General features: G+C 39.1%; 1 protein-coding gene across 2 annotated transcripts; it reads right to left on the bottom strand.

Annotated features, from left to right (window-relative positions):
- Positions 1 to 8,310: 8,310 nt before the first annotated feature.
- Positions 8,311 to 62,634, bottom strand: stat5a (signal transducer and activator of transcription 5a). Of its 2 annotated transcripts, XM_086289764.1 has the most exons (20): positions 62,484 to 62,632; positions 29,369 to 29,425; positions 26,501 to 26,644; positions 26,184 to 26,340; positions 24,956 to 25,045; positions 23,665 to 23,839; positions 22,900 to 23,030; positions 21,764 to 21,915; positions 21,183 to 21,338; positions 16,577 to 16,756; positions 14,429 to 14,516; positions 13,804 to 13,926; positions 13,405 to 13,497; positions 12,787 to 12,993; positions 11,793 to 11,887; positions 11,519 to 11,661; positions 11,215 to 11,370; positions 11,035 to 11,086; positions 10,424 to 10,534; positions 8,311 to 10,297 (listed from the first exon to the last, which is right to left on the bottom strand). In XM_086289764.1, exons 3-20 carry the CDS (start codon positions 26,626 to 26,628, stop codon positions 10,174 to 10,176), a joined length of 2,361 nt encoding a protein of 786 aa, XP_086145890.1. In that variant the 5' UTR covers positions 26,629 to 26,644; positions 29,369 to 29,425; positions 62,484 to 62,632; the 3' UTR covers positions 8,311 to 10,173. The 2 variants fall into 2 exon arrangements, with proteins under 2 accessions (XP_086145890.1, XP_086145891.1); XM_086289765.1 differs by lacking the exon at positions 29,369 to 29,425 and having other exon boundaries at positions 62,484 to 62,634.
- Positions 62,635 to 66,120: the final 3,486 nt, after the last annotated feature.

Here is a 66,120-nt window from a genome sequence, read left to right as displayed (position 1 = left end):
AGCGATTTACTCTAGCTCATTTTAGTGAAGATACACTTTATGAATTTCTTTATCAGTACCCATATGGTTTATTGCAAAATCCAATAGAAAAAAGAAAATACACCAACTTTTGAGGTCAAAAATAAATAAAAATTCATTTAAACAACATCAAACGTGGTCAAAACTTTAAAACAAACGAATCTAGTGAGAAAGGAGTGGGTGTTTTATAAAAAATTAATACCTGGGCCCTTGAGCCCACACCGTACTGGGGGATTTCACTTACATGATTTGGTCCACTGGTTCCCACAGAGGGTAGGGTCACCGCTGATGAATACCAGTTCTTCTGGGTGATCTTTTTAACCCTATGATGAAACATTTCTGTCCTGATGTGAATGCACTCATTCAGATGACACACAGAGATACTGAATGGTTGGGTTGAATATAGAGATTGTATAAATCGCAAGTTCCACCATAATAATCAAAACACCAAATAAGGGGAATATCTTTTAGAAGAATAATGTTCAATCAGCAGCATGCAGCAGGGATCCGGAGACTTATAAAATCAATACCCCAGGCACACACTGAAGCTGTGCAGGCAGGATGCTGTGGCTCAACATCTTAAATACTGTGTAACTTATCCCTTGGCATTATATGGTGCCAAAATTTCATCATCTGTTAATTTCCTGAGGTGGTGCAGACTGGAGCATACAGGTCAGTCCTGCAGCAGAAACTATGATAATGACCAGATCTAGCCTCAGAAACACAGCGTCCTATAATTTCCTGGGTGGTTTTTGGATATTCAGGGCAATAAAGTACATTTCCACATTTATGTACTTATTGTAGTTTAAATTAGTATGCTTATGATGTGCATATGTACACTGTTTAATTATTTCATGGTTTGCAGTTAAAGCTAATGCCAGAACTCTTGCTCTTTTTTAATGTCATATTATCACTCTTCATCTAGCATGCAAGGATGACCTTCCCAACTCTCCCTTTCCTACTTATGCACTAATTTAGGGATAATCAGCAGGAACAACAGAGGACACTGAGTATTCAGTGCTCATTTACAATATACTTAATATTCACAAAGTAAACTGAAAATACTCTTGTCACACAGCCACATACATACCACAAACTGAGCATCTGCTGACATTTCTGAGGTCAGATGAGAAAACCTACAACAATGAGGGGTGTGACATTCAGTGTCAGACCAACTCACATCATCACTTGAGCTATAGCCCTTGAGCTGGGAAAAGCAGCCTCCTTTATAACCCACTAAGAAGGCAAATCAAATCATGTCCAATCTGTATATGAAGAGACGTGTGCAGCAGAGAGCATGACTTATGCTCAGATTTGTGAAATGTGGCCAGACTTATCAGTGCAAAAGCATCTCTATATCGCGAGCAGATTTGGTTCTATATTTGGGTGGTTATCTTTTACATGAATGCTGCATACTGTGGAGAAATTATTTCTGCTAAATCACAACACCCACGGGAGACACACACAAGATTATTGTGAACAGTATACAATCATCAGATGTGTTCAAAGGGTATGAAGGTCTGTAGAAATTAAAGTTTTCATTCAGGATGCCTGTGTTTCTACTCGGCCTGAGACCACAACGCACCACCCTACAGCTTCTTCTCAAGGACAGGTAGGATGTGGCAAGGGGATGAGAGAATGAAACGACTGCTGATATAAATAGGCAGTGACTTTTTTAAAGAGGAGGCTAGAGGCTTCTACCCCTTTCTTCCCCTTATTCGCTTGTTGCTCTCTCTCCTTTCCCTTCGCGATCTCTGAGGGTCATGTATTATGCATTCTCAGAAATTATTTAGCAAAAATCCTGCTTTTAAAAGCTTCCCCACCCACCCCGGCTGTCTCACTTTAATGTGAAAAGGCCTCAGACGACCGGTCTCCAAACTCAAGCGATAGTTCAAAAGAATTTCCAAGATGTGACCGCAGTCAGTCTTTTTAAAGGGGCATTATACACCCACATTAACTGTATGTTAGATTGAGCTGTGATATACTTCTTTACTCACTATGGGAATCAAGGCCCAATGAATTACCACATCAGAATCACGGGAACTAAATAAACATTATTTTGTTTGACTGAGAGTAAAATGAGCTAAAATAACTGTGAGCAAGAAAGAGAAATACAGAGCAGGCTGCATCAGCAGTTTTAAACATTGAAATGGCAGTGATGCTCTAAAATAACACCTTGTTGTTTTCTATTGAGGTTTGTTATAGTTTCCTGTGGCAGGATGTCAGCCATAGCTGTATACAGTAAGGCGCTGCTCCCTGCTGTTGCAGTAGCTGCCAGGTTCAGGCCAATGAAATCGCCGTTGCCGTACCTGCAAGCATCTAACGGCTCTCTCCTCCCTGAGTGCCGGGAGGAGTCGCCTTCTCAGAGATTTAAATGAAACCACAAGAGCAAGGCATATATTAGTATATGGTGAGAAATGAGAACTCTAAATATCAGCGATGACTGTCTATAGAGGAAGTTCACGATGTTCACAGATGGGGAGTGGAGGGTGTGTCTTCCTGATCTTTGTCACCACTTCCTGTGCTAGCACATGTGATAATTGGTTAATCAGGAATCGAAACCACAAATAAAAGAATGAACATTAGAAACGCTTTTTAGAACTGTGCTTTTTTTTTTGCTTTTTTTTTTCTACACACTAATTGTGCACTTCCAATTGATTTTTTTAAGGACAAAGTCAAAAGAGAGATAAGTCAGATAACTAGCCAGCTGAAATGCCAATGACCAAGCTTCATGTCAACTACACACTACACAATCTTAAAGTGACGCTGTTGTGTTGACAAACTCATCAAACTGACAGATGGAAAAATAAACAGCTGGCAGCATATTTAAAACATGTTTGTGGTAGTTCCCACGACAGGGCGAGGAGAGACTGGGGCAAGTTAGGCAGAGGACCATTTGTGTTATTTTTGCCATGTATGTAGATGTTTCTTGCATATTTTCACACACTGTTCTGCAAAGTGAAGATTCTTTCTCCAGAGGTAAACAGCCAGCTTACATCTTACTGTATAGATAACTTGCACAGACTACAATGATTGCTAATTCATGACTACAACAATTATAGAAAGAGTACCATGTGTGCAGAAGTTTACATAAAATGCTAAAAATGGAAACTGTGGACTGTCAACTAGTTCAACTTTTTGACTAATGTTGCACTTGCTCACCCGAGGCAGCATGGATGTACAGCTTGCTGCTTCTTGTATCTCAGCTCTAAACATTTCTTGGTTAAGATTACTTCTCTACAACAACATCTTTTGATCTGCTACGAAGGCAGCGCTGTTGATGCCTGATCAGCTATCAGTTGCATCAGTGTGCGAGCTGAAGTGAATGATACACATCTTTTGGCTAGAATAAAGTCAACCTTAAAGTCGTCTTTGACGCCTGAGCTTCCGATGCATCATCAACTTCACTTTCACAATCTGAAGAACTGACTTCATTGCTCATGAAGAAGAGTTTCTTGCTCTGCGGTGATCTATTATCAGATGTGTTTCTCATCTTTAGTTCACTAGCCTTTACTATATGTCTATTTGTAGTGCTTGTCAAAACGTTGCAGATACCCATATCATTATGTGCATTGTAGTGATGTAGCAATTTGATGACCAGCTTTGTTCACAAAGTATTAAATCAGAAGATCATTAGATAATGACTCCTCTGAATAATGGGGGAAACTGAGCTCAATGTAACCCACTGACAGTGGCCTAATCTTGGCCCCATTTTGAGGACAATTTTTTATGATTTAATCTTAGACAGTAAATAATTGAAATACTCTTTGTACACAGCATAATGATTACGCTGCCTGATAATGTGAATAGAAGCAACAATGGACAAGAAAGTCTTTTACCTTATCAGGTGAAATCAACCCATGCAGTATTTTTTTTCTTTTGGCAATTCTGCTATGTGCTTCAAAAGAAAAAGCTGTACTTTTTATCCATCATAGGCACAAGACAAGAACCTCTTAAGACAGATTATTGAAAATGTGGATATGGATACAGGTTCTGAAGAGAACATCCTATATACATCAACAGCATGCATGCCAGGAGTGAATCAGACATCAGTGTACCAGGATCTTCAGAAATGGTATTCAGACAGGAAAAGGGCATGCTAACAGTAGCAAAGAAGTGAAGGTGACAGGGATGGAAGGGGCGGGATTACCAGAAGATAGGTTACCAAATATACAGGACACCTAAAAATACCTGAATATCCCACAGGCCAATGGGAGCCATTATTTAGATGCAAAAAGATCTTTTGCACTATGACCATATTTGTATGTGAAAATAAGCCAGCTCAGTGCTATGAATAAGACCCCAGCCATCAACACGTACACCTTTCCAGTGAAAAGATATCAGTCTGCATGAATAAGCTTTGTTAATAATCTACACTTTTTCAATTGAAATTTAGCAACAAGCACTGGCCGTTTTCTGATCCTGTGGACTCTGCTGACATCTAGTGGTGGCTCTTTATTTTGGTTCATAAAAGTTAGAATAAAGATAGAGATATTAAAGTACAGAATATGGCTAACAGCTGCTTCTTTGAAAAGTTTCTAGTTTTGTTTAATTTTAGCTGACTGTCCTCAAATGATTTGCTGTTAAAATCATGAATTCATGCTTTTTAATATATGTGTCATGAAATTTGTCATCCTCATGTTAGGCTCACTTAGGACATCACAGAAAGGAGACACAGTGACAATTTACAAGGTCAAGATTTATATATATATATATATATTATGTCCTTAACTCAGAAAGTGTGCTAACTTATACCTATGTGTATAGTTACACAACTATAGATGGAAAATAAACTATCATCCTTTCATGAGCAGAGCAGAATCAACTTTTTGGGATTTCCTCACCTGGATGACTGAGCACACATCGAAGCATCAGGAGATAACCACACCTTAAAAGTATATTATTTTTCGGTTGACCTACAAAACAGTCTGCGCCCTCAAAACTGACATATCATATATATTTTATTACTTTCATTGCAAATGGACACAGCATAATTACTGTAGCCTAATTATAAAAGCATAATTTCATATATCGCACTTTCTCTATCTTCAGTATTTATTAATTTATTTAATTGTATCATTTGGGGGGGAATTCTTCTTCTGTACACCACTACAGTGAATTTGAAATCAAACAATATTGCATTATGCAGCCATTATAATGCCTAATTCCCTTAACTACGAGGTTCAGTACTAATTGGGTAAAATATAGTTTTTAAATAAGGATTGTTTTTTTCAATATTTGATAAAAAATCCTTTACAATTAATGACTGCCTGAAGACCACGATCAATGGTTATCATCAAATGCCGTGTCTTCTTTAACATGTTCTGCCGGGCCTTTGCTGCAGACGCCTCCAGTCAACGTTCAGTTTTGTCTACAGTAACTAAGCATGCTTCACTGGGTTGTGACTTCAAATAATATCCAATTTCTATCAATATCTGTCGGTTTTGCAGGATTTGGAAAACTAATCAGAAAGTAAAGCCCTGTACATTAAACTTATGGACCTACCTGCAGTTGTTCTATAGTCCCTTCTGTACTGTAAATTATTTTAGGCCCAATTTCTACAGGAAAACTTCTACTTGAGTCTGTTGAGTCTTCATATGCAAAATCAAGCCTTTGCGCTATAATAATAGTTTGTTTGTTTATTTGTTTAAATAAAAAGCAATAGAAAAAAATGGGCAGAATGTGGTTAAGTTTTACTGAATTCCATGGAAAATAATGTATCTCTTATCTAGGCATGACACAAACCAGATAAGTGACAATTTAGCAAAAAACCACACAAAGCCACGTTTCCTGCCTCCACCAGATGGCAGAAACGAGCTGATATATAGATTCCCAGCATGTGAAATAATTTCCTTTCAAATAGAGGAAGACACCAGGGTGGATCTAGAGATATTTTCTTAGGGTGGCATGGAAATGAGATGGGGTGGCCAACTCAAAGCCATTTCTTTACACATTGGTGTTACATTCTGTAATATGTATCAAATACGGTTTAAATACAAATGCAGCAAGTATGCACATCATTCATATAGACATAGTCTATAACTTTCTTACTGGCTTTGGCCCAAATAATATTTCAGTTACATAAAAATGCCAAATTTGATTTTATGTACTGTATAGCCTATATAATAAATAAGCATGTAGCCAAATAAGTGTGAAATCCAGAAAGCTACACGTGAGATGGATCAGTAAAAAGTCTTTAGTAATAATCAAATTGTTACACCAAATGTCAGAAATCTGCACTTTCATGAAGAAACGGGTGTATTTTTCCAACAGAAATTTAAACCTCACTTTTCATGATTTACTGGGTTACGTAAGACTCACCTTCATAGCATTTCCAGTGTAACAATCAACCACCTGTGTTGAAATCTCAAATGTTATTGATTCAAATTGTGCTCAGGGACAATTAGAGGTGTCAGTTGCTGCTAAAAGCAAGAAAATAAAGCAATTTTGGTTGCTATGCAAATTATATTATGCAACATATTCAGTTTTAGTATCTATAAGCAGTGTTGGTCAAGTTACTTGAAAAAAGTAATCAGTAACTAATTACTGATTACTTCCCCAAAAAAGTAATCCAGTTACTTTACTGATTACTTATTTTCAAAAGTAATTAATTACTTAGTTACTTAGTTACTTTTTAAAAACACGATTTACAACCTGAAGAGGTGATAAAGCGATATATCTTTCAGCCCAATTCTACTTTTTCTACATAATCCATCATACAAAATGTAATCAAATGGAAAAGTCTCTTTTTTTAACTTGTTTTATCAGTTTTAATCTTTTAACTTTATGCATCAAGCAAAAATTTAATTATATGCAACATTCTCTGAGTTGAATAAATGAGTTTAACATTTAAACCTATTTTCTGCACATTCCAGCACATAAAATAAAATATTTTTTTTGTTTACACTCACTCTTTCAAATAGATGCAAGTAAAACACAGCAGAACATAAATAAAGTCAAAGACTCAGCGGTCCTGTTGCTCTATTTTCACCTGTAAAGCAGGACTGCGGTAGGCGGAGGTTTACCCTGGTGCAGGTGTGCAGCGGTCAGTGGAAGGATACGGCAGTGTCTCTGTGAGTTTCCCATTACGTCGGTGCGCTCTCGGTGCTTGCTTGGAAGTTTAGGGGTTTTTTTCGCTGTAAAAAGAAGTTTTCTTCCCACGCACGATGGACGCTAATGTTTTTGTCACTTTTTATGGAATCAAACTCAAAGTAAGGTCAGTACTTCCACGCTGCACGCTCATACTCTCTCCCACAATCGATATGTGATCCATTGTTGATCTGCACACAGCTGTTGTCACTAATGGCGCACTCGCTTTACGTCACTGTCGTGAGACATTCTCGCAAAAAATCACGGTTTTAGTAACGCAGTAACGCAGCGTTCCTACGGGAAAGTAACAGTAATCTAATTACAGTTTTTGCAATAGTAATCCCTTACTTTACGCGTTACTCGAAAAAAGTAATCAGATTACAGTAACGCGTTACATGTAACGCGTTACTGCCCATCTCTGTCTATAAGTCAACGTTAATTGCAGCTAGGTTCAAAGTATTAATTCTAGCTTATTTTAATAACCAGTATTGTCATATGCAAAACTATGGTGGCACTGGGGATGGGACATTCTAGGCCTGCCCCAGATCAGGGGTGATCTGACTTTTGACAAATGGTCTATTATTTTTCCAATAAGCTTTCCGTTTCTATACTATTTAGAGTTGATCATTCAAAATAACTGAATGTGAATCTCATGTTTTAATTGTATTTATCGTTGGCCCAATGCCACGTATTTTTTCATTGTGCAATATGAAAAGCATTTTGAATTCTCCATGCTCCAGTTTGCAAGCCTGTTAACACCGTTGGAAAACAGCTTAACATCATTCAAAAGCTTCACAGGCAGTGTGGGTGAATTATAATTTATGGTAGGAAACAACTGCCTGGCGGAGAAACGTGTAAAACTTTAAATCACAGTGGTATGCTTCGTGCAATAGTCAATATATTCATGCAAATAGCTAGGCATGTACTTTTAAAGTACAGTTTTTTAGTCGTTTAATTCAATGTCAAGAATCAAGATTCTTTGGCGATGACTTCAGCTCACATTCTTAATCTGGCATAAATTACTTTGATTTGTTTTCTCCATATGGAAGGCCTCATCGAATATCGATTAGTCCATCACTTTGATATCATGTTGTACTGCATATTATTACATATTACTTGTTTTACTCTGTATATTTGCACATACAAAACATATTTAGCACAAGACATTTAAAATTCAAAGTATTCCTACAGATTGAATTCAAATTATTTATAAAACTTTATTTCCTTCTTTTCAACCCAACAGCTTTTTCGCTTGGAAAACTTCCAAGTCATAAACCCAAACCACAAACAGGGTACGTACATAAAACAGCACACAGCGCCATCTATATCGTTAAAAAATACACAGACTACAGTGAAACAAAGCTCAGAAGTGATGATAATGAGAGACATAGCACAAGACTGTCCATGTAGCTTGAGATTTCTAAAACAGGAAAGAAAGTGAGGCAAAAGAAAAAGTTTTGTTTTTTTTAAAAAAAGGAAAAGAAATATTTCAAATACTGTTGTGTTTACTGGACAAACACAGAACTACACCTTTAATTTCCAGTTGCCGTGCATCCTTTTTCAGTTGCTACTTATGGTCAACGGGGGACTTCTTATCTGACGGAGAGAGTATTGTACGGTCATGCAAAAGGTTACATTCAATTTGGGAGTGCCAGTGAAACAATAATAATAATAATAAAATACAATTAAGATAGAGAAAATAAATTCATATATTTCGTATACATAGATCTCTTCTTTTTGGCTTATACATCAGTTAAGCAAAGTGATTCATTCCTGAGATGCAAGACAATTATTTTTTATGTGTGTGTGTGGACGGGTGGGGGAAATCAAAAGTCAGGTAAAGAAACAGACTGACACAGTTCAACATCCTAGAATCCTAAACATGACCCAGCAGCTTGTGAGTATGTGCAAGCATTCGAAGTCTGCACTCGTTCATAGATGCAAAGAAAAAAAATTATATATATATATATATGCACTGAAAGGCAGAAAAGTCACAAGGGAGCAGAACAGCCTCAAATATTCAGGCATTAACAATCAGACGTGACACTTCATGATTCCGGTGTTTTCCAGGTGAGCAGTTTCAAGCATAAAAACAGCCAACAGAGTTAGCCTGTGCAGCAAGGGATCGTCTTCACAAAAAATAATGCAGATTAAAAGAAGAAAAACTTCTGACCGTACCTACTGGTGAGAATGTGGTGCAGAAAACAACAAGAGAATCATTAACAGAGACTGTCAGTGGAATAATGCGAGGTAGCACTGATGAGGGGCACAGAGGGACCTGAGAGGACAAGCAGGCAGCACTGGGTAGATGCTCAGATTTGCATTTCAGGTACAAACAGAAGAAAAAGTAGCCCTGTGAGAGCAAGGGAGGTACATAATTCTCCCCTCCTTTCAGCTGGTGAACAAATCAGAAACAAATACACCTTAAATTTGTGCATGTGTATCTTTGAAGCGTGTGTGCTGTCAGTGAGCAAAGAGTCACTCTGCCTTTAGGTTAGTGTATATGGGTTTGAAAAAAAAAACTCTCCAGAGCAGTGACTCGGATTATGTTGTTGGGAGCAAAATCAAAACTTTTCATCAAAGTTTCTCTTTTTTCTTTCTTTTTTTTGTCAAAGGGCAAGTTCAATGTCACTAATAAAATACTAATAACCCATTTACAAAGAAGAAAATATAAAATAAAAACATTCAACTTCTAAAATAACTTCATACAGTAGCATATTTTAAAAAAAAAATCAGTTTAAAATCAATTGAAAATGCATGCACTATGTGAGTGACCATTACTTCTTTTTCATAACATTGTAACATTAGAGGTTTTGCATTATACTTTCTTTTACAAACACTGATTACACAAATAAAAACAATATGAAGTCACTGGCATGCATGTTTTCATGCTGGAAAGCAAAAAAAAAAAAAAAAAAAAAAAATCACAACCATTATGAACATTTCACATTATAGCAATCTGAAAAAAAATGAGAGAGACCAATGGAATTAAACCATGTCGATGTGAGTAGGGCAAGTTGCTGGGCAGGGCTCATTTGGTTTTGTTGCGAGTTAAACGGTCAAAGGTCACGACTGCTGGCCACTCCACTGGCTCTCTACAGGCCGCCGGAGAAGCTCTTCTACATGCCTCGCTACGTCCATGGTGTCATCTAGGTCAAAGTCTCCATCTGCATCCAACATAGAGTCAGCCCTGCCACAGGAAATAGATAGAGGCCACTCACACAAGCTTTCGGCATAACGGCAATCAAACAGCAGGAGATACAAGAAACTCCTTGCACGCACAAAATTGGGACACGGAAAAATGTTGTAAACTCACATAGCTGGATATATGCCATAGGCGTGAGGGTGACTGACAGGTGCTGGAGAGGCACCTTGATCCATGTAAGTTGGATTCCCACTTGCTGGGTCTGGATTGGCTGTGGCAAACCTGAAAACAACCAAAACACCACATTTTGGTAATGAACAAAGTACATATACATCTCTGAATGTATCTACACATAGACACAAGGAAAAAAAAAAGAAAAGAAAACAACAACCCCCCATGAGCCTGTGTTCAGTAGTTGCCTAAGCAACGATCCTCAGCATGATTTTCAGGCCTTCTTGTATCATTATGGCCGTTTTCCATATCTGCAGGTGAACCAACTGTGGAGAAAGGCAGGGAGCGTGCCTTGCTAACTAACAAGCCTAACTCTTATGATCAGCGGAAGACGAGCTCGCGCAGGAACCCAGGCCGCGCTTAATTGGCCTCCTCCAACTGTAACAGCTAGCTAATAGCTGATCTGAATTCATGGCCCAGTATTTTGTGATTAACTCTAAATTGTGCTTTACAGAATAAAATGCTGGGTGGATGACAACGAGAAAAGAATGGAGAGGAAACGGTGATGGAAGGACACGAGAAAAAGAGAGAACAGGAAGCCGGACACTTACTCAGGCACAACTTGTTTGATCTGTGGTTTCACGTAACCGTCAACTGCTTTAGCTTTGAAACAGACAAGCACAGGCAGACAGAATAAGTAATGGCTCGATGTGATCATCATTCAGTAATGAAGGCTTCGCAGCTGTGAGATTCAAATTTGAAAGTAACAGTGTGCTCAGAAGGACGCTTACAGAGAGGCGGAGTGTAGTATTTGGAGAAAACCTCATCCTTGGGTCTGTCAGGGTAGAGGAATAGAAGGTGGTTGAGATCACTAATGCGGTCAGCCAGAGAGCGAATGGTAAAGTCTTTGGTTGTGTAGGGCATAAGGTTCCAAACCATTCTTTCACCTGCGAAAAAAAACAGCAACAAAAGAAAAACTGAATGGGATTCCTTTATTTCTCTGTGGCTTCTGTGCTTGTTAGAAAGAGGCCCGTCTGATGAACGGTGTGGTTTAAAAAACAAAAATGGAGAAATTTTGTGTTTTGCATGCTTTACCTGCTTTGTTAGGATTTTCTGCCACCCAGGCAATTGTAATTCCTCCAATTTCAGAATCACTAAAGCGCAGGAGGAAGGTACCGTTGGGTTTAGACATGAGCATATCCTGAGCTTGCTGCTTGTTCACAAAGCCCAGGATGGCTCTAAAAATAGAGGAAGAGAGACATTAATAAAAAAAAAATTAAAAAAATAAAATAAAAATTGTGCCTCGTTCTTGTCCCTCCTCATTTTGAATCTTTTGAAACTGAACAAAAACCCTCAGCAGTTTCCTTACCCATCATTCCAGTGTGGTTTCAGATGCTTTTTTGTGAGTTCCATCACACCATCAAACCACTGCCAAAATGTGAAGTTCCTCCCTGGCAAGCTTTCCTGTAAAGGGGCATAGTTTGGGGAAATTTTTTTTTAAAAACACATGAAAAACAAACAAACAAAAAAAAAAACCCCAGACTGAACTGACAACTGTTAAAATGTTTTTAGATGACCCAATTCAGTCTATAATAATGAAAATCTCCTCAACCGCTGACAGTAATCACAGTTCTCTTTATGATTTTAAAATTTGTGCAGCTGTACACGTCTCTGGGTAAAGTTCTGCATATTTCTATAACCTATACTTACATCTCTGGAGTGATTAAAACTTAATGTTCCTGTAATCTAATAAGACCCGTGGCCTGTGGTGAATCTGAGTGCATTTTCTGAATCACAAGCTACTTAGAAGCAGAAAATGAGGCTTTCAGCATTTTTTTTTCCTGTGCGGATAAACAAGCCCATTAAACCGACCTACACTTAGGTGGGTAAGTATTTGGACAATGACACAATTTTTGTCATATTACCACTGTGCACCAGCACAGTAGGTTTTAGATAAAACAATCAAGATTTGACTGAAGTCTTTCATGTTGAATTAAAGGAGTTTAACAAAACATATTGCATTAACTAATTAGGAAGTACAGCAATTTTGATATATAGTCGCTCATTTTCAGAGGTTCAGTTATATCAGAGATAAATTTATTAAACCCCTTGAACTGCTGCAAATGGAGCAAGAAATATTTCTATGTATGAATAACAGCGCAATAGTAAATCCTTTCATGAAGAACAAGTATGTGGTTCAAATGACTAACTGAACTTTGCCTGCAGGCGTTTTAAAAATGCATGAAGTGCAGCACGACAGAAATCTATACTTTCAAGCTAAAACAGATATATGGAATACTCTTCAGCTGTGTGCATGTATAGAGACGAACAGGATCATGAGTAAGAAAGAGGCCGTTTCTAACCCTGTTAAACTGTGACCAGGTCATAGTCATGCTCCGGTAGTCATCAGGGTTGTTGCTGGAGCTGCTGAAGGCTTTTTGAGCCAGAAATACCAAGTTCTCCTCCGACAGACCTCGATTACTTTGCACCTCTGCCTTGTACTTCATGTTGATGACCTCACACAGCTGAGGCCAAAGCACCTTATCTGGCACGAGGAAAGGCACCCGGCCCTGCAACACACGAAGAAAACGGCAAAGAATTTTCACTCACATCACACAGACACAAAACATAAGTGACACACACGTTATGCCTTTGCATAAACATTTTTTTTTTAAAGAAAAAAAAATTTAATATTTAATAATTGCATTAAAAACCTAAATTTAAAACAGATTTAAACATGCATTTGTGTTTCAGTTCCGGGCTGCACGTGTTACATTACATCTAAAGAACTATCAATTATTTTGTAAGAGCTAAACTATTTAAACATGTGCACACTTCAGAAATATTTGATTCAAGGCCTTCCTCAGTTAACGCAGTACTTCTGCATTAGGATACAAAAATATCACTAAGCTGAATAATTATTTAATGCTTGTTCCAGGAAGGTTTGCATTGCATGCAATATCTCTGAAACATTTACGTACCGGCTCTGCAAAAGCGTTGTCCCACAATACAGTTGCAGTGGCATTATTGTCTTGGCTACCATGAACAATCACCACTACAGGAAGTGATAATGTCTGTTCAGAGAAAGAAAGGAGGAAATTGCAAAAGTAAATAATGCACTTACAGCACAATAAAACATTTCTTGCATTTCATACATTTTTTTTAAAACATGATAAAAACAACAGGGAAAAAGACAGAAGGAACAAGTGGGAGTACTCGAGCCAGATTCTTACTTGCAGCATGTGCATGCACGCACACACATGCATATATATATATATATATATATATATATATATATATATATATATATAGTTCTTTTTTTTTAAGTGTGATTTAAAGTATAGTGTTTTTTATTCATTAATTTGCCTACATCCTCTTACCTTCACTTGAAAGACAAGCTCATTGCTTCCAACACTAAACTGGGACTCAAACAGAATGGTGAATTTCTCTTCTGTGACAGATTCTGCTCCTCGTCTGTCCGATCGCTTGATCCTCTTTAAAGACTGCATGATAAATGATGTGCAAGAACAAATGGTATGTATTAACTACGCAGTTAGGCTTATAAGCGTCACACACAGTCAGTACATGCATGCAGATTATCGGGATCATATGTGAATAATCCTTGGAGGGCTCTGGAGATTGTTGCTAACAACATTAGTGACGAAGAGAACTTCACTGAAGCTGCAGGCCGATCCTCCAAAGGACTACTGTTCACAATTTTAATCCAAGGGAAAAAATGCTATATGGGACATAATGATTGGCAATTACTTCCCTTATATAAGCGGCTGAGCAACTCTCCTGTATAGACCCAAGACAATCACATATTTACCTGTTTCGGGTATAGTGCAGCAAAAGAAGGCAAATAGCAAGGCGCTATTATTTTAGATTAAATGTTAAGAGACTTTTTGTATAGAAGGAACAATGGCAATACTACTTCAGCTTTATGGGGTTTTTTTATTTTTATTTTTTACATGGAAATAATCTTCACTAATAGCTCATACTTACCATGTTCCTGAAGTGGGCGCTCAGAGTGCCCGTAGTCTGGTGGTACTCCATCACACAGTTATTGTTAAGAATTTCACCACTGCTATCACTGAAACACAGAGACAATAAAGTTAGATGTTATCTACAAATGCATGTTTACACAGCAGGAGCTTTTTGTTTTGTATGGAGGGAGTGGTTGGTAGGTGTGTGTGTGTAGGGGGGGTATTGCGTGCATAATTGGCAGGTTTAACTACCACCATTAGTCTTCTCTAAACACTAAACACAAGTATGGCAGGTTCAGGGCTGTTTTCTTGTTGTCTTTCCTTGTAGCCTGCATGTTTTTATTTCTTCCTGGAAATTAGTGGGTGGAGACAACCTGGATAGAAACCACACCTGAGCAAGTTGGGCTCAGGAGACTATTAAGCTGCCTAGCAAGACCATCTTGCTCACTTTCTATCTCTTCGATTTCCTCACTAACCGGCGGAGCTATGTCGTGCTTTTTGGTTTTACATTCATTCACTACTCACTTCCTCAGACACTGCCTACATACTAAATTACTGACATGCGCACACTGCTGGTTTGTTGAATTGGTTTGTTAAATGCAGTTACGGTACAAAACGCTTAGCATTACTAGACTACACTTCATGTGGCGTCCCTCTTTAGTCACATGCTTTTGAGCGAGACGTTGTGGCAGAAGTCTCTCGACAAGTGGTTTAGATGAGACGCAGCAGATGTACCGTATTTCCCGGACTACAAAGCGCACCTGAATATTAGCCGCACAAGCTAAAATCAGGGGAAAATCCTGTTTTGTACATACATTAGCCGCACCTGACTAAAAGCCGCAGGTGTTTCAATGTTGACTTATCATATGTAAGAGAATATGCACAAAGGGAATTGTCAGGAAAGAGATGGCTGTTTGGAGACACACCCCTTTTATTAATATTTTGAAAAACAAGTTATGGGTACATATTTGCACATGTAGTACATAACAGTAACCTACAGCACACCAGAAAAATAGATTCGGACTACCTTTTAGGCTCAGGTGAAGTGACACGGAGAAGAAAAGTCAGTCATTCACCATCTTTCTCTTCTTCCTGCACTCTAAAACCACCAAAGTCCTCTTCTCCAATGTCGGAAACGAACAGGCTCAGGATGGCTTCGTCATCCACTCTCCGCTTCTCTCCTTCGTTGTCACTTTCAAAACCAAAGAAATCCTCGTTGTCAGTGTCAGAGTCGAACACCCTCAGAAGGGCCGTGGCGGTGTCCTCCTCTCCATCATGCAGCAGTCCAGCCCTTCAAAATCCGTTGGTGATCGTGGATGTTTTCGCACTTTTCCACGATGTCAGAATCCACCGGTGGAGTTGGGCATAACTTGCTTTTCGCAAGTTTATCGCCGCTCGTCATCCACGCCTCCCGCTGAATGCGTAGCGCTACTTTGAAGTTTGTTTTTCGCGCTACTTCGTACGGCACTACGTTGCCTGGCGGACGGACATGTGACTAACATACCACTCTTGAACCTCGATCCTTCCGCCAGGCAACGTAGTGCCGTACAACAGCGGAACAAACAAAACAAATCGTCTTACGATATCACAAAAATCATGGAAAATCCATAGAAAAGCCGCACCTGACTAAAAGCCGCAGGGTTCAAAGCTTGTGCAAAAAGTAGCGGCTTATAGCCCGACAATTACGGTATGTAGATTTGCTCTGTAGATTTTGCTAAGATGTAGCCGCTCAGCCACTTTCCCACTAGCTGCCTGGCAGACCTACAGTCTTGTAAGGTTTCTATTAGTTAGGAGGAATGTGGAACGAGGCTGTGGAACAGGCTAAATGCGGATTCTGTGTCCACACCATAGATTCCTCTTAGACATTGTTCAAGTTCCAGCCATGTTTCTGTGGTGAGGTCTCGGAACACACTAGGCCAGAGTTCACCATGGGATCTCGTAATCTCGGAAGAAAACCAAACCGCTTATCTTAATTGCGCTATGGTAACTTATTGCAGTGTTATCTCTCTCTCTGTCAAGGAAGATGGAATGCGAAAAGTTGAGCGTTTAAAAAAAAGGGGATGTATGTATATGCTGTATGAATGGGTGAATGAAGCATGTTGTATAAAGCTCTTTGAGTGACCAGCAGAAAAGCACTAGTCCATTTGCACCAATGCACCAAACTTACTTTCTTGTGTTTTCATTTTTCAAGAGGGCCTTGGCTTGCTGTTCACTGATGATGGTAGCTTTGACTTGTGGGGGATTCATGTGTACGTTCAGCTTGCCTCCCACTAGAAGGCGCACTGTAGCGGCAAACTTAGTTTGGGTTTTAAGGACCTGTGGAGGTTGTTTCTCAATGATGAATGTGCTGTGGATAGAAGAGTGACAGTTAGAGTGTGACAAATGTCTTTATCATCAGATACCTACTGCCACTATATGCACATCTTAAAGCGACATCCAACCACCCGTCCATTTAATTAACGGGTTGTCAAATAACAGCTCTGGTAGTATGTATCAGTGTCACATGAACAACCAACAGTGTACGTGAGGAAATCTTGGGGTTTGCAAATATGTCAGTGTCAAATTCCATCTGTTCCAAGCAAAAGCAAAATAGATCAGTATCATTGTTGTTTAGTGAACTTTAGTACAGCTGCACAGGTTATTGCAGATTATAAGCTCTACTTCGGTCTTAAATTGTTGCTGAGTATTTGCAGCTTCAACTGAAACAATTGTTTAGGAAACAGTTAACTTTCCATTCCAGTTGTGCAGGTTATGTACACAATTTTCAACTGTGGATTTTTTTAAGCTTTTTGCTTTCGTTCTGTAGAAAGAAGACTGACAACTTTGAGAATGTGCACTAAAAAGTCACTTGTCCTATAACTAAGCTTATAGTCTACTCACTGAAACTGTTTCAATAAAAGATAAAACAGGCTTAAAGCATAAAAAAAGACAGCATGAATGATTTATGATGTAAAACATGTTAAAAGTATTTGGTGTTGAATGTTGCAAACTCTGTCCTAAAAATGAAACTTCACAAGGTGAAAATGACCTTATTTGTAACTGTTCCCACTAATAGAGGTCAACAACAGGTCTCTTATGAAATTATTCTTTTGCTTTTACTGTCTGTTGTGTGATTGGCCCAATAACACAACCTAATGATTACTTTGAGCTGAGAAGCAACTTAAAAGCAAACGCACCCTACTTAAGCTGCATGACCATGAACTTGTAATATGTTTTTAATAGCCAAGACAGCGTATTTTGACACATGCGAGGAAGTAGTGTAGGCCTTGGAAAGGTTGCCAGTCCATCACAGGGTTAACAGAGAGACCGGTAAGCATTAAGAGTCACATCCACACCTGCTGCCAGTTAACCTACAAGCATAGGGCTGTTCGATATAACGATATATATCGGATGATGATATAAAAACATCTATCGTTTCATTTTACGCTATCGTTTGTTTCGTGGTGTCGCAAAATAAACTGTTTACGGCAATATTTTTTCATCGTTCTGATGGTCACTGCAGTGGTTATATTAATTTCTTAAAGTTCTCTCTTTCTCTTATATGTAAATAACCACACTACTGACGGACAAGCGCCTGTTTTATGCGTTGTCGTTAGCAACAACGACGGGAACACCTTCGCGTGTCCGCTTGTTTATGTTCCACGTAAACCTTTCACAATAAAGCTCAAGATCCTGTTGAGACTTTTCAAAATAAACTGAATCACGTGAAAGAGCTGATTATTTATGGATGAGAAGTAAAGAAGAGCCGCCAGGTGCTAAAAAATAAACCTTAGACTCAAACGTTAGAACAGGCAACCCGCAGCACGCCGTGTAATAAATACAAAGAAAACAGCATTACAACTTATGTCTAAAAATGTATAGTTTCGTGCATCGGTTAAAACACTTGACTCCGGGTAAAGGACGTGCAGCTGGAAACACTTCACGCAAGTCGAGCTGCCCGAGATTCACAGAATTTACAGAAAATGTTAAATATTATTTTTTTGTGATTTATATCGTTATTATCGTTTATATCGGACGATAGAACTCTTATATCGGGATATGAGATTTTGGTCATATCGCACAGCCCTATACAAGCATATCTTTAGACTGTGGGAAACTGTGAGAAACACTTAAGCATGCAGAGAAAAGAAGGGACGAAGAACATGCGAACTATGCAAACGAGTCAATGATCTAAAGCTAGAAAGACTGGTATCGCTGTAGTTTAGTGAACTTTAGTGAAAGGCAGAGTTGAACAAATATTAGGAGATCAGTAACCTCACTGCAGCAGAACCTGTTATGTATGTGCACTCTACGGCATTAATTGTTTAAGGAAAAAGTTTTAAGCATATAAAGCATGGAGCATGTTTTATGATAGGGTAATGATGGGGTAATGTTCAGCGAACTGTTTTGTTTTGTTAATAAAAACTCCAAACTCTTTATGCTCTAATGACCTGCAGGCTTGAGAACATTAACCTTTCAAAATGACCTTTATTGCTGCCTTGCGCACTATTTGAAGGTCATGTAAGTAATCGCTTTCAAGTTAACCGACAGGGTTAACAATTACTTTCTTCTTAAAGAGTTGGTGCTTCTTTTGTATGGCGGTGTAGCCGTTTTCTGATTTCCACATTAACATTAAAGAGACCAAGAAGTGAGATAACAGCAGAATCAGCGTAATGATTAATCCTGCAGGCTCAGAGGAAGCTTGAAAGCAAACAAATACTGCTGAACTAAGTGGTTATGAGAAGACCGCACTTTGCAATTGCCAGTGTGAAACCTCCCGGGGCTCCTAGGGAGTAAAGATAGGAGGAAACATAATCTGCATTTATATTGTGCTTGATAGCTGTGCATTACTGTCTTGTTTCAGACTTGTCTGTGGCCAGTCAAAAATCGTTGTGACAATGACATGACTTCTTAGTGGGTTATGGGTCCCTGCAGGGAATCTACTAGGAAAGCGAGAGAGGACACTGTCACAAACTTCAGAATACTTCTTGTTCAGAGATGCTGGATGACTAAAAGATACTGGCATATGTGCATTTGGGGCTTAAACTAATGGACTAAAACAAGTTCCCTGTGCACTTCCTTCCCTTTAAGCTCTCGAACACTGTATGCTTTTTGTTTCTGCATATCTGTATAGTTGCATTCTTTGTCTCTGGGTTCGTACGTATTTCATGAAATCTAAAACGCAAATGCTCAGTGCATTGCTTTCACACTCATTATTCTGTATTACATAAAGTCAAATCCTAAATTTAATCTAACTTTTAAGGTATAATCCCCATAGGTTACAGTAACTGAAACCCCACTTTTTGACTTTTGTTTATGCAGTTTAATACAGTGTACAGTGTACTTGTCTATGTGGGAGTGTGGGAGTCATTATTGGGGGCAGTTAGCCAAAGTCCATAATGGAAAATTCCCTTTACCACCCAGACTCTAGCACTATGGATCGAGGTTATTGTAATATCTGATATTGGTAACAGCTATGCAGCTTAAATTGTGCAAGGGCTACCCTGAGAAAAGAGGTATTGATGGTGGATTATTGATGTCTACAGTTACCAGTGCTATGTGTATTAATGTACCTCCACACTATCGCATTATCGGATACCATAGAACAGTCCATCCACCTATTCACTTTTCACTATTTAACTGGTTGCAGTAATCTAATCTAAGCAGAGATGCTAAGACACCCCTCCCTTCAGCCACCGCCTCCTCCTCTTCAGAGACATTTACGTTCCAGCTCTCTACAGCATGTTTTGTGTTTGCCCTGGGATCCCCTCCTAGTGGGGCATGCCCAAAATACCTCAAAAAGAGGGTATCTAGAAGACATGTCTGACATATCTGAGGGCAGCCCAAACACCCCTTGAAGGAAGGTTATGTGTGTCACTACCAATAGCTTGTGGCCATAGGTCAGGGAAGGAAAGCAGACTGTCCAGCAAAGCTTTGCCTTCTGCTCAGCTCGCTTTACCACAACAGGCTGCGGCAGCATCAGGATTATAGCTTAAGTACAAGGTAAAGAGCTCTCATGTTTGCTTTAACACTCACACAATAAGTGTAAGAGAGAGACAAGAAAACCCAAACTTTAACAAAATTTTTGCATGTGGATTGAATTACATTATTTGATGGATAATTTTGAATGTGGGAGTAATTTCATTTTACAAATAGATGACATCTCTCACTCCATTGACCACAATACCAGTTGCACAAGTAGACCTGCCCTTTCATTGCCCTTTTTGCACTCAGTAACCTGAGTGCATAAAAGGCAATTCCTCAATGTGCAAAAAAGATCCACCCACCGCCTACACTGGCCTACACTCACAAAATAAATTAAAGTTGTAGATAAGATTAATGTGCCATTTATGACCCCTCATTGATGTTCCCTCAGTGTTCGTATTTGAGTATGCAGAGTGGAGAATTATGGGTATTCAACAAATGCAGACGTGATTGCATAAAGTCCAAAAAATATCACATAGCCTGAGTGTAAACATGCCGTGTAGTCGTTTAATGCTGCCTGGTTAAAAATCCGACTTGAGCAGACAGAGATCATATGTATGGTTTTTAACACTTCAGAGTTCTGTAATGGCTACTGTCTTCTTCACGGCTGGAGTTAAGGACCAACAGCAAGACAAACACGAACAAGAGCTGCGCACATTAGTGGTTCCACATATTTCTAACATATTCCCCCCCAACCCCCCGACTCCTAGTGAGCTGCACAGCTCTACATAAAACCTGCAGACAACACATAAGCATGCCAGGTGCTGCAGCCTTTGATGTGTAGAAAAACTTGAAACACACAAACACACCTGGTGACCAGTGTTGAAATGATATCTGTGATAGTACTGTTGAGTTCGTTGAGGAGCTCTTCAATAGGTCCAGGGATAGGCAGCTGCTGTCTGAGATGCTCGGCCCTCCGAATCTGTTGCCTGTTTTGCCAAATCGTTTCCGCGAGCTTCTCACACCTGGCACCAATCCAGCCACGCATCCACAAGAAAGACACACAAGTAAGAATAACACTTGAAGATCAACACGACCAGTGCCAGAAATATTATATTTCACCATTACTTATTTTAATTTGAGCTCCTGAAAGCTGAGCTCAGCTATATTAGACAGAATTTAAGTAGCTGACACTACTAAAACTTTCAGATCTGGCTGAATAAGTGAGGCCTTTAAAAATGTAAAGGGCTCACAGCCAGGGATCCCTGACGGTGGGTTAAAGCAAAAAATAGAAAATATGTAAGACAGCCTATGCCTGCCAATAACCTTTGAAAAACCCCCACACAGGACCACTCCAAAGCAAGCTTTTAAACCTGTGACCTTTTGCCTTGTGAGAGAGTCTAGTTACTGTGATCTTGGTGGGAGGTAGAGCGAAAAAAAAGCAACTCACCAGGACTGAAGGATGTCCAGGCCTCCCTCCGGCGGTCCCCCATTGCCTGCCAGTTGTTGCCGTCTCTTCCACTGGATCAGCTCGTCATCCAGAATGATGGTCTGCTGCTTCCTCAACAGCTGCAGTGTTTTCTGGTGCTTCTCTGCCAGGTCCTGCACACAAGCAAGCAAGACACATGTACTTCACCAGAACCAAGTTTTGGTCAAATGTTTCTGTGAATCTGTGTGTGGGCTACAAATTTGTGCGTCATTGAAGTAAACCGTGGTTATGGAGAGACTCTTTTCCTCATTTGGTGACCTCTACCTCACTCTTACTTTTGCCACCTCAGTATATATGTCAATAAAAATGTGGTTTGACGACTATTAAAAGAGTTTCTAAGTTTTTCCAAGTATACCTGCATATGCAGAGACCATGCTCACTTAATTCTGATGCAAACTGAGTCATTTTATGCTATAAACAGGCCCGAAATATGAGAGAAATGGCTCAGTTCAGAAAAAAGCATCAAGGGTTACTCCTATTACGCTTTTAAAAGGGGTAAAGACTTAACTTAGGGAGTGTAATGTTTGCAACTACCACAAAAGCTGCAGAGAACAGTTGCTCATTCTGCATGTCCGTCTGGATGTGACTGCCTCGAAACAAGGTGCGGTCACAAAACTTTACAGGGTTGTAACTAAAATCAAAGCGATGGCCGATTTCACTGCGGGTGTAGTGTTACCTACATATACCATACTTTATTTACTTAAAGTCAAAAAGCAAACGCGGGACCAGCTTTGTGTGTGTATGTGTGTGACAGTCATCATGATAAAATGTCTGGGAGACAACAGCTGTAGCAGCAACTACCACAAAGTTGGCTTCAACCTCTTTGCCAGGTGTTTATATGTCTGTCTGTGGAGAGATTTTATCAGCTGTCCAAGATTTTCTGTACAGTTTAAAATCAAAACCAAGGCCCAGTTCAAGGATGGGTGTAATCTGGCAACTGCACTGGCACTGCAGTGATATGATCTCATTCCACAATGTGGTCTAGTTAATTTTATCTTTATGGAGTGTAATTTACACATTGATACACACACACACACACACACACACACACACACACACACACATGAACGAAATAAGTAAGTGCAAGTATGTCTCACCAGTCTGTATTTCTGTAGTGTGTTGGCCTCTCTCGTCAGCCATGCCTCCACAGTGTTTTTCTTGCTCAGAAGGGCAGGCTCTCGTAGCTGGCGGTCAGCAGGGGGCAGTGTGGCCAGGCTGGCCAGTTGAGCTGAAGATGGGAGACAAGTTAAAGACAGAGGGAGTAGAAGAGAAGCAGTAACAATTTCTAACCTGTGCACATGCAATATTCATGTCCCATCCGAGGAATAATGATTTACTCAGGAAAACCCCCTCCTCCCCCTCCTGCATAGCTCAGATATTAAAAAAGATCGATGCTTTCTGTCTGACACATGGAGCACTCGTGAAAAATCTGTAGTGTTACAGAAGCTGTCAGTTTCCTGCTGTTAATCTACATGTCTCAACACAAAATTCAGATAGCTGTATGAAGAATTATCTTTTATATTTAATTTGAACAGTGACATGTGGCACACAACAGACTAAGTGAGACTGATTAACCAAAAAGGGAGCAGCATAATTGGAAAAAAAAAAAAGATCTATTTTAAGCAAGTTGCTCACCAAACAAACAGAGTAGATAAACTAGAGTTTGTTTCTTGATTCAACAAGGAATTAAAATGGTACAGCAGCAAATCTAAATGACTAACAACAGTTAGAAACATTAATTATATGTTTTTTGGTATTTGCAGTAGGTATAAGTTAAGTTTGTGAAAACTGCATTAGTACAAACACTGATTCTGTCATTATGGTCGTGCAGCGCTAAGGAGATGCAAGCCCTCTGGTCTCACCCTGAATGCGCATGCTTTCTTGGTACTGGATGATGAAGTACTCCTGGTTGTGCTGGAGCTTGCGGAGATCGTTCTCAGTGTCTTGGGTCAGCAGGCGAAGCTCCTCAAAAGCCTGGTTGATCTGTTGGTATTTCTGAGACATGCTGTCCATCATTCCACCCACTGGAGAGTTTGACTGTCAATTACAAAATATGAGATTGAGAGACCAGCAAACAGAGACAGACAGCTACTGAACCAAAACTAACATGATGCACTGACTGATGGCTAGACCCCAGCACCTGCACTATTTAACTGTAAAAATTCTCTGGGAACACAAGGATAGTGTCAACGGTGCAGGTTGATAAGGAAAAAATGTATTTGCATCCTCAGGAAGAGTGCAAGGTCACCACAATTTGAAAAAGTGCATTACTGTACCTAAAGGTTCAGACTGAACGGGCCAAAATTAACTCCACTAACAGAAAAAGCATGTTGTGACTGAAAATCAATTCACCACAGGAGTTCAAGGAAGATGTCTTACGCACGGCTGGCTTTATGGTTTTATAACTCACTGCAAGTTATAAAAGTGAGAAATATCTGACTTTCCTGTATATTGCATTGTTAAAGTAGGGAAATAGAAATGGTTTGGTTTTACAAGGCCATTTTAAAGCATGACTGTATTGGCTGTGGTACGATATCACATTTATAATGTTCGAATACAATGAATGAGGCCTGCAGCTCTTTAGTTGTTGTACTTGGTTCTTTTGTGAGCTCCTGGCCCTATATGAACCCTATGGATGAGTCCCAAAGCGCTCTTCGAGTAACTTTGTTAGGTCAGCCTTTCCCATGAAGGTTCACCACTGTTCCAATTTTTCTCCATTTGTGGATAATGGGTCTCACTGTGGTTCGCTGGAATCCCAAAGCCTCAGAAATGGCTTTGCGACCCTTTCCAGGCTGATAGATTTCAATGACTTTGTTTCTCAGCTGTTCTCATGTTTCTTGAGATTGTGGCAAGATGTGTCAGCTTTCCAAAGAAAAAAAAGCAGTTAATCACAGTTAAATCGTGATTTTACAAGCTGGGGGTGGGGTTATTTTGCCATAGGGTCACGAAGAGTTTGGTTAACTCCCTTGATAAATAAAATCTTCATTTAAAAAACTGGATTTTGTATTTTTCTTTGTCTAATATTAAAATAGGCTTGACGATCTGAAAATATAAGTGTAACAAACTGGAATGTGGCAAATACTTTTTCACATATACACTCAGAAATTATTTATTTTTATACATGTTCGATGCACAAACACGAATCCCACTTACGTTTGTAGCCTCTCGGACGAGCCTCTGCTCTGTGTAAAGGATGTGTTTGATACATCGGACCAGCTCCAGAGGACAGCGGTCATACGTGCTCTGAAAGACAAGGAGCACATGAGCTGTGTTAAGGCCTGTTAGCTCTTGACGAGTAGAGCGGCTTCTGCACACAGGGCTCGCCAATTTAGTAGAATCAAAGGTTCTGGAGCTAACACTGCAGACACACCAAAACCTATTAAGTTAATGAGCACACTTCATATAGGTCCATGACTCATTAGTATACGCCTAGTTAAGTGGTTTGTCTGTTACAGTGTAACAAAATCTTGTTTCAGTTTAAAACTGCGGGTGATACTCTTGTTGTTTCCTGTTTTAAGTGAAGGAATTAAGTTTCAAGTTGAATTGCTTTCACTTCATACCGCACAGAAAGAGAGAAATCATTCACAGTAGCTATATATCTGCATTTTTTTGACTTTTGCAGGAAAGAGAGGAACCCAAGTGACACATTTAACATGTCACTCTCAACTACACGAATACACGTGTGCTCAGCGCCATAAACTGGGAAACAGTGTGGTAGGAATTCAGGACTGCAGTGTGATGTGCGCAGCCTGCCCCATTCTCCCTGTTTTTCCTCGTGGTCTCAGGGAGGGGAGAAAACAAACAGAAGAACAGATCTGTGAAGAGGGAGTTCGATCATAAATAGCAGAGCTGGCTAGCTACTGAGGCCCTCGCTCGAGCCGTCCTGTTGTTTTCCTCTCAGTGGATACAACCTGTTCTTAAAACATTTTGTGCAACATGTGCTCTTTCTGAGAACTACAGTAAGGGAGGCAGTTAAGCTGAACAGCTGTGACTTCTAATCACATCAATCACATCATTTTGTGACATTGTAAACAATTTTATGCTCTTCTTAAAACAGTGCTACAGTCTGGGTAGGTGTAATACTGAGATTTAGTACGTTTTGTTTTTATTATTCATTCAGAGTTGCTTTTGAATGCCTTGTTTTTGACATTCCCAGTACTTGGAGTACCAGTACTTTCCATTCCTTATTTCTGTAGCCACAGATGATCAAATCAGGGTCTGACAAACAAGCCACAGCTGATACACATGTACCCGCTGCAAATCAAAGCCAAGCAACTCTAAATAAAACACAACAGCTATTGCTTAATAGCTATTGCCAGGTAACCAAGCACTAAATGGGAACTATATTAAGAATGCAGCGGCGTTCGAATAAAAGCCTCACCTTGAGCTGGTTGGCATAGTGTCCCAGTTTGATTTTAAGAAGGAAACCATCCTCCCCAACCTGGTGCTCAGCCTTGTTCTGCAACTCTTGTATAAGACTGTCCAGTAAGCGTTTGGCCTTAAACTCCTCCTGTGGGTTCTCCAGGTCTATGGCATCCCTAACACACACGCACACACATGCACACACACACAAACACACACGATAAATTGTAAGATGTTGAACAGAACAAATCAAAATGTTACAAAAATAGGATTAGGATTTTTTTTTTTTTAACATCCTTTACATTCTCTGGTCACACGTGCATCAAATAAACTCACCAGAGCTGGCTCTCTATCCACTGGGACAGATAATGTCGCACCTCAATTGGAAAGTGCTGACCGTACAGAGATTGCATCTGGTGGAGGGCATCTCCTTGCAGTTGTTGGGCCTGGATCCACACCGCCATCTTCAACACCCTTAAGCTGAAAAAGGGGAGAATTCTTAATTAGAGTGCAGGGAACATATGTTACACATAAACTGAAAACAGTAACTAAAGGGATGTAAAGTGGTGAGAAAAAGATCATTTCAGGTCACTTCGGATCAACTTATGAAACTTTCGCTTTCATTTTACTATTTGCCAAGTGTCTCACCTTTACAAAGACTGCAGAAATCAGCACAACAACCATAGCTTGTCAAGAATATGAAGGGTGGTGAGTTTTGGGGGTTTTTTTGTTTTTGTTTTGTTTTTAAAAAAGGAAGAAAAAAAACCAGCTAAAGTATGAGGAATGATACAAACAACATGTTTATTTGGCATAAACCTAAAAACCTTTCATTAACTAGCATGACACAATTAAAAGGAATAAAAGCCACTTTATGAAGCCATTTAAAGTATAGTGTAATATTACACAGATAGAAAGTTACAAACATTTATGGCAAAAATTCATCTTTCAATTCAGGTGTTTAATCCCAGCTGGTAATGTTCTGCAAAAGCACAGAAGACATCCCAGACACCACATGTAAAATAACTTGTTATAACTTAATATTTATAATTTTTTCCACCGAGTGGTAATTGGATTCAGCTGCAGTAGTAATTAGTCCAGGCTATTTTACATGGATTTTACTCTGCACATCTTTTCCCATCTTCTGCCACACACATGAAAACACGCCACAAACACTTGTAACCTGCTGTAAAATTGTGCACGAGAAGAATGCCTCCAGAAGTGTTGTTCTGATCATTTTAATCCTTGAGAAAGATATTTTTTAATATCGGGGATACAAGCTGCGTTTGTCGGACGTAAGCTGGGATACAATGTGGGTTTAGCAGCTTTACAAAGGTTTTAAATGTACTGGGGAAAGAACATCACTTAAGTGAAGTATTTAACATTTTCCCAAAAGAGTCAGTCATACAGATAAAAATAGTTTTAATGGTAAATAAATGACTAAAACACTTCTATCTTCTTATACCTTGATTAAGTCCGCTTTACGAAGTGACTAATACACGTCTCTGTTTTCCTTCTACGACTGAAGATCCAGGTCACTTGCCCGGCCCGCTTGGGTCGCTTTCTCCTTCACTGAACATGTTGAGGACTTAAACATGCTCCTCTGTGGAGCCAACAACTCCACACTGAGGGTTATGGCTTGGTTGAGAGGGCTTTGTATTGGGTCACTGCTGCTTGTTTCCAGTCAGCACACCCACTCACCCTTCTCAAAACTGGCACAGTCACTGTCAGTAAAAGACTGAGAGATATGAGTACGCGGGAAGTTTGTGGTGTATGTGTGTGAGTGTTTGCGTGTGCATGTGTGTATTTGTAGGTGCCTGTGGTGTCAGTGGTTCTGCTTGACAGTACATGTATAGTTTTTATATCCACGTACATGTAATTGATACTACACATTGCATCAAAAAACAAAAAAACAAAAACAAAAGGAAAAAAATGTTCATCCTCTTCTTTGTCATTGCTCTTTTTTGTTCCATTGTAGCTTATGTCTCCGTCACATATCTTGTCCACGTTATACCGATTGAAGAGCTTTTTTTTTTACCTTGTTAGTCTGCACTCCCTCATAAAGAACATGTGAAAACATGCGTTTTGCTACAGATAAAGCATAATAACGGTAGCCATTTCCCTGCACAAAAATATCCCATGACTTCCACAAGTGACCTCTTGTCATCTGTACAAGAAAACGTGTCAATTAGACAATAAATTAACTTGATTAAAAAACAAAACAAAACAAAAACCCGACTCAAAAGCCTTTTCCTGTGCATGTGGATGTCATAAATGCCTAATAGCTGGGCTCACATGCATGCTTGCTAACTGACTATATGTCTTTGTAGACCAAGGTGAAATAGGGTCAAAAAGGTAATTCCACTCAATCTGTCGACACAATCTGGCGACACAAAGCCTATTCTACTGTTCCTGTGCTCTTATGGTTCTCATTGTGTCCTAGAGTTCACCTGCTGACCTTTACAGCTATATTTTCAAAATAAGCAAAATTTATAAAAATAAAATAAAATAAAAGCATTATAAGCATTTTTTGCATGTTAAATGTCAAGAAACTATTCTCCGATTGCCTGTGTGAAAGAAAACTACAAGCACACAAAAGGCATAAAGACTGATTTTTGAAAAGACAGTCAAGTGCTTTTTAAATGAATAACCTACACATGTTATCTGTAAAGGAATCAGCAGAGAGCATCAGCCCAAAACTGCAAATCAGCTGATTGGAGGAGGAGCCGACAGGAAGAGCACAAAACTTTTCTACCACCTCTTTCTGTGACACCCATCGTGGGTGTAGGACTTTCTTTCTACACCAACCTGTATTTCACAAACATATAAATAGACCAATGCTGAACATAATGGGAGCTGCAGCTTAAAAGAGTGTTTGCTGTGCTGTCAGAAGACAGTGGGACAAACTGGTGTTTTAGTGTGTTCAACAGATCTTTAAAGGCATGGCTGCAAACAGGGTTTGACAACCAGTAGCACCTCAGTTCTCATCTCCAAGAAAAAGTGAAATGCTCCCAAGCAACAGCTTTACTTTGACCTCAATATACAAACATCCTGGCGTGAACCTTAAATATACTGTAAAAGCAAGTCAGCCGTTCTGCCTTTGCCATTTTCTTCCATGTACAGGAAGCTCACTGTAACATGTCACTGCTATTTCATCACCAACCTCACTTTGGCTTCAAGTAATTAAATAAATAAAATCCACCTTACCTTCAGCTCTGTGTTACCATGTAAGAGCAGGAAACTCTAAAAAGGAGCACCACAAACCTGAGACAGACAGAAAGAGAGAGAGAGACAGAGAATGAAAGAAAGAAAGAGACAGAGACCAAAAGGAGGAAGTGAGTCAAACTTGGGCGCTTCTGAGGAAGCTCTCTTTTTTTCACAAGGACAAGAGCTTTAACAAAAAGCATGAAAAAGGGAAAGTCCACTGAACAGATTTGACTTTATTCCAGATGAACTGGACATGTCAACATAATAGCATAATTTTTGAACATTCTTCCCAAGCCTGAAAGGTTCTTTCACTATGTGGGGATTTTGAAGCTGATGCATTTAAAAAGACAAAAAACAACAGTGTTGCCAGAAATCTGATTTAGAGAGAATTAAGAGAGGTTCAATTCCCTAAATGATTACTACAAAAAAAGAAGAAGAAGAAGAAGAAAACTAGAGTTCATTGCAACTTTATAACCACAGCAGTACATAAAGGCGCTAAAAAATACTACGTTTGTAAAACACGACAAAATGCAGAGCATAAATTAGCATCACCTGCTAACAGAAGAGCGTCATTCAACGGGTGCTGCGTGTAAACAACAACACAGCTTGTTTGGCACGGCTAATTAGCACTTCAGTTGTCACTACAGGGATACGGCTGAATCCAGTCTACTTGAATATCTGAAAGATTTTGGTGAGCAAAACACATTTGGCTCACATTCTAAAACAAATTGTCAGAATATGAACCACATCCTTAATGAATTTGAAAAATTATATACAGTATAATTTACTAAAACATCCAGTCTGCAAGTTATTGATAACAATAATTAACAATAATAGTTACCACAGAGTAAAACCACAGTCGAAACAGCTCTTTTAAAGTAAGATTTTGAGTAGTCATGCTTCAAACCTGAACCAATGGGAGGCTCTATAAATGTTCACTCAGGTTTCATTTAAATGGCTGAAAAATGTCAGTTGCTTTATCTAAACTACCACCTAAAGGCCATGCCTTTCATCCATTAATATGTAAAAACACATCAAATCATGACGACTGAGACAACTACCACTGGTTGTACCCTGAAGAAGCAAAACATCAGGACGCCACATGTTGGCTCTAGACAAAAATGTGACATCTTTATTTTACAGTCTGGATTAAGTCTTCTTCTTAGCTCCTCTGCACTCCTGCCTTTCTTTCTTCAAGCTCACTGCCATTAATGCCTTAAAAAGTTGCTTCCACTTGAGGCGTGTAGGCAAAACGCTGTCTCTCTCAAAGCAGAAGCTTCAATCAAACCGTTTCATCTCAAGGCTTTGTCTAGAATATTTCAACTCGTCACTGCATATAGGAAACTTGTCACTTGACTCATCACCTCTGCAGCTCTGCTTGTAATGTGCATCTTTTCACATACAGCGCACACTGATGGTGTTGTGACTCAAATTAAAGTAAACTTACTGAAACCTCTGCAAGACTGTAAGGCCAGCTGAAAGTTAGAGTGGAGAAAAATGTCACTTAGAAATCCTTCCGTGATTTGTTATTAAAGAATCACATGTTAATACCAGCAGTGGCTTGACGTCATAAATTACCCACAGCCATAACGGACAAAAATCACTATGCAGCAAGAGAGACTAAAGTGCTGTTTATACCACCAGAGAGGTTTACTGAAGCAGTTACTGCAGATTATTATCGTAGCTCAAAATGATCCTTATACTTAATGTCCTCTAATGTGTTTCTTTTCCCATAACAGAAACTATGAAGCACTTTTGGCTTGGTTTTCTGGAAACAGTAGTACTAATTGAGAGAAAAAGCCTTTGGAATTGATACAAAAGGATAATATCTCAGTTGGATGACTCACACGTTTTTATATCGTTTCAGAAAACAAGGAAGGGCAAAATATAATCCAGATAAATAGGAAAAAAGTTCTGACAAACACAGCATTTGCAAAATAAAATGTTTTAGTTCCTTGTGCCTGTTGGCTGGTCTAAAACTTAATTTGCAGTTTTTATTTGAACTGCAAAAGTGTTCCTGCTGCTTATCTGTAGTCTTTGTTTATGAGAATAAAGAAGCAAACGCACAAATGCACTTGACTTTTGCCTTCGCTCATCCATCAAAGATTATCAGTTGCCAGTCTCTTTTATTTGTACTGTCATTCTTTTGGAAAAGAAGGATAACCTTTGCTCCATCTTCAAAGCCATTCTCACAGTCACTCAAGCTTTTTGTTGTCCAATATAAATTTACTGCAAACTGTACTGCCAGTAAATTTTTTCCTGTGCTTCTCTCATATTCGCTCTCTGACGCACACGCAAAACGGAAAAAAAAGAAAAGCAGTTCGACTAATTCAATCCAACGCCACACCAACACCAGCCTCTCATTTCACTGATTAATTGGAAATTAAATACATTAGTTATTTCCGACATCCACGGTTTGCTTCTGCTCTCTAAGATACCAAACAAAATGCAACTGGACGGCAAGTTAAGTAAAAACCCCCCCAACTATATTCACACATTACTGGCAAACACACAATGAACAACTTCACCCGCTGTGCAGATTCAATGCAAATTTATGAGCTCAGAACGCCTGGATACAAATCCAAGCGAAGAGGTTCCAGCTAGCATTGCACAACGGCTAAAAACAAATAAATCAAATCCCTTTCTTAAACCAGCTGCACAAGGTTCTCGATAATGCCCCACAAAGGGCAAAAACAACATAATGAGGAGGACTGCTTTATTCCCACTTCTTCTGATTACAGGTGAATTGAAACAGCCACTGAACATTTGTTGTCTTAAAAGCAAATTAGCAGGCTCTGTCCAACCAATATATGTCACAGATATTAATGCCAGTCACACAAAGTGCTAAAGTGGACTGCTAAATCCTTGGAGGAGACTGACTTCTAAGCAGGGGGAAGCTTCAAAGTATCCCTACCACTCAACGAGCTCTTAAAAAAGTCTCGATTATAGGACAAATCAACAAAAAAGAAATACAGCTAAACCCTCACAGAGTGTTCTCCCAGGGATATGCAGCGCCCAGAAAGCTCTGAGCTTCAAAATAGAGAAAAGCTCTGCGTGTACTCTCTGCGTATGTGTGAAAAGAGACCAAACAATCCAAATAACAGACATCCTTCTCTGCTGACACGGTCCGATTAATTTCGCTTGTGAGCCAAGGTGCACTAGATTCCAGCTTTCAGGGAACATAAACAACACTACAACTCCCGCTTGCACTGGCCCTGAAACATCATCTGTGTGTTTGATGTCCTCTTTCAGCCCATCACAGTCACACCAGGGTTTTACAGAGTTACAAACGGGTGGGTTTAAAGCTCTGCTCAGAGGTTTTGGGGTCTCGAAATAAACTGGCACGTTAATTCAATGAACTCGTGTCACCCACTCTTTCCTCTGAGGAAAAATTACCATTCATTAACGTCAGCACTTCCTGTAAGGAAACCGAAGTGCCACCCACCATTCAGAGCAGTCTTACCTTGAGAATACAAAACAGAAAGGAAACACGGCAACAACATGTCATGTAACACTGCGAGTACTTTGAATGTCTTTTGGGGGACACGAGTGTTAATCCGGCATGAATACTGCTAACCGCTATTTGACAAAATATGCAGAGGCTTTTCTCATTGATAGATGCATTTCTTCTTATAAGCAGAAGCAGCTCCTATTCACTTAACGCAGTGTAAAATGATGAAAACAACCTGTTTGAAGACAAGTTATAGATTCAAATCCAGCACTTTTTGCATTACCAAAATATTCCACATAGTTTATATATTATTTAAATGATAATAAATAGCTGTTAGAACACGAGGAAAGGCTGATTTGTCTCATCACTAAAGAAAAATATCCAAGCTGCCTTTAAATATGGCTTTAAAAGTGTAAACACTGTTTGTGAAGGTCGTGAATGCTCAGAATAAAATACTCTTTAAGGATTAAGGAACAAAGAAATCTGTCAAAAGCATTTGCTCGCACTTTCTGCGTGTTTACCCAGCATTCCTTCTGCACGTCTTATTTATTTATTTATTTATTTATCTATCGTTTCACTGCATCTCCTTTATTTTTTTTAACTTTATGCTAAATTAAAAGCTTTTGTAGTTCACAGTACAGACTTTACAGACATGTGTGAAGCACTATCACTGACTGGTTCAACCGACCAGCTGCCTCGTGATAACCTTTCTAATGCGATTATCAACAATACTCACATGATGTTTATTTACTTATTTTTCATTTTACACATGCTAATTTCATAAAGTGAGTTATGAGATCAATGCTTCTTGAAAGCTGGTATTCAGATCTTAATCTTAGCGGTAAAACTGGTCGCTAAGGTCTGGATGAACTTTCAGAAAGAATTAGCAATTATTCAACAAACAAACCATGATCTGAACTGAATATCTGTTTGTACTAAAGCATGACTGCTGGGCCGCTTACCAGTTGTTTAATACTTAAACCAGATCATATTTATTAGTTTCAACTGAGTTCATGAGTCTGAACCAGCTGCTGTTGACAGTCAGGAGATTAAATATATAGATTTTTCCCTTATTCTCATGCAAACTGTTAGTTTGACGTATGTAAGGAAGAGGACTCCCTTACTGCATTTATTTATATTGTATTGTCTGTATAGCACTTTAGAGCACACCTTTCACTTTATTAAAAGCACCTTATCAAGCACTTTATGAGCATTGCACTTTAAGCATGGATTTGCACACAAGCAGTTTAAATATTTATTGTCTATTTATTGGGAATTTTAAAATCAGTTGGTAGCCTTATTTCAGATCCTGCACAGCTGCTCCTCGTCAAGGAATGTGGTGGTTGTCTGTCAGGAGAGAAGAATGGTGATTGAGATTGTGATTAAGGTTTACCAATAAGGAAAACTAATGCAAATGTGTGTGTGAAATCTAGGGAAAAGTGTTGCAAATAAGTGTTTGTAAGTTAATGATTACTCACCTTTCTTGCCTGTGTCCTCTTCAAGGTGTTTGGGCAAATGTTTCCCCGGGGGTCCAGACACCATTTAAAGGTTCCGGGAGAGACCATTGGTAAAGAGAGTGTGGTGAATCTTTTTGTGCTTGGGTTTCTGGGTTTTTATAATATTGGGTTTGGTGTAACATTAAAGTGTGAAGTATTTATTAATATGTAAATGTGAAAATGTATTTATGTATTTATTTATTCTTATTGATATATTGTATACTGTGGTGGAAGGTTGGGATTTAAGAATTTACCTGAGAGTGGAATAATGGTTAAGTCTGTGACAGCTGAACATATTTAAGGCTGCCAGTTGTCATTAGGGGATTTTTGTGCTGTGAAGAAGCTCGACAAGTTAATTGTTTTAAGGAGAGCCATAGAGCAAATAAATACTTTGTTCCACTACACTTGCCTTGGTCTGTCTCACTGTGTTTCCAGCCGCTAAGGGCTGCCCTGTTACAACGTATATTCTACCCTTCAGGCTTTAAATGCTGTGTTCTACTAGAAAGAGTTCTGGAAAGTATTTAGTATGGCAGTAACATGGCACTCTCCTTTAAAACATCTATTGGCACAAAAGGTATATATATATTTTAAGTCTTGAACCATCCCTCATTTCTTAATATTTTACTTTCAAGGAGCAAAAGTAATTATTACTTTCTTGTAATTATTTAAAGTGGTGCTGAACAAAAAAGTTATCCAGCATTTTTGAAGGTCTTTCAAAGGTTTCCTTAAGACACTGGCTGCTTTATTTTCATTTTTCATACTTGCCCTTGTACTTGACCATTTTCAGAGGAATTTTTTTTTCTTGTTGTTGTTTGTTAAGCCATTAGCCTGTGAATCAAGCATACAAAAAAGCACCTGATTCAAGGGATGAATCAGTGTGTCCACACATGACAGACAACTGGGCAAAGAACCAACTTTGATTTTTTTTTAAAATTGGATCTTTAGGCTATTAACATAGTTTAAATGTTTTAGTTGAATCTATAAAAAAAAAGCATCAAAGACAACACAGTTTGACAGGCATAAAATAGTATTTTTGGACAAACAAGGTGGTAGCCAAAGGGTTATTAGCTACAAACCTGGCATATCTTGGCATGGTATGAATGTGTCCTTAAAAATTTAAGGAAACAAGTGGAGGCTAAAAAAAAAGGCCTGGCATGCCTATAAAAACACTATCTGCAGCAGATGAGAAATATCTAAAAGTCATATCCTTAAGAAACGGAAAAAGAAAGAGCTGACACAAGACCTGAGAGATTCATCTGGCCCTTCAGTTAATCTGTCTACTGTTTACTAAGTCTCATCAAAAATGGTATCAGTGGAAGGCTGGACGTCATCCTTAAGGAAGGGAAACAGTAGAAAAGGCTGAGTTAAGCCAAATTACACAGAAACTGCATTGGAAATCACTGGCAACAAGTCTTACGGAGATTTGAAATTTTTGGGTCAAATTATTGTCAGTGTGTACAGAGAATGGTGGAGAGAGGAAAAGCTGAGTTCCTAGAGCCAAATGTAAAACATGGTGGAGGCTCTGTCATGGTTTAGTACTGCGTTTCAGTCAGTGGCGCTGGGGATCTTTTCAAAACTGATGGAAATATGACCACAAAAAATTACTGTCAGGATGTGATCAATCATGCATTATTATCTGGAGAACATTTGATTGACAGTGTCGATGCAATGCAGGAAAATAGGTGTAAATACCTGCACATATTCCCCATTTTCCTGCAATATCATAACGATAAAGAAGAGGTGGGTTAAGACTCTTGCACAGAACTGTAGATGTACAAATTTGTGATGTCTAAAATTAATACATAGCACAAATGCAGTCACAGTTGTGAAGAAGAAAAAAATAGTTTACAGCTCAGTTTAAAAATAATGATTTAACCCTCGGAGGCTTTAAGTCAAAAAAGGGTCCCTTTTTTGACTTAAAGCCTCCGAGGGTTAAAAATCATTTCTATCCTCGCTGGAACTGTTTTGTAGTTTTTAAGTTGTCAATTGTGCTGCTGAAACTGTCAAAAGTCAAAGTCTGAAGCATACCTGTTAAATACCTGTTCATAGAGGAGTACTTTTATTCTTTTACTTAGAAATTCTTTTTTAAATGCAGTTTTCAAAGAAACACGAAACAGAATAAAGACACACTTGATTCTAGAGGCTGCCCAAGGAGGAGAGCTATACAACAGCACTGCATACACATAACTTTATTTGTCAGGGTAAATAATAGAGGCCCCAAATAAACAACCAGCTTTAATGTTTGCTCTCTCCACCGTCTCTCGGCTATGCTTCCCATCCTCCATCCTTCTCCCTCCTTCTCCCCCACAGTCCAGCTGCTCCATCATAGAGACTCTGCGTTATAACACCCACTCTTAGCCAGCGGTTATAAATAACACGTCACAGTAAAACCGCATTGCCCATAACTGCGATCCAGTATTACATCCAGAAACACACGGCGGTATACATTTCCACAACTACTGTGGCCCAATATAAGAACTAAATCACCTTAACCAAACACGTCACCTGCAATAAAAAAGACAACAACAAAAAAGATCCTTCATGTCATCAGAGCAATGCTTTTGTGAAGCGGGGCAGGGCAAGAAGCAGGGTAGAAACATGGATCTATAAAGCAGCAAAAACTTGAAATGTGGCAGAGTGTAGAGCAGGAGTCAAGATGAAATCCATTATCTCAGCCAGACCAAACATCCTTATTACATTATTATCATGGATCTTGCCAGTTGTTCTCCTCCACGCAAACCCTTTAAGCCAGCCAAAGTACAGCTCATCGGCATTTTCAGCTGACACACAACACGAATGCAGTCAAAGCTGTGAAGCACTTACGAGTCTCAAACATGTGACCACTTGAATTAATTCATAGGTAGTTTTTTAAAAACTGCAAATATTAATGCAGTGACCAGAAAGTGTGACCCATGTTATTATTTATTTTGATAGCTAGAATTTACATCAAATGCAAGCAATGAAAGTTTCTGTTTTGAAAAGAGGACAACACACACGTGTGTAGACACACACACAAACAGACATAGCCATATAGTGTAACGATTGCCTTAAAAATAGGTTTGGGGGTTGGGTCTGGGACCAATTTGTGGATGTGTAAAACATTTATCAAACACATAAAAGGGACTTTGCTGAGAGTAAAACAAATCTTTCTACTAATTCACAATGAAGACACAAAGTCAAAGAATAGAAAAGAAGACATGGGAAACTTATTGTCACAGAGAAGCGCATGACAAACAAATGTGCCAGCGGCTCACAGAGAGGGAATGGCGACTACAAGAGGATCCTTGTGCCGTCCAACCTGCCCTGAGGTACTGTTGCTATGCTCCAACCCACATCTCATCACGCTGTCAGCATAAGGGAGATCATTTATTAGCTCAGTCACGTGTTTTAGTTTGCAAGCGCTTGGATACTTTTGTCGGCTGATGACAGGACTCACGTTTGAATGCGGATAACTCTAATTAAATGCACCTCACATGACTCAATTAACCCTAAAAAAAGGATCACATTTGATGGCTAAATCACATTAGAAACTGAACATTTCTGCCCTGCAGGCCTTTCCATCAACCACTACGTCAGAAGATCTTGTTGTTACTTCTTCGTGCGACAAGACCAGAGCTGAGCGTGTCTGCCACCCTCACTGGCATGAAGGCCAAAATAACCTAACGCCCTGCTAGCAACTATTCAAAACGTCCAACAGAATAAGCTCATAAGAGTTCATCTGTGTGTATTTGTAAGCTTGTAAAGTCTCTAAGCTAATTAAGTTATCATGGTCTTGATTTTCTCCACTCTTAGCCAATAATCTGTTGTCACTCCTTCGCAGAAGCAACACAAAAACAAAGTTGTCAGGAACTGCTTTGGAACACACAGCACTACCTCGGAATTCACACAGACACTGAATGGTCTCAAATTTAAGAATTATAAGAGGTTAATTGAGAGAATTTTAGAATTTAAGTAAAACATTTTAATGGCACAGAATTGACTAATCAGACAAAGAAAACTGTGGTCCACTGACCGTTTCACAGTCATGTAGAAAAGATAATCTGAAAGCATGTATATTGAAGATTAGCACAAACATCAACTACTCGGGGCAAGTTAGAAGATGATGTGTACAAGTCTGCACAGCAGATGGACAGAAAAACCAAGAGAAATAAAGGATGCTGTGGTTTGGAAAAATGATAATATAGAAAATAAAAAATGTGCATTTAAAGAGCCACAACAGCTGTCTGCAGCTGCAGCATAATCTTTGGACTATATTAAAATATTGATAAAGAAGGAATTCAGGCTACATGCAGCATACCCTAATTATAATGCTCAGAATTTGAAACATAAAAAAATCCCACTAGTAACATTGCAAATGCCAAAACACAAACTAAAATTTGCACTGAAGCTCTACACAAAACCCGATCATCAACAATTTTTACGGATTTGTTGACTGTGAAGCGTCAGTCTCATGACGCAAATCTTAAAATACACACTTTCGTACTGAGCGGAAATATTTTCTTTTCTATTACAATCTAAAGAACACAGACACGCCCAGACATATTTTAATCTATGAGATCAAACGTAATTGCGTAGAGATAAAAGAGAAGCTTGCAAAAGCCCCCAGGTAGCAAGTTGCCCGTGGTGCTGAACTGGAGGCCTCGGGATGCCGCTGCGATGATGAGCCGCTACAACGAAAAAGAGAAGATAATCTCTGACAGGCATCATATAGCCATTTCACACAGGTGATCAATGCCCTGCAGGGTGTATTGTGTAGATGTTGTCAACACTCTGCAAACAGGATCAAGCAACCAGAAATCATTTGCTTCTTCAAAGTCTGGCAGTTTGAGCCCACCTCAGCCCTGCTTTATGAGGCCTTTGTTCTTTGACATTTTGGCAAACTGGGAAAAAAAACATTAAAACTATGCTGAAAATCACTAGATTATACTTGTATTTACTCCTATTGACTACTTACAATGCGATTTTTTTTTCATGGCTTACAGTTCAAACATCTCAGTTCTAAGTAATAAGGGATGAAACACATTTCTCCACATACATGACTGCACATGACTACAATTTTCAAAGCTTTAGGAAAATCCCCCCAATGATGCTCGTCCTTAAAGCAGACAAGGGCTCACTATTTTAAGTAACTAGAAGGTCATCTGCTGAGGCAGAAATGAAAAGTGAAAACTGTCATTCCCCCCACCCCCATATGGGGAGACCCACAGGGAGTCAGATCAAAGAAAACATGCTGGTGGTCTGAGATAACAACGTGCCCCAGAACTTTGAAGATGTTATCTTGTTTGAAGATAAACTTTCAATAGTTGACCTTTGTTAAGGATGGGCTGCCTTGGGACAGACATGATACATGGAAATAATGACATAGATTTTCAGAAATCCTCTCCAGTAAGAAAAAGATTTTTAATCCAATCCTAAAGCTATAATGGGATTTTCTGTTGCATTGTATATATCTTGCTCAAAAGCAAAGCAATAATGCTTTACAACTAGATATAAGACCGCATGTCTTGGTATGATGAAGAGGCTTGCAGTAGAGGTTCGCTCTTATGAAAAGTGCTACAGACATGTTTTTAGAAAGACTGCTTGTTAGAAAGAGGAGTACAATGGTTTGCTTGTCTGCAGACAGCTGGCATTGTGGGATTCAGAAAGGTAGAGATAAGGTACAGACAAGTTTGATGTCTGCATCGATCACCTTCCTGTTTTTGTCTAGGAATTTTCTCATTCTGTAGCGACACAGAAATTCCCTCAGAGAATTCTCTGTTCTTGTTCAGTGCATGAATGTGCATTTGAAAGAAAAGAAATCTAAAATAAAACAGCCATTAGTAAAGGATAATGGTGTGACGCTAAAGGTGCTGAGAAAATCATAGTGCATTTACTGAAACGTGATTAATGGCAGAAGTCAACTTTCCAGTAGGAAATCTTGCTAAAACACATGAAATTTCTGCTTGTTTGCCTGTAACCACGGTCAAGTTGAGCACCAAAACAGCCACATAGGTACATCTAAAGGTCTGAAAGATCTTGTCAATATCAGATATTATGACATCAGCATGTTGCCTAACAACTGCCAACCAAAGCATTAACATGACCTATTTGTAGCATTTATTAACCTATAGCAGCTTAGAAAAGCAGTGTAACACTTTAATTTTGCTGCAATAACATGTCATTTAAATCCAAACCTTTTTTTAGCCACGATAAATTATGACTTTATCACGTTGCTTAGCAACCACCTAACAATGGACCAAAATCCCAGACCAAACAATACTGTAGCATGAGCATGTATAAATAAAGAGTATACGTAATAAAAAGACGCCTCAGTGCTATAACCAAATAATGATTAGTGACAACTACTTTCAACCGCTGCCTTATTCACAAGGGGTCACTGCAGCACAGAGCTCCACATGTTTGATTTGGTTTTGTCGATTTTTATACCAGATGAACCAGGGAGGATCGAACCAGGGCAATCTGTAAACCACTACAATATAGAGCCACTAAAATAAAATTTAACTGTGAAAATATTATTTTTTGGTGATGTATTACATGAATTATCTTAATATATGTGAACGCTGTGGTACAGCTATTTCCTGTCCCCCATTTTAGCATGTTTATTTCTTTATCAGCAAAAAAATGATCCTTATAGGGACAATATTTATCACCAAACAAACATAGGGAAAAATCTGGTCTACATAAGGGGATCGGAAAATAACTGGCATGGGAGTGAAGGTGCTCGCTCAGCTTAAACTGGAAAATGGCACAGTATATATATTTCCAATGGTCTCAGTTACAGGAGACCCACTGCAGCGTCTGTGCTTGGTACCTACCTTTCTTTTCTGATTAAAATCCAGACCTTAGCAATCTGTTACTTCTGCATTACTGACATAAGCTGTGCAGCCTGCAGTCTGATTGATGAAGCAATAGTCAGTGTGAAGTGAAATGAATCGGGGAGACATAGTACACCACAGCCAACCGATCCTGCTGGACTGCGCTGTCATGCCTCTAAAATAACGCTGTGTGTCATTGACCTGCCCCAAACTAACAAGCAAATGGTACTTAGGGTTTGGGAACAGACTCTACTAGATTTAGCAAGTCAAAGATACTTTCTTTATGGAGCTTTTCGCAGACGCGTCTCTTGTGAGCCGTGTTTCGACAGCAGAGAAGGCTTACTTTACATGCAGCCTTTGAGGCCTTTTGCTACCTTGCAAAAGCAAGAGACTATTTAATGTAAATGACCTGCTACAGAAGCTGCAATATCTTTTCAAGTTATTTTGATCATTAGTTCAAACAAAGCAGCTTTTCGAGCACACAGCAAGTACACTTTACCTCAAAATATGTTTATAATTTACAAAGGTATATATAAAGAAATCATCAAGGAAATATGTTGACACTTATTAGCGGCTGAGTAATTTTAGAATTAATCTGAAAAACAAAATTGCAACAAAACATACACAGCGTCATCCAGCACTTCAGTGGGAGACGATGAATGCTCCTTGCAAAAAATTTGCAGCTGTAAGTGCTGATTCCCTAGCAGCGCGACCTCACCGTGCTCAACCGGCTCAAAAGCCTTTGCCCTATAATCCTTCCAGAGTTTGACCAGCTAACGTTCTACTTTGTTCTGCAGCCTCACACTTTCCAACCATGTGAAAAGGCATCTAAGATCAAGTCCAGGTATCTGAGGTGACAAGGTTGAAACCTGTGTGAAAAGGAAATAGCTTTGTAATAGCTTCAAGTGAGAGACTGAATCTCTCTTTTGTTCGAGTGCAAGATAAGCTTCATCTTGTCAATTGGGTGCAAAGCTGAGCTCTGACAGAATAAAGTGTCACAAAGCACAAAAATATTCACAATGAAAGCTGGTCACGTGGAATACTCCCTTTCATAACAAGAATGAATGCAGTTCCGGTCTCTCTACATCAACTCAGTATAGGATTTGTTGGAGCATTTGCTTTTTTCCTTTGTGTATATAACCGCTCAGCATGCACATGTGAAACAACGGTATGTGCTTGTTTGTGTGCATTTTATTTTACGATGTAGGAAAAGATACAGGAAATATTTAAACAGATGGGGTAGCTTCCAATCCTTTCTGCACAGAATTCAGCACAGCCAACACAAAACCCTGTCAAGACAGTAGATAACAATGTTACATTTACATATTTTCATTAGTAAATACAAATGTCTTGTACTGAAAACAACAGTTGTATGTTCTTCAAAGAACTGTAAGAGTTTAGGCAACTTCCACACTTGCTAAAAATGACTACAGACACACTAATTCTTCCCTTTCAGTGGCGGTTTTGAACATCAGCTGTCAGTGCTCTGCTCACATAACTTGACAGTTATGTTGTTGCTTGCATATGCTGTGAGCGTTTTAAAAGCCCCACCTCCATCCTTGCAGACACTGTCACTGATCCCCACCCGCTGCTGAGCTGAGGCCAATGTTTCCTTATGGGCAGTGACAAAGTGGGAGCTTAGAGATAAGACATAATTCATATTCTATGTGAACATAAGATAAATTGACAGTAATATACCTATGCATCTAGTGAGAAAACAACAAGTTACAAATCTTGTTGTTATCCAAGTATTTCAAAGTGTGAAAAGCAAATAACAGAACAATGCAATGCATAGAATAAAATAGAGAAGTGACTTCTTTAGTTTATTAAAAGCTGTTACTTCTGTATTTGTCTTATCTGTCACTACTTTGCCCACTACAGTGACGATCCAATTTTTCCTCTTCTGAATGATGAATGTGGCCTATGCTATATGTCAATATTCACACAGAGTGAATGTGGGTGTTTATGTCAGCACATATGGGTGCACTGATGCATTTGGGTCTCAGCTACAAAGCACCAGTGGATTACATTATATAATATCAAGCCCAGAGGGAGAGTTAAATGTGGACACAGCCTCACACTTTTGCAAGGGGAAGTAGGAATGCCAGTTTGTTGGAGTGGAGCCACTTTTGGTGCAGTACCAAGCAGCAGAAAATCACTGAGCAGAGCCACACAGCAGGGGCAACCAGCTAGTCAGTTGTCACTGTCCAGCAGCCTGCTGTAACGAGACATCAGAGCAGGGTAGTGGCAGTTGACTTAGAAAAACAGACACCGGTCATAGACTCAAACTGTCGCCCTTTACATTCAGAGCCAATCAGCAGCCACAACCCATGCCTAGATGTAGGGGGTGTTGGGATGAACTATAGTGACTGAATGAGACCTGATTACAGAAACACCACACAACTTTATGCAAGCCTGTGATTTTAGCCATATTATCTAAAAAAGGTTTGAGAAATAAGAAGTCCAAAATGGAAAAATAAAATATCTAATATTAATCATTAAGATAATCATTGTAGTAGGAATAAAAGAGTGCATTTCTAGCATCCATTGCATTACAGAAATAATTGGTAATGTCACATTTTTCAGTGTAATGAGTGTTTATAATAGTAACAGTAGCAAAATGGGTCCATTTTAATAAACTCACTGAGGAATTTTCTTCTAGGTTTAAGACTAACTATACAATAATAACCTACTTAGGTATTGTTATTACTCTCTTCTCCCAACCACATACCAAATAAGTAAATGAATTAAATAAAATGGAAAGGAATGAAAGAATCACATGTTTAGAATAAAAATGACAAAAATGATAAGTGTCCAAGTGTCCAAGATGAAAACATCATGTTTTTCTAAAAAAGAAAAAAGAAAAAAGAAACATCTGTTTACAATTAAGTAGATCACAAAGCAGCAAATTCTCAAGTATGAGACCTGAGACCAAGGTCTAACTAAAGTATTTTAAAATCTCTCTCCAGAGTTTTTAAATCACAAAAGAGACAGAAAACAAAACATGATTACGATCTAGACTATGACAGACTACGTCTTGGGTTCGCAAACATACAAACTACCATGATTCTCTTCCGATAAGCAACACTTATCAGCAGGATGCATTAGCTTTGCTAAGCCAGCCTACAAATTGTATTTTGCTCACTCTGGTCTGGCAAGATTTGTGAACTAATATGGGTTCCTTGAAGGATGTTGTGCTTCATGGAAACATTTTTTAAAACTTTTAATGGAACACACTAGGCTGCCATTGGATAATGTGCAACATTTGGAAACCAGATAAAGAAAAACATAAGCCGTTCTTCCAAGTTGTCATAGTAAATTTAATTTGAATTCAAATATCAGATCATCCAAATATTGTCCATGTATCACTGATTGATTTAACATCCTGCTGTTGGACACAGTAACCCTGAAGACTATAACCTTAACATGTTTGCTTCAAATTCATTTCCTGTGAGCTCACCACTGTTGATTAAAGAGTGGGCTATTGACTAACACTCTTTTGTTAGCCATTGTTACCAACAGAAAAGCACTTCAATACAAATAGCAAGCTACGGTTGACAGCATGCAGAGAACAAGAGGTTTTCTGCCAACTGGAGAAAACCCCTTTCCCAAATAATCACCTAGCACGAAGCTTAACCTACATACAGCATGAATTGGACACAATGAACATGCAACAGATCCAGATAAATAAGATCACTGGTCCGTAGAGCTGCACGATTAATCGTTAGAAAATCACGATCTCAATTCATACTTATGTGCGATCTCATTTCCAAATGACAACGATTTAAAAAAAAAATTTTTTTAAAAAGACGACGACGATTGTACCGCATTTTGATCCGGGACGTAATCTGCATGAAAACAAGCGCTCACTCTTCCTGCTCAACAAATGACAAGGGCGGAGCCTTATACCACGTGATACAGAAGCTGGCTGCTAAAATTGGCAGGTAAAAAACAACGGAGAGCACGTCGGGGATGACGAGAAAGTGACTGGATAAAATCCGTCGCGGTCAACCACCCAAACATCAATAACGGCAACCTTATACAGCGCTTCCCTATACCCGTCTAACTCCCGCAGGCACAAAGAAATTACGGAGGCTATTACTTATCACCTGACCAAAGATATGGCTCCCATCAACACTGTGCAAAATGTGAGACATTTGTTATTTTTATGTTTATTTATTGTTTTTATGTTCAGTCTCAACTGTTACGAAGTTGATGTGCAGTTAATAAGTGCAATAAATATTTATACTGGAAAAGAAAATCGTGAGAGAATCGTGATCTCAATTCTAAGCAAAAAAAATCGTGATTCTCATTTTATGCAAAATCGTGCAGCCCTACTGGTCCGTATGTTAGCTGAGGGCATTTAGGGTATTTGTCATAATGTCCCATCCCTTCGAGTTCTTTATCAAGCACATTCAGTGGGAACTTTAATCTGCTTTTGGCAACATGGTGGTTTTTAAATCTCAGCTGCTGTGTCATTGCCATTGCATGAATTGACAATAAAGTGCATTCTGTCTCATAGACATGTCGCAATTAATCTTGCGGTCTATACATTTTCCAAGATAACACTTTTATTAAAGATTTTATCTTTGTTTTTTACTTCTGACAGTTGTTCCAGATAGTTATTTGCCCAAGACAAAACAGAATTCCTGAAAATTAATACTGTTCAACTGTAAATCTCTAATTAGACTCCAATTATTTATTTCAGCTAGTGTAGCAGAGCGGCACATTGGCACTGAAACTATTCTTCGTATGGAGGACCTGTCAGGGGAGGCCTTGTCACGACTCATTTTCCAGATCTGCTAACAGGGACACTGGAGAGAAACCTAAGCCAAATTGGTACCTGGCCATACATAGAGAAATGCTTAAAATTCAGTTCAGCTGACGTCTACAAAAATACAGTAAAAATAAATGAATTTGAAAGGCAAATAAAGAATATATCAATAAAAAATAATGATAGGTTAAAAAAATGTCATTGACAAAGGATAACATTATAGTTACACTGGTTAGTCACGCAGGGTAGTCCAAATGAGTTTTTTACAAAAAGCTTCCATTTGTCGTAAAACGGTAATATACTCATCATTTAAAATCATGTTTGTCATCAGCAGCACAGATATAGATGCCATATAGAAAACATGCTTAAAAAAAATGCAGAAAAACTTCTGGTGCTTCTTTTGCTTTCCTACATAACAGGGTACAAATATCTCCCACACTTTGATCCTGCTTATCAGGCTTCCCCTGTGCACCCATCAGCCAACTGACCCCCTCTGGCACCATTCTTATTGTCTTCCCACATAGCATGTTAAATAAAACTGACAAGTGGACAAACATCGTAAAGGCCTACTATGTCTCTAAATAGGACCGGGTGGTGCAGATTCCCCACAAAAAGGGCTGTTTGGCCCCTGAATAGCTGCAATAAGACCTCAGATGACTGTATCTGTAAACCCCCCAGACTTACCAGAGGATGAGAATAGATGTTCAGAAGCTATTTGATTGTAAGAGAGCAAAGGAAATGAAACCTAGTGAGTTAAATCTCACAAAATAGAAAACTCTATTTTATCGTTATTGGATAAACTGACAGTATTCATCTCAAATGGCTGAACTGAGGATTTCTAATGTAAATACCCACTTATATACTTACATATGCATACATACATGAACATACATACATTCATCTTGTTTACTTCTTAGCTTGTTTGTTGTGAAACTGACATTCCCGTTTCTCAGTTTGAGTTAAGAACGATGCTCTCATTCGCATCCTTGTGGTGACAGTTTTCTAAGTGAATTAACATTTTTCACAGGTATTATGTTATGTGTTGGTTATACTGTGAGCTCTCCTTCAAAACAAAGATAAATAGTTTACATGAATCCTCTTATCAAGATTGAATGCATATACACATATGCAATGATTTGTGTACTACTGTCTAGTTTTCTCTTTATTTTCATGAATTGCAGACTACCCCATAAAAGCAGCACATTTTGTAGTAGTTTTATGAGAAAACAGGAGTGGGTCAGTAGAGACGGGGGATAAAAGTAGGAGCCAGAGCGGATTTCAGCGCTAGGCATATCCTGCCCTTTGGTGGAGGTAATAAAACACAACCAAAAAAAAAAAAAAAAGAAAATTAAAAAAACAAAACAAAACACATCACAGCTCAAAAGAAACTGCAAACATAAGCTATGCACTCTGCCATTGCTATCTGTAAAGATGAAATATAGAACCTTATTGATCTGACATTTGACCAAACACAACACTGCATTTCCAATGACACTGATCTTTCCATTGTTTGCCTGTCCATTCTTTCCTATGTTGATAAGGCAGCTCCTTCCTAATTTCATTCATGCAGTTTATCATGCAGGCTATTTCTGTTCCGTCTAATTGAATAAATAACACTTCTCTCTAGCCCAACCTGACTGACTATGAGTAACCAAGTAATTTCCCTGTAGAAAGACGTATGGTGGGGGGCCTTGCTTCATAACCCTCATTGGCATGAACATAGGCTTCCTGTTGTGTGGGGAGCTGTTAGGAGTCGACTATGCACTGCATGAGTTTGCATCCATGAGGAAAATGATCAGATTAAGGTTGTTCAATCAATGCTTTTCATCAGCAAGAAAAAAACAAATAAAAAATAGGCAGCTAAATTGGTTTAATACAGTCTATCACGGGGAAGTAATCACATTAGTTAGCCTCTATAACTATAACAAAATTACCTGAGAAATTCAAATCACACCAAATTCATCTGTATTTAAACATCCTAACTCTACAGCATGTCTTTTATTTTTAAACACAAGAGTTTCTGTTCTTGTTCATTTCCTGCTTCATCCACGTTTATGAAGTAATTCAAATGAAATCAAATCACTCAAGAATCACTCAAGATACACTAGGAAAAAACAGGTATGATAAGGGACTTTGTGACCTCTACGCAATCTCAGAGGCACATCATGTTGCAAGACTCAAGCAGAGGGTTTGTGTGCATACACGCTGTATTTGTGTGTGGCAGGGGGAGGGTGGTAGGCAAATATGGGTTATGTATTGTTGCAACATCTTCGAACTAGTCCAACGACAATCCAGCCAGCATCTATGAAAACATCCTTGAGAATTCATTTCTCAGAATAGGGTTTTTACTGAATTCCTTATTTAGATTTCACTGTTGCTCTATATCCAGAACAGCTTTACTGGTGCTCGAAGGTAAATCCTCCTCTCTTTCACTCTCGTTTTCCTCTATATCAGTGCATCTGTAAACACCAATGCACGTAACTTTAAAGAGCTCTACCTTTGATCTTTCCAGCTCCTCATGTGTCAGAGGTCAGATAGCTGCACTTTCTCACACACAGTATCTTAACTCACTCACCAGACCTCTGCCCGGCCCTGACCCCACACACACCCCCACACACAGTTGCTTCCCTTACCGTGTCTCCCCTCCCTTGATGGCAAGCTCATTGCTTTCAGTAAAGGTCAACTCCACCTTTACCCCACAGAGAGCTCTGCCCCCACAGAAACAACAGCACTAGCACCATTTTATGAAAGAGAACAGATTTTGAAACCTAAAAAGGTGCAATCTACAGTGCAGGATTTTGAATTTAAAACGTTTAAACTCTCTGATTGGCAAACACTGGCAAACTGCTCTCTGAATGGTCGTGAAAATTTAAAAATGGAAACTTTCAAAATTGTGACGCAAACCAGAAACGGAGAACATTTCCCATCAAAGTGAAGTTGTGATTCAGTGCTTCAGTCAATACATTTCAATGGTGCAACTTTTGCTCTGTGGTGCCCACACAAGTAGCAGCTTTTCCAGTAGCTCTGAATGTTTCATATATTTTCTTACTTTTTAAAAAAAAGCTTTTATTTGATACTCTCTAGCTACAACTTTGATATACATTTCTTGCTATCGATATAACAACTTTGAATCAGTAGCAATATTACTGTTTATACCAAAGACGAGCTGCTCACTGAAAACAATGGGACATACCACAAGCTCTTTAATCCATACCACAGGAATTAAGAGACTCTTTTAAGGCAGCAGAGCTCAAGGCTATGATACTGCTGAGCAGTGGAGATAGCAGCTTCCATTCATTCAGATGTCATGAGGAATGTAAACTCATTAGTTAATAAACCTGACAAGCTGGCAGCCCAAGTGAGGAATCCAAAGAGCTACAGTGTAGCTTAATGGGCTTCACCAAAATTCAGCTAATGCTGATCTGTTGGGAGAGAAAACAGAAACCCAAAGCTAAGTGAAAAGTGCAAAGGCAGGGTTCTCGCACGTTTTTTTATCAACAACAGGTGGTGCAACCCAGGGTATGTGACTGTAAACAAGATCTGCCGTTGCGATATCAAACTGTTGCTTGTAAGTCTCTGACCATATGTCATGTTGATGGAGATCTTGCACGCTATTGTTATTGGTGTTGGCGTTTACATTCCTTCATGGGCGTTTGCAGAGACTGTGTGAGACAATACTCAGCCTGGTTTGCCTTTTACCCACCTGTGAATAGCCCCACCAGGAACAACAGAACAAGACATCTCTTGTATGCTAATGTGATGAATGAAAACAGAATCACTCCCTGGCCCCACTAGGAAAATCAGTTCAAAACCTGGTCTTTCTACACCTCAGGTTAAAGCCACCAGTGCAGAGGCAACCCACTACCACACCTTAGAAAACAGTCTTCCGAGCAAAGAAGGCTCTAGGGAACTGCTTTGAATCTACTGATTAGCGTATGCTAAAGTACTGAGGACAAAGGAGGTTTCAAATTATACCAGTGATTACATCCACTTCTGTATGGATGTTTTAGTTTTCAATAAAACTGCTGCTTTTTAAATAACAAGGCTTGTTTCCCGTGTCAAGGAGCTCCTCGTTAGTAAAAAGAGACCACACAGAGGCGATACACGGACAGGTGGACCTAAGGCTGAGAGAGACAAAGGAATCATACAGAAGAAAAATGAAACAGAATTTGAAGGAGAACAATGTGAAAGAGGTCTGGAAAAGATGAAAATCATCACAGAACAGCCACGGTGCTGCAAACCAGTTTAGCCACTTTTGTTTTGTTTTGTTTTTTAAACAGGCTTGCCCTGTCCATGCCACCTGGCCTGTTATCACCCCCACAACTCCGCCAACCATCTGGAGAAACACAAACAGTTCTCACCAACTAACCTCCCCCACCAGACATAGAAGCACACCCAGGACCTCAAAATTCTTCTTTCTTCTATTATTACCTCAGATCAGGACAAAAGAGGAATGAGAAGACTGCATCAAGAAGTCTACTAGCCCAGACAGAGCGTGTTCAAGAACGCTTAGGGCACATGCAGTCAAACTGGGGGAGATTTCAACATACATTCAACACAAACCTGAGACCGGGTAAAGTCCTGACCTATGCAAAGACTCCATGCTTTATACAAGCCCAGAAGAAGTCACATGCCAGTGATATGAATGACTTCAGGCTGATTCAGAATCAGAATCAGAAAGGGTTTTATTGCCAAATGTTGAGCAGGTTTACAACATTAGGAAATTGCTGCGGTGCTTAGTGCAAACATAGTGTCATAAACAACGCTTAAATAGACATGAGAAAAAAAAATAAGAATAAGAATTAAAAGTGCTAAGTAGATAGATATATACATGAGTGCAGGTGGTGATCAGTGCCAAACATGGAATGATGCAGTGAACACAGCGTGGGTCATGTGTTAGTGGTGGGAACAGTCATACGGTTATTGTTCATGTGTCCAACAGCAGAGGGGAAGAAACTGTTCTTATGGCGAGAGGTTCTGGTGCGAATGGACCGGAGCCTCCTGCCTGAGGGGAGCAGGTCAAACAGACTGTGTCCAGGGTGAGAAGGGTCAGCTGAGATCCGAGCTGCACGCCCCAGTGTCCTGGAGCGGTACAGGTCCTCCAGAGATGGGAGTCTGCAGCCAATCACCTTCTCAGCAGAGCGCACAACACGCTGCAGTCTCTGTTTGTCCCTGATAGTGGCTCCAGCGTACCACACGGTGATGGAGGAGGTGAGGATGGACTCGATGATTGCAGTGTAGAATTGCATCATCGTCCGTGTTGGCAGGTTGAATTTCTTCAGCTGCCTCAGGAAGTACATCTTCTGCTGGGCTTTCTTTATGACGGAGGTGATGGTGGGCTCCCACTTCAGGTCCTGGGTGATTATACTAACATTTGACATCATGAACCCTGTAAAGGCTACAGCCACATTTTCAAAACCCTCAGGTCCATCATTCAGTAGACCCACATCAATTTGCTTACCAAATGAAGGTGTGTGTAGAAGATGCTATTCTTTATCTGCTGTAGGGACTACTCTCATCTGGTTTAGGATAGTGGTACTGTCAGAATCACATTCTCTGATTTCTCTTATACTGTCCAACTATCCAACCCTTCATTCAGAGGTAAACTGACTGAGATGACTTAATATCCTGGATAATGGACTATCTTACTGGGAGACCACGGTTTGTCAGGGAGTACTCATTGAAGACAATGGTCAGCAGCTATTTTTATCTTCAAATAGCATTCTTTTTACCCATCCTTGTTACAATACTGCTGCCAGAAGATGGTGATAATCTGGCTGTAAGCCAACCACAAAATAAACAACAAAAGAGTGGGAAGATCATTTCTATTGAGTTCAGTTTCATTTAATTTATATGGTGCAAAAATAGCGGTCTCAAGGCACTTTGTGCCGTGAGGTCAAGACCCTACAGTATTACAGAGAAAACCCCAACATTCAAATGATTTCCTAAGAGCAAGCACTTGACAGCTGTGGGAAGGGTAAAAAAAACAAAAACAAAAAGACACTTTTAGTGTGAAAAGACAGAACTAAGATAAGGGAGAGGCAGCCATCCACCAGGACTGGTTGGAAAGTCACCAAACAGCCTGGTCTTATACAAGGAATGGTTCAGGGTCACGTGCTCTAGTACTAACTGTAAGGTAAAATGGAAATTTAAGAACTAGTTTTTCTTAAACTGGTAAGAGTTCTACACATGAGGGATTTAAAAACTCCACTTCCCATTCTACTTTTGAAAACTGCCTTCCCTTAAAGAAAGGCTTTAAATTCAGTTTAGAAACCACATTTCTCAGATTTAGACAGTCAAGCACACTAAGCTCTGTTTACCCATATTTAGACGTAGAAAATTACAGCTAATCCAGATTTTTATATCTTAGAGACATACCTGTACTTTAATAAAGTGATTGGTGACATCTGGTCTCAGGTAGATATAGCCAGAGATCATCTGTATAGCAAATGTAGTGCATGAAGTTTGTTTTAATAATACTGCCTAAGGAAAGTATGAATAGCATGAGAAGTATTGGTCCCAGTGCAACCTTGTGTTTGGGATAGAGATGGACCGATCCGATATTACGTATCGGTATCGGTCTGATACTGACCTAAATTACTGGATCGGATATCGGAGAAAAATAAAAAATGTAATCCGATCCATTAAATATCACGAAAGCACCTCACAAAACTTGCAACACGCCGTAACTCACCTCAGAACGTTAGCACGTCGGAGCAGTATGCATCACGTGATAGAGCGGCTGTGGCATGCGGGACCTGTCGGTGGTCTGGATAGCATTTGGAGCTTCGCTAGCAACCCGGCATTTCATCTCCGACAAAGTTATCCCCGAGAGAAGTAAAGCAAGTGTGTAAGTCCATCTCTGAATGTTTGTAAAGCATTCCTGCGTTAAGCTTAACAAGCGATATATGGAGCGACTGCCTCCTCTTGCTGCTACTTCAATCATGAAACTGCTTATAATGATCAGCTGATCGGCTTTTCTGTCGCGAGTCCGTGTCTCTAGTTTGCTTTTGGCCCACTTTGCACCAGAAAGAGGAAACCAGCGGCTGAACAACAGCAGCACGTTTAAGCTTGATCAGCTGTTGTTAGAATGTATTTAATATTACTTTCTACTCGAGGATCTTTTTCTACGTAGCTGACGCTGGTAACTGTGCAGGGGCGGATCTAGCAAAGTTTAGCCAGGGGGGCCGATAGGGCATTAACAGGGAAAAGGGGGCACAAAGACATACTTTTCTTTCTTATTCTCATTTAAAATGTCGAGCTTTTAATAAATAATTATCTGACACCCAAAGTTTTAATTTGATGTAAAATGAATAGAAGTCAATTACTGTATATAGTAACTATTAAGTCTAATATATACACCCTAGTAAGCTATAGTAGTTTTTCCTTTGGGAAGGTACCATCTGTGCAGTCTGCAATTTTGTTGAAGAAAGATGTTGAATCTATTTAATATTTCTTGAAAAATAATTGATTTCTGTGCATTTTTTTTTTCACACTGCATCAAATTAAGGTTGATTACGTCGATTAAGCATCATGAGGTGGAGCGTGAGGGGTGGTTCCCTATTTTTTATTTATTTATTTTTGTTGTTGCTGGGAGTTGGAACCCTATTAGTTAGGTTGCTTAATATTTATGCTAAGTACTCTTTAAAATACCAGAATAGGGAGGATGGTGTAGGTTTAAGTTTATTAGATTGATCAGTATTGCTGAACTATGAAATTTTTTTTTTTGCATACAGGTATAACAGAATAGCTTTAGTGTAGTTGTTGTTTTAAACTTGAGTATGAACTTATACAAAATGCAGCAAGATATTTAAAAAACAGTTTTGTTGATTAAAAAACACTATATCGGATTCATATCGGTATCCAAATTTATGATATCGGTATCGGTATCGGACATAAAAAAGTGGTATCGTGCCATCTCTAGTTTGGGAACTCCTGCAGGTTTGTTGTGCAATGCATTACACAATTTACTAAATTATATTGCGCCAGTGACACTGCAAGCAATTAGGCAGCACGTTGGCACTGTGGCTAGCACAGCAAGAAGATCCTGATTTCAACTCCACTATCTTGCCAGGACCTTTCTGTGCGGAGTTAGTGTGTTCTCCTGGAATTTGCATGAGTCCTCTCCAGGTACTTCCTGGATAAGAGGAAGGATGGATGGATGGACAATGATAATTAAATGTTCTTGAATCTTAAATTCAAACATAACCAAAAATCACAAATACATAAGTATTTTTGTATAAGTAGTATAAAATGTTGCTTCTTGATTAAGCTTATCAAAAAGCACGACACACTCAATAGAGGGAGTGTTTGTTTGTTGTCAGCGAGAGAAAAGAGTGTATGAGCCATAATGTTTTCCCAGAGGAAATCCATCCTTTTCTTGTGAATATATAACTATATTTTGATAGTATTTTTTGGACATATGGGGATTTACCATCACAATGGCCTGCTGCTATATGTGGCAGAGCTGCTCTTGATAGAAATACCATCCTTTAGAAACAGAAAAACAGGATGGAGCTCTCACCTCTGCCATATTAAAATAGAAAAACAAAGGCATCAACCTTACGATCCTGTATACATGGTAGCTGTCTGAGTGATTACGGTAGTGGCAGATGGATTATCTGGATAAGCTAAACATGGATAACAGAGGTTATACAGAGTACCACAGCTATATCCTCCCACTCGGTCACACTTTTCTGAATTCAGTGTGAATTCTATACATTTGCATTGTGTTTGATAATGCATAATTAAAATACTCCTTGACATACCTCATCTATACAACAACTAATCTCATATTAAGTTTCATTGCACGTCTTTGGTTCCTTCTATGGCATCCTTCCTGATTATATTCATGGTCACCTAATACTAACGAGAATACAACTGTAGTGTCCAGCCTGCAGAAGCATCACAGCAGTAAATGCTAGATGATTAATCCTGTTACGCTGGGCAAAATAATTCCTTCATTCCCCATTATTGCACTTGACCATCAGACTTTAGTCAACTTTGTTGAATGAAGATAGTTTTTAGTATAAGCTACACTGAAAAGAACAGTATAGAAAAATGTGATCTGCAATCTGTGATCACTAAATGAAACACCGAATAAAAACATGTAGAATGACAAAGGTGTCCTGCATTACAAATTCAGCATAGTCCTGCATGCCCGTTCAGTGAATGTAGAGGACATTTCTATAGGTAGGTTGCCTTTCAAATTTTGAAGAGAATATCAGCAGTTACATTCCCTGTAACTAAGGGAATATTTGTCAATATATAATTCATAGCTTTAAAGTTTATACACATACTGCCTCATGCTTTTCTCTGTGTAAAGCAAAGAAAAAGGATAACAGATCATGTGAGAATGACGAAAAAAAAAAGTGTTAAATGTGATTTGATGGTATTGCCACACATCATTAGCCATAGTGCAATATCTTCCCCTAACCCATGTGACTAACTCAGGTGGTCAAAAGCGGACAGAAACATTGATTGATTATCAACTATATCGAACAGACTACAAGCTCGTATGTTTTTCTGTTAATACTCGCCAAATATTCAATTGAAACATTACACAAGCCTGGGAAAAGGTATGAATGTAATCTTAAATAGATGTAGTTACACTCTTTGACCTAAATACCAACAGTTTGTTTTGTGGAAACTAAACTAACACGCTAAACATTTGCTTTAAGTCACAGATATTACAGGCACGAGCGCCCAAAAATAAAAGAAAAGAGGAAGTGAATCTTTGTTGTGCTAACATCCAGCAATTACGAGAATGCAATGTGCTACATCACAACCTTTCTTTGAATAAAACGCCGAAAGTACCTATGTAATGATGATTTGTTTTGCTGTAGGAGTGGTGGAGTTAGCTGGAGATGTCATGCAGGGCTCATCCATAAGGCTTGTTAGGGATATTCTGCTGTGGTCATGGATGAATCCACAGGATCAATACAGGATAACAGCTCTACAAATCTAGACCGACTTTGCATTATACTGTGCTAGTGACTCAACAAGCAAGAAAAGAGACAGAGAACATTTACTTCTCCCTCTTGTTGGTGTATGCATGTTACATTACATAGTTTAAACATGCTAAAACATCAGAGAAGGCAGCGAAATTCATATACACTGTTAAATAATAGAGAGATCTGGTCTTTGTAAAAATCGGTATGTAACATTCAACCTAGTTTTACTCTAATCCAACACACTTTAATCCACTATATAATCAAATATAAATGAAACATAAGCCTCAATAATTGAGAATTTTTTTTTCTTTTTTTATCATTGTAATCACTTTTTAATCAAATGCTCCTTACAGTAATCTTGTGCAGATGTTAGCCCTTTCCCCAGACACTAGAAAGCATCCATGACCTCAATCTAGTTGGACAAAGCACACACACATGCACACTTAGACACAGAAAAGCATTCAAACGGGGCTCATGAATAATGATAACTGATTTAATTGCTTATGTTGTGTCTCCCATGTGCATACACAAGCTATCTGTGTGTTGCCACTGTAGAAGCAATTGCTAAGATAATTTCATCTACTAGCAGAAATTTTTTTTCTGCTTCGAGTATATTGTCCTGTTTGTCTCCAACATTTTCTTCCTTCCCAACAAACTTTATCTGTGAGCTACCAGTTGGGTTTCCAATATGTCTCGTTTGCTGCAAGCCTGTAATAGGCTTGAACACAGCAGTGATGGCAGCAGCAGTTAGGTATCATCCAGTGCTATCTAACTGTATGCCAATATAAGCCATTCAATATAATTGATTGCTGCAGTGTACCTAGTTTGCCTAATTATCCTTGCCATTGTCACTTCAACGCTGATCTATGTGATCTGTCTTAACCGTAGCTGCGAGTGGAGTGGAGTTTACTTTTAGGTCTTGAACTGCTACAGAATTCGGGCAATGACATGCTTAACAGCAGCTCTCAAGATGTTGTAAACGTTGTAAAAAACAAAAAAAAACACAACAACAACAACAACAACAACAAAAACGTGACTGTAAGAGGCAAAAAAAGGCATGAAAAATGATGTTTAACAGCATGCCGAGACCTGGCACTTTCTTTCCTGTCTGCTGTCTGCTTCCTCTGTGGTAAGAGATGCGGTCACCTGGCCTCAGGTTACAATGCATTTCAGGGTAGACACCTAATTAAAGTGATATGTGCTGGGATGTTAAAAAGGGCAGCCCTAGCATGAGCTGAGGAGGATTGTGTCTTTGCCAAGTTTAATACTAGAACAATAACAGATCTAATAATAATAGTTTTAATAACAGATCACACCAGAGAAAGGAGTCTACAATAATGTTATGCTACGTAATACTGATATAAACAATTGAATTCTTACTGCAAGACTTTATATTGACACAGAGGAAGTTTCTTTTCTTTGTTGGTTTGGGTTTTTTTTTTTTTTACATTACCTGAGACTTTGCTGCATTAAAATGCGCTATCTGGTCCCATTAGAGATTTCCGATACAGTTACCGTCTTTTTCCTTTGCACCAGTACTGATGTAGACATTCAACCAGCTGATACATACAAATATGTTTTCAGTGGTCCTCTGGGTGATGATCTATACTCCTCTTAGAAGTAGGCCAGCAGGTCACCTGTATCAGGTCACGACCCACAACAGAAATAGCATTGCTGCCAAAAATAAACAGTTAAGACTGCAAACTGAGATTTAATAAAAACTTTTTAGAATATGAAAAGGTCTGGTGTATAATTCTGTGTCTGTTGTACATCATTTGTCAGGACAAAGTATACTGAAAACTTGATCAGTTTTATTATGTGCGCTTGTTAATTTGCTCGTTTGCTCATATTGGTTATGTTCATACCTTTGCACTTCTTACCAATTCAAACGACAGAAGATTGCACTACTTATCACAAATATTGACAATTTTTAGTGCACATTTTTGATAATTAAACAAAGCATCTATTCCTCTCTCCGCGTTCAAGACTTCATATGATACAATGTCCTTTAGGGCACAACTAAAGTTATTCATCCACATAATTCATGCATGAGAAATGAAGCATGACTCAGAGCCTAAGGCATACATAAAACATAAAAAGAAGCTGTGCAGTGTGGGAGATCAATACCAAGTGACAACATTGCAATAAGCTTTCACATGTTTAAACAACTACACTAACACGGCAGCAGCACAATGAGAAGGGTTTGCATTTTTCTATATGTTATTCCTGCGGTTTTTGCCACAAACACAATTTTCTCCAAGTTAAGAATCCATTTACAAGAGCTCACTGATGTCAAAGTCTTTTTTACTCACTCGGATTCCTAAGCTGCCAACCCTCAGCTGTGTATGTCTCCCTACTGAAAAAGTAACAGTCTGGATATGTCTGCTGAACACTTGCAACATTTGCTAACTCTAATAAATTTACTTTGGGGGGAGTTGGAATATATTTGTCAGCACTTGTAACATATACTATCACGAGACATAAAACTAATTGGATACTTAGAATCTTATGTGCCAGACGTGCCTTTTGCTCCTGTGTGTTTAGCCTCCAAATGAGTATTGTGTAAACATGAGAAAATGATTAATCCAGACCATTAATCTGTTAGGTGTATTCTGGATTGAATTCTGTTCGAAATCGTCTTACGTAATGTAAAATAAAAACAAAAAATTGGAAGTATGCTCAGATTACACTGCATGCTTGCATTCACTGGAATTCAAACAATGCATGTACCTTGCTATTACAACTTGTCAGTGCCTTTTTTGGCACAGTGCAAACTTACGAGTAGTCATTCTATTCTTGATGTGTCACTGAGATAATAACCCAGAGCCTTATCGTGTTTCTTCGTGCATACAAGGTTTGACCATCATCTTCCCCCCCCCCCCCCCACCTATTCAAAGGACTGAAGAAAAGACAAGTCATTTTAAGTTAGGCAAAATGAAAGACAAAAGAATAACTGATAATGGGAGGGCAATTGTTGTGAAACTGCTGATAAAATCCTGCAGAAGTAATTAGCTGATGGAAATCAAATGAGTCTTGTGTGAGGCAGGCAGGGATCATAGCGTACATGCTGTGGATGCCAACAAACAGCAATGCCATTCGACAGATGGATCAGAGCACTCCTGACCTAAACTGGGCTAAAAGCTCATGGTCACGTGACTAATGGATTAGTGTTAGCCCAGCTGAAGGAGGAGGTGGTTAGCAAGCATGTCACCACATGCTTCCTGATCACTTCCCTTTGAATGTGTTTCCCCTTTCTCTTTCACACTAAATCTCCCCTCATCCCTGTTTGTCTGTAACTGTTATTACTACATTACTAAATGGCTGGGGTCACGTTCATTGACACACAGTTGGATCACAAGCAAATGAACTTCTTACCCTCTTTCCATTCACGTAATTCTTCGGCGCACTTTCTTCCTCTGTTCATAGTGACAAGAAGCTCCACGCTTATCACAATCATTAGTGTATAATTGACATCTTTGACACCTCAGCTCTGACTCACCAACTCAAATCAAAACCACTGCCCTATTATTCTCATTTCCAGCCACTCATGAGGTCAATGCTTAGAACAAATCCTTTGTGATATCCTTCCTAACTAACCTCACTACTTACGTTAATGTTTTTTCTATACTTGTATGAAAGTGGGGATGGAAAAAGGAAGAGGCAAAGACAAGCTTAAGGATGCTTTGACCACACAGCACAGTTGGCTTACAGGACAAAACACTGAGTTTTCCTGTCTCCCCTGCTGCCATCCCTCTTGCATCAGGGGTTCCTGTCAGGGACGGCGTGTACCAGCCAACTCATGCCTGGCCAACATGCCATATTTCCATGTCAACTGAATGTCTTCCTTTCCAAAGAAACTTAGGAAAAACTTCCATTCCTATGCACAATGCACAGGAGCAATGTAGGGAGCAGGCAGCATAGCACAGTTCTTGCCAACAGGGTTAAAGGCTAAAAATACTGACCACTATTTCCTGCAGACTGATTGAATTTTTTTCCATGACTGAAAGAGCAGAAATGGAAAAATGGCTAAAAATATTACAATTAATAGAAATAATAATAATAATAATAAAACTAAAAATGACAAGGAAAATAGTCTTGAGTCATACACTGAGAGGTGTAAACATCAACAACATATGAAATACCAAAACATCCACAAATTATAAACATAAACAATTCATATCTCCACTTCCCTGCCTTTAGGGTTATGTTTTGAAATTGTTCTTTCCCAAATGCAAAGGAGCTAAAACGAGCTAAACAATTATGACAACAGCTGCTCTTTCACCAACTGATTCTAAAAAAATCACCTCGAGCCAATTTCTAAATTAAAATGAGGCACAAGCTACCAACTCCTGCTGCTGTATTGAGATGAGAGAAGTCAAAGAGAAGTCAAAGAGTAGTCATAGCGTCTTCCAGAAGACATTATCACAGAAGGATGGTGGCATTATCACAAGGCTCAATTACTCCGAGCCACAAGAAGCAAAGGCAATGTCATCCCAGTTGTCAAGAAAAAAAATGTTACAGGTTTATCGAAGGCAAATATTATGAGGTCTTACTGGAGCAACAAAGTGACAAAAGATAAGGGGATGGTATAATCTTTGCAGCTAAGCTCATCTGCAGTTCTTGAAAATGACACAAATACAACAAAGAAACAGTGATATTTTAATGTTGTTTGTAAGACGCACAAACTGTAGACTTGGTACAGAAGGCATTCCTTTAGCAGCTTTGTTTTGACCTTTAAGCACTATCCTTTCATGCTTTTGGGAAATTAAATATCAACAGGAAAAGCAAACAGTGACAAAATGTTCTGTTTGACAGCAACAATTGGGAGAGCTGAAATGAATTATGGAGGCACGCTCAAAATGTCCTTGCACCTTTTAAATTTGTAACTCAATTTTTATGTGAATATGGCAGTTAGTACAAAGCTGGCATAGAGCACTTATGTTACGGAGCAGCTCTTTCACCTATTTTCAATCTAGTCCTTGCATCTGACCATTTTCAAAGTAATGTGTTGTTGTTGTTTTTGTTTTTTAAGCCACTTAACACTGACCTATTAATCATTCAAGCATAAAAAGGCACCTAACTCAAGGGATGAACCAGTGTTGCATCTACACATAACAAACAACTTAGTTAAATTATACCTTTGGGTACTTTGTTACTAGCAAAGTGCCTAAAGTTTAATCCCACTTTTTTCTTTCTTCAACACCAACAAGTTGATTCCCAAAGAGCTATTAGCTATAAACTTGGTATATCTCTATGTGGTGTGCAGTGTGTCTTAAAAAAATTTGAGGAAAACAGATAAGTGCAAGATAAAAGGCATGACAGGCGTAAAAAAAATTACTGAAAGCAGATGATGTGTGAAGTGTCCACAGACATCAGGAAAGCACGGTGGAGGATAAGTCATGGTTTGGCACTGCATTTAAACCAGTGGTGCTGGGGATCTTGTCAAAATTAATGGGAATTATGTCATCATCAGATTTTGATCCACTATGCAATACCATCTGGATTGCATCTGACTGGAAAATGCTTCATTTTTGAACATGACAATGATCCCAAATACACTGCCAATGCAGTAAAAGCATACCTGAATAGAAAACACACACACACACACTCAGTGGAACACTATCAGTCATGGATTGGAATCCCGAGATCGTGGACATCAACATTATTTACGCAGTGTGGGATCATCTTCTAAGAGAATGGAACAAAAAGGCAGCCAACATTCAAAGAAAAGCTTTGGAATAGTCTTCGAGAAGCTTGGAGAATTACTCCTCAATACTATGTAAAGAAATAAAAAGAAAGCTGCTTAAGAGAGTTCAGGCTGTGTTGACGAATAAAGATGATCATACCAAATATTGACTTTCAAACTCAGAACTGTTTTTGCTGGGGGGGTTTTGTTTTCTTTTTGCCTTATGTCTTATGCACTGTGATTCCATTTATGTTTGCACGTTTCAGGAAATTGCTTCACCCATTTCCTTAAAAAACAAAACAAAAAAAAAAAAACAACAACTTAAAGAAATGAGGGGTAGCTCAAGACTTTTTTTTTTTTGCTCAGTAATATATGCGAGGCTGGAAGGGATAGTTGACCATAGACAAAACTTAAAGCTAACCATGACCGCGCGTCAAAGCCTGCCATTACAGCAGCGAAGATGAAATGGTTGCTTGCCATAAATAGAGCTTTACACCTTTAACAATATACAGGCATCAAAAAGAAAGGGGGGGGGGGGGGGGGGCAGAGATAATATGCTGAGTAGTAGGTCAAGATGACAGCAAACTCACTGGCTCGACAGAGACGCTGTCAGCCCGAATTTAGAAATATTACTGGGAATGTTCGCGCGCGCAGGGGGACCTGCCTGTTGATTCATCCGCGTTAATAAAGCCCAAAAAATTAAAAAAAAAAATAAAATGTGGAAAAGTAGCCTACTCCAGCACAATTCATATCACTGCCATCCAAATTGATTCACAACGTCTGCAGACGGAGAAGCGCTGCCGCACTCGCAGTTTGTTTACAAAGCGCTGTCACAATATTCTTTCGCAACGGGCACCTTCAGTGGGACAAGGCGAGGACATTCACCTCTTCGGGGGGAGAAAAAGAAGCACATTCAAGCGAATTAAAGTGTCACACTCACCTCTGTGGATCGACTGAAGTTGCTGTCCTTTTTCATAAAATGTGGGGTGAGGCTGCAGAGACGTGTGCAACCTACAACATGGACCTCTCCGTCAGTCAGTTCCCAACAGTTCGCTTCACAGTTCACTGCGCGCTCTCTCTCTCTTTCTATCTCTCCCTCTGTGTGTGTGTGTGTGTGTGTGCGTATTTCTCGCTCGCTGACAAACCACCCACTTCCGGCGGTTCTTGCACGTCTGTCAAGAGTAACAGTTTCTACTGATTTCTGCCCTGATGACGGATTTCGGGAGGTTCTGAAAGCGTTTTGACATTTAGTAAATACACACATAAAATAAATCAGTTACAGCTGTGTTCTCCATGTTGAAACTTCAGATTTGTTATTTTATGTGCATGTTTCATCGAGTCCGATTTTATAGCTAGGGTACTCAACACGGCGTTTAATTTCAACTTTGGAACAATGCTTTGGGTCACGGTACATATTGGATGTAAAGATCGCCTGCCTAAGAACCAAAAATACCAAAGGAAATAACAATAATAATCAGAGCTCTTCTCTGCTGCACATTATACGTGCAGATCCGTTGGTTAGATTTTGCTTAATCTCCCACACGATAATAAGTCTCCCACAAATTGAAGAATGGCGACACCTGCTGGTGAGAATTTAGCATAACGTTCTAAAAACAGCAACAACAAAGCGAAAGAAACTTTAAAAAAAACCTGTATATATTGTTTGCATCATTCATAGCTGTCTGTATTTTTAGTATAAGGGCTTAAATGAATATTTAAATGTACTTTTCTGAAACTAAACTGCCCCGTACTTGACTAAATGTTTCTTTATTATCAATTTAACAGGCTGTGGTCTGAGAGGCTGAGACAAACAGGAGGTGGCAGAGACCAAAGATAAACCTGCCACAAATAATTAGAGGACAGTGTGGCCTCGGGGAGCCATCTAACAGAGAGCCACACATTATTGTGTGACACTAAATAAAGAATACGGTAACATCAAGTGAACAGTTGCTCATCACTGAAGAACAAACACTTGTTCATTTTAAGTGTATCATAGCTACTTTATTTATCTCATAGATAAATAAGAAGTACCAAAATCCATATATTCATAGGTTACTGCATGTGGAATACTGTCTTTCAACTACTGGTCTGAAAATGCTGTGAAAATAATGTAGAAAAACCTTTAACATTTAAGTCATTCAGTTCTTTCCGTGTTTTTAATTCAAACAAAAAAAATAAAAGAAGAAGGAGGAACTATCAGATAGTCTATCAGCTATACATTGATGAATACTTCCTTCTTAAACATGATTTTTTTTTTTAAATCCAGTACATTAATTGTAAAGATGTATTCTTTACCTATGACTTAATTTGAAAAATTCCAGAGTTTGCTTTTCAGTTGTAGCTGAATATAATCTGAGAAATCCCCTGTGATGCTGTAGAAATTAATGGCTTCATTTTTTCACCTGCTTGTCAGAGTGTCATCATTTTTAGCACTCTCTCTCTCTCAGACACACACAGCAGCCACCACACATACAGCTTCATTGATTCTCCAGATTGACTGGCTGCGGTCCAGAATTGAAGGGTGACAGTTGCTTCCTGAGACAGCTGAGTCAGCAGCTGCTGTCGGTAATAGCTCTACATCGTAACACCCCCTCATCTCCTCAAACCAGCCTGTGTTCATTTCCTATCCTCAAGGCTAACCAAATATACACAAGACAGAAAGTAACCGAGTGTGACAGCATGGCAGAGACTTAGTGATCTAGAATATACCTCCTTCCTTTGTTTGTTTTGCCGTCTCTCTCTGTTGTCATGTATTTGCAATTGGGCCCTTGGGAATCCAGGCGGCGGCAGGGCTGTTGTTCACATTGGTATTGTTACACTTGAAGATGCAAACAAAACAATGTGGGGTTTCCAGGCAGGGAAATCCAGCAATCATGTGCCGAGAGATCGTTCATCAAAGACAGAGTGAAAAACTCTCATATTGAAAATGGGAAGTAAAATAACAGCTCATCTCTCATGAATTCACAGAAGTCTTTTTTTATGGCTGTATAAATGTACAATAGGTTGCTGTTTGTCACAACTGTTAAAACCTACCTTGGCACAGTTTCATTAAAATATGTTCAGCCCTTTTTAGAATGGTTGCCTAAGTTTGTCTTATTTATTCAGGTGCCAAGCAAATAAATACATCTAAAAGAAGGAAAGAAACATAAGTTTAAATATTTTGTACAGCCTAATGGTTGTTTCGGATTTATTCATGTACACTAACCTACTTACACTCAATAAAAGAGTTCATCAAATGCACTTCGTTGTGTTTTTTTTTCTTCATCAGAAGAGGGTTCAGCTGTTTCGTGGAAATTTAAAACACTTATTTATTGTCTTTTTTTATCTGGAGTTTGTCTTTGTTTCCTATGTTATTCTTGGTTTTCCTTTAATACTGGTACACTTTGAGTATATTTTCTGCAATGACGTCTCACTTGTTTGTGGGCCTGAAGCAGTTCCTGGAATTTTAAAGCCAAACTTATTGGACATTGAAATTGACTCGTAAACATGTTTTACACGTTTCCACTGTGTTGGGTGAGTTTTCTCTCTTTATCTGTAGTAGCTGGACTCATCAACTTTGGCTTGTGACTGTTTGAGTTGAGTTGAACACCATTAATCTAAACCATTGATAAATAATGTTTATATCAGAGTCTGTCCCTACCATGTGAAAGTTTCAGCAGTAAACAAGACTCATCAGGCCAATCTTCTGTTGCCCGAATTGTAGCCATGCTTCCCTGTTTTTCATGGGCAGGAGTGGCACTCAGTCTAGTCTTCTACTGTTGTGGCCCATCTGCCTCCAAGTTTGATGTGTTATGTGTTATGCATCGCTTGATTTGGTGATCACTTGAGTTGCCATCGCCTTCCTATTAGCTCAATGTATTGAGGGTATTCTCCCGTGACGTCTGGTATCAACAAGATATTTTTGCCCACAGAACTGCTGCTCAGTGGATATTTTCTCTTTTTCAGACCGCTCTGTCTAAACTCTCGAGATGAGTGTGTGTGAAAAATCCCAGTAGATCAGCAGTTTCTGAAATACCCACATCAGCATCTCCTGCAGCAGCAACCAAGAAACATTCCAATTTACTTCCTTCCCCAATCTTACGCTTGATTAACTAACTTAACTTTAGTAGGTCATCTTGATCATGTATATCTGCCTAAATATACTAAGTTGCTACCATCTGATGAGCTGATTAGATACTTGCATTAACGAGCAGCTGAACAGGTGTACATAACAAGGTGGCCAGTGAGTGTGTACAGCAATAAGAAAACTAAAAACAATACACAATTCTATAATGAAGGGTCTCTTTCATTTTCACAGCAGAAATATGCTTACCAAGGTAGAGAGAAATCATATTTGTTAGTAATTATAATAAGATTGAACTCTGTTCTCTTGAAATGTCCCAAGTTAGAAAACTCTGACCTACAACCAATACACACAATAGTAGTACAGTGAAACACACACAATTCAGTGGAAGTCAGCAGTTACTAACGCCTGCTTTTTTATTGCACACATCTGTGTGTACTCCACATTCCTTCAGTCCTTCAAGATTGCTTTTATAGCTTACCCAGTCGATGCAGCATATACGTCTTTGTAAGTG

The sequence above is a fragment of the Aulonocara sp. 'chitande type north' Nkhata Bay genome, linkage group LG4 (assembly GCF_057382095.1).
Source record: "Aulonocara sp. 'chitande type north' Nkhata Bay isolate Kocher_YH1m ecotype deep benthic linkage group LG4, A_spYH_male_GT1.1, whole genome shotgun sequence".
In the NCBI taxonomy this organism is placed as follows: domain Eukaryota; kingdom Metazoa; phylum Chordata; class Actinopteri; order Cichliformes; family Cichlidae; genus Aulonocara; species Aulonocara sp. 'chitande type north' Nkhata Bay.
This window is presented reverse-complemented; position numbering and strand designations above follow the sequence as displayed.

Excerpts from the sequence above, each read along its gene's own strand:
- stat5a (XM_086289765.1), bottom strand. The coding sequence starts at position 26,628 with ATGGCGGTGTGGATCCAGGCCCAACAACTGCAAGGAGATGCCCTCCAC. Across the intron at positions 25,046-26,183 it reads ACTATGCCAACCAGCTCAAG|AGCACGTATGACCGCTGTCC; the intron begins GTGAGGCTTTTA and ends CTTGTCTTTCAG. Across the intron at positions 11,371-11,518 it reads AGAAAATCCTAACAAAGCAG|GTGAAAGAATGGTTTGGAAC; the intron begins GTAAAGCATGCA and ends TTTTTTTCGCAG.